Genomic DNA, 72,089 nt, shown 5'->3' with positions numbered 1-72,089 from the left:
GTGTCTAGGGCTACTTGCCCCTGGATAACTGGGTTCTGGAGATGCCATATTGCTCTGGCTTTTGTTGGTTGAACTTTTACGCTGGCCTCTACCCATTGGGCTATCTTAGGTGTTTAGAGTTGATTTCTGGTGGTTCCTAGAATCCTGTGGTGGAGAGAATCCCTTTGGCAGGAAGATGTTTTTTCCTGAAGAAAGCCTTCTCAGCTTTTGGGGTATAGTCACTGGATGGCTGGTGTTTTTCTATGCCACTGCTCACCTCAGGCATAGAGACCTGAATGGTAACTGTGGTCCTTGTTAGTCAAGAGGGCTCTCCTCTCACCTGGAGAAGTCCTGAAGACAGCTGCCCCGTTTCTTGCTGTGAATTTAGTGATCTGCTGCTGTAACCTGTGTGTCCTCTGGTTTGGTTGGTTTTGTTAGGGATAACTGGTTGAACCTTGGAGCACTATCTGGGGGTTGATCTCGGGGATCCCGGGCTTTTGTAGGTCTGAGGTTGGGCTCTGTGCCCCAGTACCCAAGCAGTAATCTGTGGCAGGTGGTACTGCTCGCCTGGCAACAGCAGGCTATCTGGTGCACAGCAGGTCCCTGGGTTGGGTCAGTCTACAGGACCTTTTCTGGGCATATACTGGGTGGTCTAAGTCTGTCCCCTTTGCTTTATTTCCTGTGAGGATTTCCCCAGACAGTGACTCCAAGTCTCTGGTGTCCTGGGGCACACAGTTCTGTTTGTGAGGAATAGTTGGTACAAAGCAGGTCTCTGAGCTGGCAGTGTGCGTGCTCGCCTGCTAGTCTACGGGAGCTTGGTGCCCAACTACTCTCTGTGCTTCTGGCTTGGAGCCAGACCAGTGATGGCAGCTCATACCCGACGGTCTGTGAGACCTTCCCCAGGCAAAGCCTGGGTGGCCCAAGTCAGCACTGTTTCCTTCCTTCCCTGTGGGGCCCTCTCCTGACAGGGACTCCCAGTCTCTGTTGCACTAGGGTGCACAGCTCTGTCTGTGCTAGAGAGCTGGGTGCACAGCCACTCTCCATGCTGGCTCTGTCGGCTGGAGCCCAGTTCAGTTATGGCGGCTCGTACCCTCTGGTCTGTGAGACTTTTTCCAGGGAAAGACTGCATGACCCGTGGCCAGTCCTGCTACTTTCCTTCCCCATGGGTTTTCTCACGACTGGAACTTGCAGTCTCTGGTGTTTTTGTGCCTACTGTTCAGCCTGGGAAGGTAATTGGGACACGCAGGCGTGTGGCTCTGGTCCAGCGACCTAGTGGCTGTACAACCCGGGATCTCTTCCGGGTTCTGACTGGGTGACCTGAGAGTGGACCCGACTGATTCCCACACCATGGGGGTTTCCTCTCACCTGGGAAACACGATCGCTGTTGTTTTAGGGCCCAGAGTTCAGTCTCTTGGTCGCTGTACAGAAAATGTTGTCCTGCTCCTCAGACGCAGTGTTCTCCTGGCACCGCCATCTTGGCCCCCTCCGAGGGCTATTTTTCAATTTTACAGGTGCTTACTGTTGAAGAACTTGCCTGAAGTCCCTGTAGATACTCTAGACTTGGCTTCAGGAGAACGTTGGAACTCTGAAGATACTGAGGACACTTAGGTTGGATTAAATGCATTCCACAGTAAGAATTATGATCATGTGTTTGGGAACAAGGGATGGAATGTTATTGCTTGAACCTACAATGGCCCTGTAGGCTCATATTTGATATACTTATTTCCCAGCCTGATGTGCTATTTTGGAAAGCTTATGAACCTTTGGATTGAGAATCGAACTATAAGATACAGTATACTGTAAGCCCTGGAGTCTCACTGCTCAGGAGCTCAGGATTGCGCCCTTCCCAGGAACTCTCACAGACCAAAATTCGATGCAAAAGCAAGAGGTTTTATTGCTATCACGATAGGGTTGCCCCTCCAAAGATAGGAGACGACCCAGAACATGCAAAGCACAGGGTTTTTATACCTGAAAATCAGGTCACTTTTGCTCTATAGTTTACAGCTGGCTGTAGATAGTTTACAGCTGATTGTTTCTCAGAACAGTTCACCCCACCCTTCAAGAGCTCTCTGCACCTGGCCTCAATTCAAATAATCACAGTTGTTTCTCATTCCCAGGTGGCCCCTCATCCCCCCCTTTTCTTTTTGCCTCAATTTTAACCCTAAAATTGTGGATCAACCTCAGGGAGAGGTTGATACTGTCTCTGGAGCATCAGGACCTAAACTGCATTTACACATTCCCTGATGAAGGCGAGTACTGGTCGAAGAGTTTATTGTCCCTGATGATTTTCAGTGTTAGCAGGTTGCTGGAGGCTTGGACTTTCCAGGTGTCTGCAGGTTGATGAAGAGCTGGCTTAATGTGTGATCCAAGATGCAATGCCCTCTACTTTGACGGCAGTTGGTATAGTGGTGTGCAGAACGTAATAAGGACCCTTCCACTGGGGTTCCAGATTCTGGCTTCAGTGTCGTCACACATACCAGATCACTGATGGGGCACCTACAAGGACCCAGGCACATATGCACTGCCAACCTTGCTCCAAATTTCTTTCTGAATAAGCTGCAGTCCTTTCCGCCTGGACAACAAGTCAGAGTTACCACTAGTTATGTCAAGAGGGTCCCCAAGAAGAGTCAGGGGAGCAGGAACCCCATATAGTAGTTCGAAGGGAGTCAAACCCAGTAAGGAGGGAGTATTTCTGACTCTAAAAAGGGCCAAGGGAAGGAGCACCACCTAGTCACCGCCAGTCTCCATGGTCAATTTGGTGAGAGTCTCTTTTAGAGTTCTATTCATTCTTTCTACCTGTCCTGAACTTTGGGGTCTATAAGCACAGTGTAATTTCCAATCGAGCCCCAGAAACCTGGCCACCTCCTGACTTACCTAAGCAACAAAGGCCGGCCCATTGTCTGACCCAATTATCTTTAGAATACCGAACTGAGGAAAAATGTCTTCTAGAATCTTTTTGGCTACCACCAGAGCGGTTTCTTTCTTTGTGGGAAAAGCTTCCACCCATCCTTCTGACAGGGTTTACACTCCCGAGCCACTCTCTCAGTCAGAGCGGTGAGGTTTAGTATTCAGTACTGGGATTGGCGGGCAATTTCAGCCAATTTCTTTGGCCCCAAGTGAGTCCACTTATGCATCTGAGTTACTCAGTGTCTTTCTGTGGTAGAATGATCTTATCTTTGGAGTCAATCCATGCCCCCACATCGGTGTCAAATATCCCGTTTTTGCTGTATTAGCTTCAAGTCACTTTCTGAGTAGTTTAGTCGTTCTTCTCTGGGCAGCTCAGCAGTCAGTACCAGAGTTTCCTCTGGAGGCTGCTTTAGCCTCCTGACCGGCCATGTTATTCCCCTTTGCTGCCCTGGAAGTTTCCTTCTGATGTCCCGGGCAGTTAATAATGCTTACCTTGGTGGGCAGCAACAAGGCATTGAGCAAAGCCAGAATCTCAAGTCCTTTCACCATCCCTGTTCCTCTGCTAGAACCTGCAAACAATCATGCTCCGGGGGCTGGATTTCTGGATTCGGCAATAAGGTGGCAGGGTTTAGTTAGCCCTGTCACTGGGGCAAAGGTGACTCTATCGTTATTCAAGAGCAAAGCCTGGTAATGTGTCATTCGGGCATTCGTGAGCCAGTGATCAGGTGGCTGCCTTATGACACTCTCAAGGGCATGCGGAGCATAGATGGTGAGGTCCTGTCCCAGAGTCAGCTTGTCTGCATCTTTTACTAGTGCCACCACTGCCACTACTATTCACAGGCAGGTTGGCCATCCTGCCGCTACTGAATCAAGCTTTTTGGATAGATAGGCTACCGGTCTCTTCCAGAGTCCAGTTTTCTGTGTTAGCACCCTTTTTGGCCATTCCCCAGTTCTCGGCCACACAGAGATGGAAGGGTTTGGTCACATCAGGGAGTCCCAATGCTGGGGCTGACATTAAGGCTTGTTATCAAATGCGGCTTGTTCATCCTTTCCCCAGATGAAAGAGTTGTTGCCCTTTGTAAGGGCATACAGAGAGGCTGCCATCTCAGCAAATCCCAGAATCTACAGCCAGCAAAACCCTGGTGTACCTGTTTCCTGCAGAGCTGGGCCTTTTTCGCCGACGCTCTGTAGTGGAGGTCACCCAGCTCTTGCAACAGCCGGTGGCTTCATCAAATATGGTCCATGTAAGCTGGCCCGAGACCCCTGAGTCCAGGTCTTTCCATTCGAAAGCGAAAATGTCTTGGCTGTTAGGGCTAAGTTGAAGACAAAAGAATCCTTAAGGTCCAGGACTGTATACCAAACCCTGTCAGAGGGAAGGCAATTCAACAGGTTATACGGGTTGGGCATAGTAGGATGTAAGTCCGTGACCTGTTTGTTAACTTCGCGCAAGTCCTGTAAGTCGTTGCTCCCAGGCTTCCGAACTGGCAGCAATGGAGTATTCCAGGCGGATTGGCACCTTCTAAGAATCCCTAGGTCAAGGAGCCGCTGTATGTGAGGGTGGATCCCGTTACGGGCTTCCTTAGACATCGGATATTGTCGCACCGAGATAGGGGTAGCCTGAGGCTTCAGCTCTATCTGAACTCGGGGCTGTTTCTCTGCTTTTCCTAGGCCAGCTGTTTCAGCCCGTGCCCTGGGATGTCTCTATAGCCATCAGTCAACGTCTTTTTCTGGACTTACCACCTTTTCAAACAGGCGGTATTCATCTTCCAGTTGAATCGTCAGCATGTGAATGGGATCCCCTTTATTGTCTGTCACCTGTGGGCCATCTGGTCTAAAATGAATATGGGCCCCTCTCTTTGTTAGGATATCTCGCCCTAACAGCGGGTACGGGCACTCGAGGACAACTAAGAATGAGTGGGATACCTGGCCCACTCCAAAGTCCACCTTTCTTCGGGTAGTCCATGAATATTGTTTACATCCAGTGGCTCCTTGGACCCACAATTTTTTCTCTTTTTTAGCTCCTAAGTCTTGTAACAGAACAGAATGCTGGATGCCAGTGTCCACCAAGAAGTGGACCAGCTTTTTCTTCCTTTTGGACAATCCTTGATCCAGTGTCCTTTCTCCTTGCAATAGGCACACTGATCCTTAAACAGAGGGCCCCTCCAATTGCTAGGAACTTTCTCCCTATCATTACGACTCTCCTGCACTATGGTGGCCAGGATCTTAGTCAACTTTCTGTCTTGCCTCTTATCCCTTTCTCTTTCTCTTGCTTCCTGTTCTTTCTGCTTTCTTTCCTCTTTCTCTTCTTCCATCTCCCTGCTGTAGAAAACCTTTTCTGCTACCTGCACTAAATCCTTCAACAACTTGTCCTGTAAACCCTCTATTTTATGGAGTTTTCTACGAATATCTCTGGCTGACTGGTCTATAAAGGTTATAGTCACCATTGCCTTATGTTCATCTGAGGTAGGGTCATAGGTTGTAAAGCAGCTGTAAGCCTCCATCAGCCGTTCAATAAAGGCTGTGGGGGATTCATCCAGCCCCTGAACCATCTCTCTTACCTTCGTCAAATTGGTGGGCTTTTGAGCAGCCCCATGGAGACCCGCCATTAGAGTCTGGCAGTAGACCTTCAGGCGTTCTCTACCTCCGGGTGTGTTGTAATCCCAATTGGGACAGGTGAGGGGAAAGCCATTATCAATCTCATTAGGGAGGACGGAAGGCCTCCCATCCATTCCTGGCACATTCTTTCTCACCTCAAGGAGGACCCGTCCCCATTCCTCAGTAGTGAGGAGGGCCTGCAAGAGTTGCTGGCAATCATCCCAAGTGGACTGGTGTGACAATAGGACAGATTCAAACAAATCAGCTAGAGCTTGGGGATTTTTGGAAAAGGGGGGTTCACTTTCGGAATCTGGTGGCGACTGCAGTGGTGCTGAGGGACTGCTGGCAGCACTGTCGCTTTCAGAATCTGGCAATGTGGAGGGACTGATGGCACCCTGCTGCAGACCTCCTGGGGGATTAGTGGGGGAAAAGCTGGTGGATAAAAAGGTGAAAGGTCAAAAAGAAGTCACAGTCTGTCCCATAATAAAGTCATCATCAAGAAAGTCAAAGAAACAACAATGATAGAGACAAAGAGAACACGATAGGCAATTCAGATAAGGACGCCCTTATGGGTGGTACCACAGAATTCTGATTGAGAAACAGATGGGAGGAGGACCATCATGGACCTAGCATCCCCAGACGGAGAGGCTGCCTCATGGTGGCCGTCTCCTACAGATGGGAGCAGGACCATCACAGACCTAGCCTCCCCAGATGGAATCTGGAGCATCCTCCAGTTCCCAGTCAAACAATATTCTAACACGTCTGTCTATCACAACGACTGATCAGACAACCAAAAAGGTCCAGATAGGTGCCTAAACAGATACAGAGTGGTATACCAGAAATCAGACTAACCTGTTCTGAGCTCGACCTCCAGTCCAGTTTGATGAGGGTTGGGGAAGGGGCATGCTGCTTCCCGGCCAATGCACCAAAATGTAAGCCCTGGAGTCTCACTGCTCAGGAGCTCAGGATTGTGCCCTTCCCAGGAACTCTCACAGACCAAAATTCGATGCAAAAGCAAGAGGTTTTATTGCTATCACGATAGGGTTGCCCCTCCAAAGATAGGAGACGACCCAGAACATGCAAAGCACAGGGTTTTTATACCTGAAAATCAGGTCACTTTTGCTCTATAGTTTACAGCTGGCTGTAGATAGTTTACAGCTGGTTGTTTCTCAGAACAGTTCACCCCACCCTTCAAGAGCTCTCTGCACTTGGCTTCAATTCAAATAATCACAGTTGTTTCTCATTCCCAGGTGGTCCCTCAATACCTTCTGCATTTTTGGGTTTTATTATTCCCAGGGGTTTACTGTCTCATTCTCTCTGCCCCTGGTTCACCATGATGTCAACAGTCCCTACCACACATCTACCGCCACAAATTGAGTCCCTCTGTTATACATTTCTTGCTTTAATGAACCCAGATCCTTTGAAACTCAGAGCCAACATCACCCTTAAGTTGTTTTGTCAGGTATTTGATCACAATGCTGTAAAAGTAACCAATACATTAATGTATGTACCCAGATGTAGAGCCGTGCAGGCTCGGCAGACTAGGCGACAGCTTATGCAGGGAGATCAGGGAGACACACAGCCAGAGTGTGTCCCTAGAATGTGCTAGCAAATTCATTTCTCAGGGCCACCATGCAAAGTAATGAGGTCTTGAGGGTTTCACCTTCATGAATGGGTTGGTTCAGAGATGAGAACACTTGAGGCTCTTAGTTGTATTTTATCCTTTCAGGTTCTCTTGCCTTTCCCTTTCCCCATGGATAATGAGTCAAGATGGGCCTCACTGCATGCCTGAGCCTTGATGCTGGATTTCACAGCCACCAAAATGATGGGCAGTAAATTTATTTTTGTACAGAATTCTGTACATGTACTTTTGTTGTTTTGCTTTTTGTTTGTTTGTTTGTTAGTTTTTTTGACAGCAATATAGCTTTTAAGACAGGCTGTATGGCCACCTAGTCATCCATTTACCAGGTGTTTGCTCTCTACCACAGACCAACAGGGAACTAAGAAGTGTTTCTCAAAAGGAGAACATGATGGAAACAGATACAGAGACCCACAGCCAAACCATAGCCTGAGCTCGGAAGTTTTGTGGAAGAGTGGGAGAAAGGATTGAGGGATTTGGAAGGTTCAAGGACACCACAAGAAGACCCACAGAGTAAACCAACCTGGGCCCATGGGCATTCACAGAGACTGAACCAAAGAGCTTGCAGGAGCTGGACCTAGACCCCCTTCATATGTGACAGATGTGCAGCTTGGTCATCATGTGGATCTCCTAACAACGGGTGTAGGTCTGTCTCTGACTCTGTTGTCTGCCTTTGGATCCCTTTTCCCTGCCTTGTCTGGCCTCAGTGGGAGAGGATGTGCTTAGTCCTGCTGTGACTTGAGGTGCCAGGGTGGGTTGGTACTCCTTAGGAACCCTCTTCTCTGAGAAGAAGGAGAGAGGGAAATGGGGGGATGGGTCATGAGGACAGGAGTGGGAGTAGAGGGGAAGGGGCTGGTATCAGGCTGTAAAGTGATTAAAATTAAAAAAAAAAATATGAGCCGGGAGTGATGATGCATGCCTTTAGTCCTAGCACTTGGGGGGAAGGGAGAGCAGAGGCAGGCAGATATCCATGGGTTTGAGGTCAGCCTGGTCTACAAAGTGAGGCCAGGACAGTCAGGGCTACATAGAGAAACCCTGTCTCAAACAATAATAAACACAAAACAAAACAAAACAAAAAACAAGATAAGACAAGACAAAAGATAAAAACTTAAATTAAAAAAAAGATTTTCACAGTAATGGGTTCTTTGTGTGCATGATAATTTTTTTTTTTGCCTTATTCCTTTGACAACAGATCTTCCACTCACCTGGAACCAGCAATCCCCACTCCTCTCCACTCCTCACCATGCTGTGCAGTCATACATGGCTTTTTACATGGATCCTGGGAATTAGAACCCAGGTTATTTTTTTTTCTTAAACATCAAGTGTTCCTACCCACTGAGAGCTAGCACACGAGACTTCAGCATAGGTGAACTTAAAACAATTGAGACAAACTCAGCTACAGTAGTTTGGTGTTACATAATATCTACACAAAACTAAATAAAGCTTCTAAAAGAATGTGGGTAAATTGGTGGAGCACAGGCTTAGCACATAAATAGGACTTCAGTCCTAATATTGTCATGTGTACGTGCACACACATATACACACTAAGAAAGAAGAGAGAAAAGGAAAGGAGGGAGGAAAAGAGGAAGAGAGGGAGGGAGGAAAGAAGGGACGGAAAAGAAAAACATTGCAATTACTATTAAGTTGACTCTCACTCATGTATGTTAGAACAGCAATAAAGAACTATTAAGGAAAAAAAACTCAGGCTGGAGAGATGGATCAGAGTTAGAGCACTGGCTGCTCTTCCAGAGGTCATGAGTTCAATTCCCAGCAACCACATGGTGGCTCACAACCATCTATAATGAGATCTGGTGCCATCTTCTGGTGTGCAGGTGTACATGCAGGCAGAACATTGTATTCATAATAAATAAATAAATCTTAAAAAAAAAAAAAGAAAAAAAAGCTTCTAGTCAAAAAACTAGTATCTCTGGTCTTGGTGGAATCTAGCATCCTACTTGAGGAGGGTCAATCACCTGGACAAGGGGCCACTCATCCTAGAGAGGTGGATTCCTAAGCCATGCTAAAGAGATAGATGGGATGATTTTTCCTTTAATGAGGAACTGCACTTTTCTTACAAGAGACCCCACCCCTAGCTTGTAGCCAAGTAGCTTATACATTGGCCCACTTTTCTAAACTATTTAGAAAGTGTAATTTCTCTTCTTTCTATTTTCTAAGTACGCTTTCTCTTAATAATTTAGGCATCCAACCCCTCCCCCCCCCCAAAAAAAAAACCAAAAACAAAAGGAGAGCATTTCTTTGTAAAGAAGGGCTCTTTTCATTCCCAGATCCTAGCGGCTACATCACGACTCTCTGTACATGTTTGTGCAGCTGCTAGATCACAAGTGCAAGTGGGACAGGAGCTCACACTACAGCGTTGGCCATCCCTGGGGTCTTCTCTTGCTTGGTTTGCGAAGCCTTTACATTCAGATTTTTCTACTTGACTCAACAGATAGCTGTATGATTGTTGAAGCTAGCGTTTGAGAATTCTCCTGCCTCTCCAGATTAATGCTGTGGGTCCAGGCAGGTCCGGACATGAAGAATCTCGGAGGCACTGAATATGCACGTTCCCCACCAAGGATGAATGAGATGTTGCTCCATTGCCTTCTCCCTTTGGCCCTTGTATTGTGGATGGCTGTTTTTCTTTGTGTGATCTACTTACTGTCATGGCTTTAGAATTTTTTATGAGTATTTTTTTATCAGTTGCCTGTTTAGAATGACCCCCTCAATGTAACACTGAATTGTTATCTGCTGTTTTGAAATGAAAGCAGTTTATAATGTAACTTCCAGGATATACCCGTTTGGGAGAGCTGTTGCAGGCACATGTTACAGCACTGTGAGTTATTATAGAAGAATTCATGTTGTACATTAGATAAAGACTCTTTAAATAGACATTCACAAAGATAGGTTTTTCTTTGGCAATGTGAAAGATACATTGTGGTCAAAGTTGTGCTTACCTCTTTGTTTCTCCAAGATGCCAAAGTTGTCATAGAGACTTTATATAAGAGAATGACCTCAAATACCACAAGTCAATGTGTGTGTGTGTGTGTGTGTGTGTGTGTGTGTTAAATTAGATCTATGAGCCAAAAGAAAATATAAAGAGGCCTATCAAATATTATGCTCAGTGGTATAAGATCTACAATCTGCTCTTCTAGCTTGAGGAGTATGATACTGGAAACTTCCATAGATCATCAAGTCCCTGACCATCACCACAGAGATTAACTTGAATGTTCTGTGAAATTTATCTCCTACTTTTTAGTCTACATGTATCTATGGAGATGTCTTCACAACTTATATATGTATTGATTCCCACTGTCAATCTTCATTTCACACACCATGAAATAGACATGGGCCTTTGAATTACTAGTCGAGGTGACTGGAGTATTTGGTTCCTGCTTACAAAGGTTTCTCTCTAGGCATTGTCTTACCAGTGTCCTTTGAACAGTTCATATCCCTGCCAACCACTTCACAGCCAATCAATGGTGTACCCTGGCAGAAGATTTTCTGTGGAAGACCTTGCTTGCATTCCAGAGTGTTGCATCAATACAGCACCTCCATGCTTCTGAGGCACAGTGAGCGTGGAAGCTTGCTCTTCACTGAAGCCAAGATCACAGAAGGAAGAACAGCCATTCCTATATCTGTGCTTCCTGTGTTCCTTGAAATGCTCATTTTTTTCATTTAAGTATCTGTTGCTTTTAACCTTTGTATTAGCTTAAAAGTTTTTATTAAGCTCTATCTGTCCAAATTGCTATATGATTTCTTCCTCCTGTATGAACATAACTGATATGGTATCAGTATCAGCAATGGTGTAACAGGCCCCAGACTTTAGCACAACTGTTAGAGGCACCATTTTGACTGAAGAACCTAGCTTATAGTCCTCAACACCTGCACAAACATAAACAAAGATGTAATCCATCATAGGTCATAGTTCTAGGAAAGTTCCTGAATGTACTAACCTTGCTTTCTTGGCTTCTGTAGCTCCACTTACTGCTAACTCTTCTTGATAATTGAAGTGTGTCAAACCAGGATGTGTTTTTTTTTCTTATTTACATTTTTTAATTAATTACACTTTATTCACTTTGTATCCCTCCTGTAGCTCCCTCCAACCTCCCCTCCCCAAGTCCACTGATAAAGGAAGTCTTCTTTTCCTTCCTTCTGATCCTAGTCTATTAGGTCTCATCAGGAGTAGCTGCATTGTCTTCCTCTATGGCCTGGTAAGGCTGCTCCCCCCTCAGGGGGAGGTGATCAAAGAGCAGGCCAATTAGTTCATGTCAGAGACAGTCCCTGTTCCCATTACTATGGAACCCACTTGGAGACTGAACTGCCATGGGCTACATCTGTGCAGGGGTTCTAGGTTATCTTCATGCTACTTGGTTGGAGCATCAGTCTCAGGGAAGATCCCTGTGCTCAGATATTTTGCTCTCCTTGTGAAGCTCTCCCTGTTGCTCTCCTTGTGAAGCTTCTGTCCTCTCCAGATCTTACTATTTCCCACTTCTTTCATAAGATTCCCTGCATTCTGCCTAAAGTTTGGTCATAAGTATCAGCATCTGCTTTGATAGTCTGCAGGGCAGAGCTTTTCCAAAGCCCTCTGTGGCAGGCTCCTGTTCTGTTCCATGTTTCTCCTTCTTCTGATGTCCATCCTCTTTGCCTTTCTGGATGGGGATTGGGCATTTTAGCCAGAGTCCTCCCTCTTGATTAGTTTCTTTAGGTGTACAGATTTTAGTAGGTTTATCCTATATTATATGTCTATATGAGTGAGTATATACCTTGTGTCTTTCTGCTTCTGTGATAGCTCACTCAGGATGATCTTTTCCAGATCCCACCATTTACCTGCAAGTTTCATGATTTCCTTGTTTTTTACTGCTGAGTAGTATTCCATTGTGTAGATGTACAACAATTTCTGTATCCATTCCTCAGTTGAGGGGCATCTGGGCTGTTTCCAGCTTCTGGCTATTACAAATAAAATTGCTACAAACATGGGTGAGCAAATGTCCTTATTGTGTACTTGAGCCTCTTTTGGATATATGCCTAGAAGTGGTATGGTTGGATCTTGAGGAAGCGCTATTCCTAGTTGTCTGAGAAAGCGCCAGATTGATTTCCAGAGTGGCTGTACAAGTTTACATTCCCACCAGCAGTGGAGGAGGGTTCCCCTTTCTCCACAACCTCTCCAACATGTGTTGTCACTTGAGTTTTTCATCTTGGCCATTCTGATGGGTGTAAGGTGAAATCTCAGGGTCATTTTGATTTGCATTTTCCTAATGGCTAATGACGTTGAACATTTCTTTAACTGTTTCTCTGCCATTCGATATTCCTCTATCGAGAATTCTCTGTTTAGCTCTGTTCCCCATTTTTTAATTGGATTACTTGGTTTGCTGCTTTTCAGCTTCTTTAGTTCTTTATATATACTGGATATGAGTCCTCTGTCAGATAAAGGGTTGGTGAAGATTCTTTCCCAATCTGTAGGCAGTCGCTTTGTTTTGATGACGGTGTCCTTTGCTTTACAGAAGCTTTTCAGTTTCATGAGGTCCCATTTATTGATTGTTGCTCTTAGAGCCTGTACTGTTGGTGTTCTGTTCAGGAAGTTGTTTATTTTTATTTTTATTATTATTATTTGTGCAAAAAAAAGTCAAGAATGGCAAGAGTCAGAAGTGCAATGGTTTGGGTGAGTTCTTCACGCAGCTGCCAACCAGTGAGAGTAAAGATTTTCCACTTGGTTTAAAGCATATTCCTGTGTTCTCTGGTGGAGTTACCTGCAACAATGGTACCTAGGGGATACATTGTATAACATAATTTGGAGCATATAGCAGAGGATGTCCTATGGTTTTCAGTGCAAGGCTGAGGTGGAAATTAGGTAATAGTAACACATTGTCAGGTGGAAATTAGGTAATAGTAACACATGACTGTTGGTAGCTTCACAGTTAATGAAATGGTTAATTTGGTTAAAGTCCTAACAAAAAAAAAAAGACATCTTGAGAGGACAAGTGTTTCTCCAGCTGATGGTTGTACTTGGTATGAAGACAATGAGCTATATGTGGTGTCCCTGATTTCTAGATTTACACAAACACAAGAGAAAAAGAAAAAAAAAAGTAAGTATTTTCTTCCCCGGTGAACTGAAAATTTGAAAGCTCCATAACAGTTGTAAAAGAATTTTTCAAATTTTGCAGCCACGTAAAGGACATTGCAGGAATTTAAATGCAGAATTGAGTGATGTATCTTGGTGAATTATCATGGCAGGTGTGTCTACAGAATCACTAACTTTGGACCCTGACATATAAAGGTGGGGTTGTATGTTTAGGTTTAGATGAAACTCAAAAATACAAATGGATTGTAGACTCCTTTATTAATAGAAATAGCTTACCCTCTGGTTCTTAGACATGAATTTCTCCCTTACATGAGACTCACTGATAGTCTATTTTAGAATACTGGAAGTCCATATTTATTCTCAGGATCATATCAGATGTTTATCTGCTATGACCGGAAACCTATAGGACTAGTTCATTAAGAAAAAGTTGCACCACAGCTGAGAAAACCAGGCCTCAGGGAACTGCAGCCTTTTGCACGCAAACACACCTGCATAACCTTTTCCCTTGCTGTGTGTCATACTGGGCAGTAAATATACTCCAAGAAGGATTATCTGGAGCTTCCAGTGGTGTTTTCCATTCTTTCAAAGAGCCTGGATCAAAAGCCATCAGTGCCTCCATTTCCAAGAAAACAAAACCAGGAGAGACCAGGGAGAAGGGTCCCTGGTCCACCTAGCCAAACCATCTTGGATTCTGGCAAACTTTGACACGAGTGTGGTTTTCTTCAGCCACTGTGACTTAATTGATGCCAGGGGTGGGGGAAATCTACAGCTGATCATCTTTAACACTCAACTTACCAATTCTGTCTACAAAACTACAGGTATCTAGGTTGGGGTAACCCACGACACACCTGACCAGTTGCCCACATGTGATAAAGTAAACGAGTTTAGAATAAGAATCCAGCTGGATTTTTTTCATTTTCATCACCTCCAATTAACTTGTATATTAATTGTACATGGATGTACATGACACTTTGATATGTGCATATATTATGCTTTGGTTGCATTTATTTTCCCTATTACCCCTTTCCACCATGCTGCCTTCTCTTTCTTCACACCCTTATATTCTTCTTCTCTTCCCCCTCCCCAAAGTGTTGTTACCATTCTACACTATCTTTTCTTGAGAGAAAACAGACAATACTTGTCTTTCTTTTTTCACTATACATGATGTCATTTTCATTCAGTTTCCTTTATGGATGTGTAAGTATCCACTATGTACATTTTCTCTATCTATTCATCTGTTGACAGGCTGACTCCAGAGCTTGGCTACTGTGAATACTACCTCGATTGATATGAATATTCAGAAAGCTCTTGTTATATGCCAATTCCTTTCCTTTGGGTATACACCTGGGATTGATACAGATGGATCACACAGCAGTTTTGATTTTTTTTTCTTTTTTTTTGGTGGTGGACTCACCATACTGTTTTCCTTAGCAGGTGTACTATTTACTGTGACAATTATTCTCAATGATATCTTGGGAGAACACATAAACTCTCCTAAAATTTAATAGGTATGTGGGCAAAGCTTTCCAAATAGGTCTGTATCTCTGATTCTTGTTCTAAAAGGTCCAGAGTCACTTTATAAGCTTTTAAAGATTCATAATTGGGGGACTATAAACTCTGAACCATCTAAATATTGGTATTTTCATAAACCAAACATGACTAGAGGGTGTGTTTATTACCCTTGATAGACTTGGCCAAGATATTTCAGGAGACAAGTGTCTTGTAATGTCATCCTTTCTTAATAAAGAACCCAGTTGATTTGTTGCATGTGGGAAGTGGTACAGTTGACATTGAGAGGGTCTGGGCAGGCAGTGGGCATGAGGTTCTAGATGGCTGCTGTACCGAAGAGAGCCTTTTATCATCTCTGATATTGAAGTTAGGAACCACTGCAAAAATCTAAGGATCAGTGTGGTCATGTGCTGGGATCATGGATTCAGATGGCATATTCAATTGTCTAAGGTTTTCCACTTCAGACAGGGTTTAAGAAATTCTGACTATGAGGCTATTTTTGCATGCAAACCTGAGGGTGGAGAAGACTGATGAAAAAAGAAATCAGACAAATAAACTTTCAGGGGAGTGAAAGAGTTGTCTGTGATCTTGGAGGATAATCTCCCACCATATAGGTTAAGCAAACAGGCCAGTCAAGACACAGAGGAATGTAGCTGGATAAAAGACTAAATTACAAAAATAATGACAAACAAGGAAAGTGGGACAAAATGAATTATTCACTTTTGACTCTTTATTTCCTTTTCTTTTTCTTCTTTTTCTCCACCTCTTTTTCTCTTCCTTCTATCCTGGAACTCACTATGTAGACTAGGCCTCAGACTCACATCTGACTCTGACTCTGCCTCATTAAAGGTATGCACCACCATGTCCACTCCACCTTTCTAATCTGACTTTCCTTAATCTTGTTGTGGGTCCTGGTTTGAATTCACAAGATTCTTGCAGGCTTACTTGAGTCCTTTGGTTCTTGGAGCTTCTTTTCTGTGATATAACTTGGGCTTTGAGTGAAAGGTGAATCTTTAATGAGTATCCTGTATATATGAATGGGTTGGGCTGGTCCTGAGGAAATTGTGACTTAAAGATTTCTACACATGTGCAGCTCCCTGCTCCCAGGGGAGACATCTGGGGACATCTGTGGAAGACGATATCACCAGAGTGATGATGTGTTTGATTGTTTAATTACCACTGACAGGTGTAGGTCAGAGCTAACTTCTTCTGAAAAGGGTGTTCCATCCAACATTTCAAAGGGGCTGAAGTTGAGATTGTCTTTGGGAGGAGAGAAAGTTCTGATATAGACTAGAGGAAACTGAACCAATGTTCAGGAGATTCTTGACACAGTTTGGCATTGCTTTTCCCTCCCTTGGCCTCTGTTGAATTTTACCAAGTTTTCTCCCAAATAAACTGTGTGTTTATCTGTTTCTTGCACCCCCTTCAGTGTATCCCCATAGAGTTCAAAACTGCATCCCTCTCCTGGGCTAGGCTCTCAATTAAGAAGGACCCTTGGTACTAATCCTTCCTACCATACATCTGGAGTAAGGGAGGAGAGAGATTAAGTTGCATAAACTTTAGATGGTTAGAAATTTGGAGGTGATATTTTAGAAGATGGAAGCCATGGGATTATGCGGCTGAGTTTTATGAAATATATATTTATGTAAAATATATCCACAAACAAACAAACAAACAAACACACATACATGCACATTTCCCTCTGGGGCTCTCAACCTATATATAAATTTACAGTATGGTTCCATCTTTTATCCTCCAGCCTGAACTTGTTATCATATTGGATAGAAATTTCCGCTTTTTCTTGATGTTGAAGTTTTCATATCCACATACCTTCAATCAGCCTTCAGTTGGGACCAAGATTCTCTTAAAATCACAGACTTTGGTGGTGAGCAACAGGGGCAACATTCCAACCTCCCTGATTTAGGGCCAGGTTGCAGTCACGTAACTGTGCCTGACCCTTTGTAAACTTCTCCAGTCCCTGTTGCTACCTGTTAACAAGCTGTGCTGCCCAACTCAAAGGCCCACCATCGTTGGTGGAGCTGAGGAAACTTCTAAGGGACAAATTTGGAGTGACCACCAAATTTATTCAGAACACACAGTCGTTGTTTGGGAACAGAAACACCTGGAATGGTGTTTCCCCTACTGGCTTTGACCTCTTTGCCAGCAGGGTAGACAAAATCACCAGGGACAGGCTGTGGACTTGGCAGTCTTACATCTGGTTTCCATGCAGAACCACATGTTTTCCTTCTTCTAACAGGGCAGAGCACTGGTCACTGTGTGATCCACAGCCCACGTTCCCCACTGTTAAACTCCTTTGCAGGTTCCTTATAGACTTCCCCACTCCATAACTGCTTCTCTGGGTCATCTCTATCTAATTACTGTGTCCCCAAGGACCCTAAAAATTGAACTTATTTGATCTATTCTCTGAACTTGAGAATAGTTTAGTCACTAATAAGATCCTTCTCAAGATGGCTCCTGGTTATAGTACTTTCAGTGTTTGCCGAGTGAAGGACTGAATTTTGTCTTCATACAAATATTGCCTATTTTAGAAAATAAGTGATAGTCAGATTACAACCCCATACTGGCTTAATGCTGATAAATCCTAGGTCTTCCTGCAGCTGAGATGGCTGTTTCACTGTTGTCTGTTACCTCTGGCTTTCCTAGGGTCTTAGCTTTTTTTACTTTTGCTGTGATAAAATATACTAGCAAAAGCAACTTGTAGGAGAAAGTGTTTATTCACAGTTCAAGAACACAGTCCACCATGGCAGGGAAGCCAAGGCATCAGGAAGTTTGTCGTGGTGCATCCACAATCAGGAAGCAGAGAGTACTAAATGCTTGATGCTGTTCAGATCCCCTCCTTGACTCACTCACACAGTCCAGGATCCCATCCAGGGAATGGGGCTGCCCACAGTGGGAGATCTTCCTATCTTAATCAGTGTAGACAAAATAACCCCCATAGGTATATCCAGAGGCCTGTCTCCCAGCTACAGTCTTCCAAGCTCACAATGCGCACTAACCATTCCAACTAGTGCTTGGAGGATGCAGTTTTCCTCCTCCAACTGGAGAACTGGAACTGGAGCTGAGAGTTGCTTCAAAATCTTCTGCATTGACTTCCTGTGCCATTCTTTTGCTTGATTTTCATGTTACCTCCATCTTGGTTCTGAGTTCTTCTCTTTCTCCACTTGGGATATAGTTACTCCTTTGTGGCCCTGAATACTCACTGCCAGAGTTACCAGGTGTGCATTTGAATTTCATCATCTTGTTCTGTCTCACACCACTTGATCCATTGATTTTTGCATTAATTGTTTTGTTTCACCTGAGGCATTGATCTGGGTCCAGCGGAATGTATCTGGAACTCAGCAAATGCTGCACTGGTCCACAGAAGGGCCTTGAGGGTGCTGATACCATTCACACAGCCATGACGATGACAAGGCCTACCAGGTGTTTCTTTAACATTCGGAGATCTCAGATGAGGCATCCATTCTGGAAAGGAGTGTAGATCATTGTGACAGGAGGCAAGGGAACAAATATGTACCATCCATGTATGTCACTCATTCTTGAGGCCACTTCTAATTGAAAGTAGCACCACTTTCAATTAGAGGGGACAGACCGATTAAGTACCCCGTGAGTTTCTGGCTGGCTGGTCTGACTCCTTATGGTTGCCATGGAGCCATGCAGCTTCTATAGCAGCGTGCACACTCTTGCGCCAGGTCTGATTTGAACCAGGTTGGAAAGATCTAGGGACTTTATCACTGGATTGAAGCAGCCAACATGTCCCTTGTATATGCTGCTCTCAGTTTTCTTTCTTTTTTTAATTTAATTTTATTTTATTAATTATACTTTATTCACTTTGTATCCCCCCATAAGCACCTCCCTCCTCTCCTCCTGGTACCACCCTCCCCTCCCCTTTTTTCACACATGCCCCTCCCCAAGTCCACTGATAAGGGAGGTCCTCCTCTCCTTCCTTCTGATCTTAGTCTATCAGATCACATCAGGAATGGCTGCATTGTCATCTTCTGTGGCCTGGTAAGGCTGCTCTCCCCTCAGGGGGAGGTGATCAAAGAGCAGGCCAATCAGATTATGTCAGAGGTAGTCCCTCTTCCCATTACTATGTAACCCTCTTGGACGCTAAACTGCCATGGGCTACATCTGTGCAGGGGTTCTAGGTTATTTCCATGCATGGTACTTGGTTGGAGTATGAGTCTCTGGGAAGACCCCTGTGTTCAAATTTCTGGTTCTGTTGCTCTCCTTGTGGGGTTCCTGTCCTCTCCAGGTCTTACTATTTCCCACTTCTTACATAAGATTCCATGCACTCTGCCCAACCGTTGGCCACAAGTCTCAGCATCTGCTTTGATAGTCTGCAGGGCAGAGCCTTTCAGAGGCCCTCTGTGGCAGGTTTCTAGATTGTTTCCTGTTTTCTTCTTCTGATGTCCATTCTCTTTGCTTTTTGGGATGGGGATTGAACATTTTAGTCAGGGTCCTCTCTCCTGATTAGTTTCTTTAGATGTACAGATTTTAGTAGGTTTATCCTATATTATATGTCTATATGAGTGAGTATATACCGTATGTGTCTTTCTGCTTCTGGCACAGCTCACTCATGATGATCCTCTCCAGGTCCCACCATTTACCTGCAAATTTCATGATTTCCTTATTTTTCATTGCAGAGTAATACTCCATTGTGTAGATGTACCACAATTTCTGCATTCATTCTTCAGTTGAGGGACATCTGGGCCATTTCCAGCTTCTGGGACTGCCTACAGATTGGGAAAGAATCTTCACCAACTCTTTATCTGACAGAGGGCTAATATCCAGTATATAAAGAACTAAAGAAGCTGAAAAGGAGCAAAGCAAGTAATCCAATTAAAAATTTGGGAACAGAGCTAAACAGAGAACTCTCTGTAGAGGAATATTGAATGGCAGAGAAACACTTAAAGAAATGCTCAACCTCATTAGCCATTAGGGAAATGCAAATCAAAACGACCCTGAGATTTCACCTTACACCCATCAGAATGACCAAGATGAAAAACTCAAGTGACAACACATGTTGGAGAGGTTGTGGAGAAAGGGGAATCCTCCTCCACTGCTGGTGGGAATGTAAACTTGTACAACCACTCTGGAAATCAATCTGGTGCTTTCTCAGACAACTAGGAATAGCGCTTCCTCAAGATCCAGCCATACCACTTCTAGGCATATATCCAAAAGAGGCTCAAGTACACAATAAGGACATTTGCTCACCCATGTTTGTAGCAACTTTATTTGTAATAGCCAGAAGCTGGAAACAGCCCAGATGCCCCAGTTTTCAAAAACACACAAAGATTATTGATTCAGAATATTTCCAAAGGATATGGTGTATATACAGTGACCTGCTTTTTGTCATGAGGATTTCTAAATACTGTTCAAACCATGAGAAATCTCAAGTTGTCACTGCTCCCTTACAATGGCTGGATTTTTGTTCTCCCCTCTCCACAGATGTCTCTGTGATGTTCTGTACTCCATGTACTCATGAATATCAAACAGTATTTTAAAAATAACACAGACATCATGAATTCCTGTGGTTCTCTGTGGAATGTCAAAACATACAAGATGTCTGGGATTGTACCATTACTGTAGTGGAAATCCCAAGGCAGGACTGAGATGGTGTACAACTGGCCCTGTTGGGTAGGAAAAGAAGCCTTCTGCCTTTAGTGGTTGGTAAGGAGTAAAAGGCAAGCAGGTGACCACTTACCAGGTGCTGCAGTAGGTCACGAGAGCTGGGAGGCAGTTTCAGTCAGAGTAACTGCCCGAGTAATTTCAGCATCAACCCCATTCTCCAACACACTTCTGCTTATTCTAGCCAGGTGAATGCAACTGGCTTGATCAACACTTTGTTGGTCTCTGCAGTGGCACTTGAGATATAGAACTGATTCTGTTTTGCTGTCCTGTAAGGGGAGGGAGATGCAGGCCCTTATACATAGACCCTCCCACCAATGTGACCCTGACTCCATGATCAGGGATCCATTGTGGTTCTGCCCAGTTCCCCTTATACCTACTGTGTTATATTCTCATCGATCAGCAGTGACACCTGAATACCACCTGAGAGAGGGCTGGGAGAGAAAGAGAGAGACAGGGTGACACAGAGAAGAACACCAAGTCTACATGCTGATCTTAGGTGTCAGTTTAATGGGCGTCAGGTTAACACTTAAGTAGGCAGGAAAGTACAAGCAGTTTCTCACACAGGCAATTTTACTTAGCCAAAACACAAGAGGGCTTACCCAAGGTTACACAGAACCTGCGGTCTGGTTACCATGGTAGCAAGGAATTTACTATCTGGTTCTCAGGGTCGAAGCCTTCTTCTGAAGGACTGTCACAGACAGTCTATGAAAGACTGGACTTCGGATTAAACCCAGAGCCAAGAGGCCAAATTCCACTGCTCACATGCCATTAACTCCAAATGTGCCATTACCTCCAAAAGGCTGCCACATTATATAGTCTAGCAGGAGAGCCATAGCAAACAAGAGCATCTGTAGGCCAAGGGATGGGTCTGAGGCAAGCTGTCTTCTGTTACCTGATGTCAAGAAGCACCTGTGTTGACTTGCCAGGATTATTAGTCCTAAAGATTAACAGCCACTTAAAACTGACATCTGTGGGTGTTGTTTTTTCTCCTGCCCAGAGTCAGTGTAGATAACTGCTCTAAATACTCTACAGTGAGATCAGGAATAGAGCTAAAATACATGCTGAGAGTTGGGCATAGCTATAATTCAGCTGATCATAAGGTTGAGCCAGGAAGAGTCTGAGTATAAGGCCGGCCTGAGCACCAAAGTAAGATCTTGTTTTCAATAAATAAATAGATAAGAGTTATACATGTGTATATGTATATGTACAAGTAACAGTTTGTGGAATTGGGTAAGAAGTCATATCTCCATTGGGTTGCCTCTGAATGGTTTATGGGTCAGGACTTGAAATATTTTTTTTCTCCTATAGGTTAGTATACAGAAAAAAAAAATCATGTAATAGGCTTAGAAGCCACTTCGTTCCCACTCAACTGTGATCATTCAAACACTGACAGAATCCCATGGGTTAAGCAGGATGGCGTCATGGTGAGGCCTTTTTCTTTGTACATTGACTGTAACTATGTAACCACCTTGACCTGAATGAGCAAGTGCAACATATATCTCCTATAGCTCCAAGATAACATCATCTGGAGAAAAATCAGGGAGTCTCTGTCACCTTCTCCACGGTCTCCCCTGCCTTATAAAGAAGAGCACCCAAAGCAGAGTTTCCCTAAGTCTTTAGGTATCACCTTTACCTTTACCCCTAATCATGAACTTTATGTCTTGTGATGTCTTGCTGAGTATAGTTATATGGGGTGGGGGTGGCTGTAGGTTGTCCATCTGAAGGTGAATTCAGTTGCACTGTATCCATGGGCCTTGAGATTCTATTCTCCCCATAAAGCTGGGGGAAATTCTAGCATGTCAACACCAGTAAATGCAGGCCTACTGCCGAGAGCAACTTTAAGCCTACTGACCACATCTTTAGATGGCCATTGTGGTGGTTTTCCGCTTTGGGCGGCTTGTAGACTCTGCCTGGCAGGAACCTGGGACACAGATCAGCCAGGTGCCTCTGACTCAGGGTCTCTCAGAATGAGCTCAAGTCTAATCCTTCACAGCTGCAGCTGTTTACTTAAGGCTGAACTAGAGGAGGATCAGTTTTCCAGGTCACTCATGTGGTTGTTGGCAGCACCAGGGCTTCCCTAGCCGTGGGTTAAAAAGAAATCAGTGCCTATCAGAATGAGTTAAAGTGATATACAAAGAAAGGCCCCAACTTAGTAGGGAAGCATGACAAACCATTATAAACTGGTTGGCTGGAGTGACAGAATTACTTTCTTTCACTTGCCTAGGCCAAAAATCTGAAACGCCAGTGATGCCAGGCTGTCTCTGGAGGCTCCAGAGTAGAATTACATACTTGTCTTTGTTGGGGTTTCCATAGGACATGGTTGCTTTGTCTTGTAGCAATGTTATTTCTCCCACTTCTGTGCTGATACAAACTAGATCCACCCAGAAGGGGAGTCTTAACTGAGGCATTGCCTCCATTAAACTGGCCTGTGAGTTTATGTCTGTGGAGCATTTTATTGATTGGTGCTTGGTGTGGAAGAGCTCAGCCAACTGTGGAGGGTGCTACCTCTGGGCAGGTGGCCCTAGGTCATATAATAGAGCCCATAAATAGGATTCCCACGTGGTCTTTGCTTCAGTTTCTGTCTTCAGGTTCTTGCCCCAGCTTCCCTTAGTGATGCACTGTGGTGGGGATATATTAGGGCAGTAAACATTCTCTTCCCCACCTTCATTTGGGTTTGGGTTTGGGTTACTTCTCCACAGGGATTTATGGCCTCCATAGATGCTTTTGCACACATGTGTGTTCGTGTGAGAGAGAGTGTGTGTGTTATAGTATCAATTGTACCAATTTCTGTGAAAAAAAATCTCATAAATCAGGTAGATATATCTATAGCTGTTGTGCTACTGTTGTACCAGTAGGCACATACTGCCTGGCACATTGGTAGTCTGGCATGCAAGATGCCCACGCAATACATATATATATGAACAGGGCTATCCATTGGTAATTCTCCCCCAGTTTTCTGCACACTGTCTTCCTGTACTTCAAAAGGAAGCCAGCAGCCAAAGAACATCTAGCTTATACCAGCCTGCGAGCTCTATGGCCTGTAACCAAAGCACGGTGTCTCCAGCAGTAGAATCTTACTGCCTAGGTCAGATATGCACCCAACAGTTCCGGCAGTAGCTGATGTTATTGTTGTTAGTGTGTGTGTGTGTGTGTGTGTGTGTGTGTGTGTGTGTGTAGATTTAGTGGTCTCACAGCTCAACAAATTTTAGGGAGATAACTCATTCTCAGCATTAAAGTTTTCATCAACAGTCTTGTGGTTCCCAGGAATGCCTTTTCCTAGCCATGTATAGTCACAATCTTCAACAAATTATCAATTTGCTGATCAGGGAGACCACTGATTTACGCGCACACAGAGTCACAGCTACATGCCTTATCGCTCACAGCAGAGATCATGGAATAGCTATCACACCCTGCTTAGGAGTCTGCCTCATACGGGCTACTTGAGAGAGTGCAGTGCACTCTCTGGTGTCTAAGCTATTTGGGAGAATCACCATACTGCTTGTGCTTGGCATTGAGAATCCAATAAGAGACATAGTGTTTATCCTACATGTCTTGGTTTATATAGGGAAAGTGTGTTTATAGGCAAGGGATTTTTTCTGTCTCTAAATTAGCTAATTCCCAGTGACATCAGCTGTACCATAGATGTCAGTGTGTAAGATATATATGAAAAAAATAGGACTCAAACAAAGAGTAATTGTGAAGCTAATTCCTGATACCAAGCACATCAGGCTAGCAAGAGGAAAACATGATATGAGTCATTTTCCATACATTCCTCTGTTTTTTTCCTCAGATATTACCTGGCACACAAGGCCATCTCTCAAGCTTCTGATTTTGCTCTTGAGGGAAGACCCAGAGAGCACTTAACATGGCTTCTGAAAGTTTCTCAAATCTCTCATGGATGTAGCCGTACTTTGACATCGTATTCCAGCAACTGCTTCCTCTCTGGTGTTGTTCTCCTAACCAGCTGGTGACTCTCCAGGTGGTATGATAAAGCCCAACCTGCCCTGGGGACAGGGTGACAGGGATCCTCTCCTCTGCTGCTGGGCAAGAACCTCTCCAGGTGCGGATATGATGTAACCCATTGAGCATCACAGAAACATGTGCCATGTTTGCCTGTAGCAGAAAAGGAAGGCTCTGAAGTCACTCTGTGTGCTATAAACTACCTGGGCCTGTGGAAAAGACAGTTCCGTAACCTCTATCCAGCTGGTAGGTCTTTCCTCAGCTCGTTCTGAAGAAACGATGATCTTGGCAATAATCTTCTTCACCACTGCATGGCTTGTGGTCCTGGGAGTCAGTGTATGGGTTCTCCTAAAAGAGATCTTCATTGTTCATGTTCCTCTTGGCATGCCCCACCGACTGAGATTTCACATTCTACACTACTTATTCCAGCTGACAATAACATTGGTAAGTTTTGTTTTTGATGACTGAGTCCTGTCAGGGATAGACAGAATCCCAGCCCTGAGAAATAATTTGGCAATGATCCACATAATTTAAGAGCATCTGGTAATATACAGCAGTCAGTGATGATGACAGACATTGTGATAAGGACTTCTTAAATACTGTGTGCCCTCCCCCATACCATGTCCATTTAATGAGCTCTGAGTGCTTTTTCCATTCATATGCCAGCATGGGGACAGTTAATAGGGAAGAAATCCATGGAGAAGGTTTCTGATGAGAAAGACCCTGGAATTAGAGTAATAGAAATTGGGTATGGAATTGTGTGTGGTAGGGAAGCATAAAACTATCAGTCCATAACCAGTTGGGTAAACATGGCCTATTGTTCTTTTGGTAGAAATGGAGCTTTTGGTTAGGTGTTCAAGGGTCTGACATGGTGGGCTCTGTGATTACTAATATATTTTGAGTGTTTATATATTTTTATTTCTTTGAAAATTTCTTCTTCTTCTTATTATTATTATTATCATCATCATCATCATCATCATCATCATCATTATTATTATTATTTACAATTTATTCACTTTGTATCTCAGTTGTAGCTCCCTCCCTCATCTCCTCCCGGCCCCACTCTCCCTCCCTCTTCCTCCCCTATCCCTCTCCCCTAGTCCACTGATAAGGGAGAGTGCTCCTTCCTACTGTCTGACCCTAATCTATCAGGTCCCATCAGGACTGCCTGGATCCTCTTCCTCTGTGAGTTGGCTAGGTTGCCCTACCAGGGAGAAGTGATCAAGGAGCAGGCAACCAAGCTCGTGTCAGAGACTGTCTTTTCTCCCCTTATTAGGAAACCCACATGGAGACTGAGCTGCCTATGGGCTATATCTGAGCAAGGGTCAAGGTCCTCGTTATGTATGGTCTTTGGTTGGTGCATTAGTCTCTTCAGTCCCCCTTGGGCCCAGCTTTATAGGCTTTGTTGGTCTCCTTGTGAGGCTCCTGTCCCCGCTCGGCCCTTTCATATCCCCCTTCTTCCATAAGACTCCCTGTGCTCTGTCCAAAGTTTGGTTGAGTCTCTGCATCCGCTTTGATCCCCTGCTGGGTGGAGTTTTTAAGAAGACATCTGTGGTAGGCTCCCATCTTGCTCGCTCTCTTCTACCTCTTCTGTTTTCCCTCGTGAATGAGAATTAAGCATCCTCCTTGTTGTTTAGCTTCTTCAGTCTGTAGATTTTAGTATGGTTATCCTATATGATACAGCTAATATACACTTACAAGTAAGTATATACCATGTGTGTCTTTCTGCTTCTGGTTATCTCACTTAGGATGATCTTTTCTAGTTCAATCCATTTGACTGCAAATTTCATGATTTCCTTGTTTTTAATAGCTGAGTAGTATTCCATTGTGTAAAGGTACCACAACTTCTATCTCCATTCTTCGGTTGAGGAACATCTAGGTTGTTTCAAGATTCTGGCTATAACGAATAAAGCTGTTTTGAACATAGCTGAGCAAATGTCCTCATTGTATGGTTGAGCATCTTTTGGATATATGTCCAGGAATGGTACAGCTGGGTTTTGAGATAGCACTATTCCCAGTTTTCTGATAAAGTGCTAGATTGATTTTCAAAGTGGTTGTACAAGTATACATTCCCACCAGCAATAGAGAAGGGTTTCCCTTTCTCCACATCCTCTCCAGCATGTGTTGTCACTTGAGGTTTTTATCTTAGCCACCATCTTCTGGTGGGTTTGAGATAGAATCTCAGAGTTTTTTGTTTGTTTGTTTGTTTTTGCATTTCCTTGATGACTAAGGATGTTAAGCATTTCTTCAAGTGTTTCTCTGCCATTCAATATTCCTCTATTGAGAATTCTCTGTTTAGCTCTGCACCCTATTTTTTAATTAAATTATTTGGTTTGTTGGTGTTTAACCCCTGCATAAAAGTAAAACCCAAGTGGATTAAAGCCCTCAACATAAAAACCAGACCCACTAAATCCATTAGAATAAAAAGTGAGAAAGAGCCTAGAACTCATTGGCACAGGAGACAACTTCCTGAACCGAACACCAACAGCACAGGCTCTAAAATCAATGATCAATAAATGGGAACTTATAAAACTGAAAAGCTTCTGTGAAGCAAAGGACACAGTCAACAGAACAAAGCGACAGCCTACAGACTAGGAAAAGATCTTCACCAACCCTACATCTGACAGAGGGCTAATGTCCAGAATATATAAAGAACTCAAGAAATTAAACACCAACAAACCAAATAATTTGTTTGAGAATTTCATACTATGTATTTAGGTAATATTAACCCTTCCTCCCACTCCTGCTATTTCCAACCTCTCCACTTCTACCTCCCAAACTTCTATTTTTCTTTCCATTACTTCTTTTTGTCAAGTCGGGCTTCTGTGTTCTTGGAGTTGGACCTCCCTGTTCTTAAAGTTGTCCACCTCCTAGGACCACATCACTTAAGAAACTGGCTTTCCCTCACACAGACACCATCACGTATCAGTAGCCCCTCACGCAGTGCTGCGGTTTTGCGCCCACCTTCCTCCCCTTCATGCTGAGATGTTGGTCTGTCTTGAGCTGGAGGTCTTGGACATGCTGTCACATTGTTGTAAGTTCATATGTGCTACTTGTATGTGCCTTGGTATGTTCAGCGACCACTGTTTTCATGAAATTTTCTCACTTCCTTTAGCTCTTACAATGATTTTGTCCTTTCTCTGGTGAAAGCCCCTGGGCCTTAGGAGAGGGATATGATACAGATGTCCCATTTAGGACAAAGAGAAATGAGAAAGCAAAGGTGTTCAGAATTTTACAGGCAACCCACTGTAAGAAAGTATGTTTATGGGGAAAGTTACATGCAATAAGATTTGGCTGGGTTTTTTTAAGTCAGTTTTGGAGGAGGGGGGTTAGATTTATTTTTTTTTCTGCCCTTAGGAAATTTATTTTTATTTTTACTTTTTTACTTTTCAGTAAATAACAGGAAAGCAAAAAACCTTTTAATATGACGTCTCTCAGTTGTTGTGAACTCAAAATATTCCTTATTCCAAAGTGTCATGTTTGGGGTGGGATATGATCCATTGCCCTGAAACATCAGATTTTCACAGGTGACAGCTCTTCCACTACTCAATCTGAAGGCACAAGAGCATCACTGATCTCTTGGTGGAGAGTTTTGCACATTTTTCCTCCTTGAGTTTCACCAAATCTGGTTCAACCTTACTGTCCACCAATGGCAGATTTAGTTACTTCTCTGGACTCATTACCTTGCATGGTGTAGACAGGCAGCCTGATCACAGAACACACACCATGATCACAAGGGTGGATATTCTTTTATCCCAAATTAGAAGGAAGAATGCACCTAGGTTCTTAGGGTGATTCTCCAAGTGAATCCCTATTGAATGGCAGGCTGTATAGGAGGGTCAGAAGTACCAAGGTGCAGACCAATGATTATCACCAAAAGTGTCCCTTTCCACAAAGGTTGTTTTGGCAGTGTCTGGGGTAGTTAGTCACCAGGAAAGTTGCTAAGCACCTCCCAAGTTTAATCCAGTCCCACATGTCAGTAGCACCTAAATGACAGACCAGGAAGAGGTCATGTGGGGTCTGCTTTGGGTTCGTGAAGACTAGTTAAGCTCAAGGCTCCAATAGAAAGCAGGATGTCCTTGGAGTCTCTTAATTCATCCTTGTTTTAGTGAGAAAATCCCTCCTGGAAGGTTCATCACAAAAGCAAACTGAGAGAGAAGATAGAAAGCCTACCTAAGTACAGAAATTAAACCTTATTAAACTAGTTAACTTCCAGGTTCTAATCTAGTCTGAAAAGTTAAGGGAACTGGGTAGAGTTGAAAGATACCAAGTCGCCAACTAATTGCTCAAGCTGTCTGATCACACCTTCAGTGGCTTGTGGTAGAGTTGTGAACCTCTTATGAACCTTGGTGCTTTCCTCTATGACAGGGCTCCCTTTCAGACTTTTTTTTTAACATTTTGAGATAAGACCTCACTGTGTAGCCCACGCTGTTCTGGACTTGTGATCCTTTTGCCTTCATTTTCCAAGCATGGAGGTTACAGACATCCACCACTACATTTCGGTGCTTTTGGGGTTTTTGATTCTGTGGACATTGTTAAAGGAAACTGACTGCTCTCAGCAGGGACAGGTTGTTTACAGTGGAATTTCTTAGCTGTTTGAATATCCTCTTCAGGTTTGTGACTTTGTAATTTTATAAGCCTAGATTGTCCATCTCAGTGTTTAGTCACGCTACCGGTCTTTTATTCGGCAAGCATAGGGTGGGCATCTGCGTAGTGCCAAGCTTGGTGAAAAGTATAAGTTATAAAGTTGGGGGAAGACCTGGAGAGGACTGGCAGGAGACAGATCCAGTCCTTGTCAGCCCACCTTGGGAAAGGCTCTTGGAACCTTCCATCCTCAGTGTATTCCAGAGAAGAAGAGGAAACACCTCTCCTTCCTTACTTCCTAGCAAACGAAAAGAGGCTTGTGCACAGAGCCAGTGCTGTGATGTGGTGCGTGGAGCCGATGCTGTGCTGGGTTTATCCCCAATGACACTCTCAGTCTGTGTGTGCCCACTGGGACTCCACGCCCTGGCACATCGGGCTTTGAGTACACCTTCTGAGCAGGTGGTGCCAACAAGGCTCCAAGAACAGGGAGGTGAATGCAGAAGACAAACATCATTCAGAGCTTCCCTTTAGTAGCGAGTGATGCACACTCACGAACATACCTGACATGTTCTCCATCAGCACAGAGTTCAGGGTGGTGGCACAGGAAAGGAGGGGAAGGAAAAAGTATGACATTGGCATCAGGGAGTGTGGTTGTGGACTGTGTAAACCGCTAAACATGTTTTGAGGTCATTGGTGTTTTCCACAATAAGACGAGAGGCCACATGGCAAGCAAGCCCACTTACATCTTAAAGGTGGAGTGCATGGCATGTCCTGGTGTCTATCAACCTGTTAAGAGTGAAAAGTTGAACTCACCACTCTAGCACCAGCTGGCAAAGAAGTGTCAGTTCAAGGCTGACCTGCTGTGAGACATTTGTGGCTACCAGGTTCTAGTCCCACCCTTTGGCACCTCAAAAATCTAAAGTTGCCCTTGACTACAGGCTTACCAGTAGAGTCTATCCCTGTCACTCACACATAAAGAGCACCACATAGTTTCTGACAAGCACGTGGTTGATACTCAGGGTATCATGGAAAAGAGAGCCACCATTGGCAAACTTCACTGTCTGGTAATTTTCATAACCTGCCCACTTTATGGATCCCAGAAAGTCCTGAAGTACATGGAAATTAGTCCTGCTTTGTGGATGAGGAATATGCAAAAATCTGTCACCATGTCATCTAGCTTAGTGCACATAATTTGGGGCGGATTTTGAACTAGGTGTGGACCTCATAGCTACAAAGGCTGAAGAGAGAAACTTCAGTTCTTTGGTGGGCTTTGGCCAGCACTCAGCTTCACCGTGGACTGTGTGACATGTATCACGTGAGTCATAAAGTGACCATGGAACTAGAAACGATGGCTTTTCTCACATTTTTGCTTGCGTGTTTGTTTATTTATTGTTCTTATTTTTCCAATACAGGGTCTTACTGTGTAGCTCTGGCTATCATGGAACTCACTGTGTAGACCAGGTTGGACATAAACTTATAGACATCTGCCTGCCCCTGTCTCCTGAGTGTGGGGTTAAAGGCGTGTCTCACCACTGCCTGATCTCTTGATGTATTTTTAAGGAATGGGTAAAGCAATGTGAAAAGGCACCTATGTACCTAGGAAATGAGGTGCCAATTAGGAGAAATGAGCTGAGAGCTAGCATAAGCCAAAACTATGGAACCACCGGTGTTTGTTACAAAGGCCACTGGCAAATCCTGACAGCAAGGAGGACTAGCTTTTCTCTCATTTCCCAGAGCAAAATGAAGCACTCACCTGCTTACAGGAAACAATTACAGACAAGTAGGGGCTTTGGCGAAGCCCTAAGTTGAGCCACACAGTAGATTAAGCAATGGCAGTAAAGAGGAAGGAATGGATAGATGTAGAAGGTAGCTAACTGATCTTTCCTTCTATCTCTCCCCAGGGGAATTTACTGGAGAAGATGAAAATTTGCAGTATGCCCCGCTTTTTCTGCTTTATACAAGACCTTTTGGTGACAAAGAACAGCTCTGGAGTGTTGGTGAAGAACCTGCATTTCGGCTCAATCCCTGTGAGGCTGTTTCAGCCAAAGGCAGCCTGCTGTGGTCCACGGAGAGGCATTATCTTCTACCATGGAGGAGGCGGCATGTTTGGTGGCCTGGGTAAGAAGTGTCTCTGAGGCACAGGAAAGGAGGGGGAGAAGGTCATGACTGACATAGGTACATCTACATTCCCATTGGGAATTCTTGGGAGGGAGCCAAAGAAAGCAGCAGTCAGAAATCCTTCTGGGGAGGCCAGATTGAGGCTGAGGGTCACATCAATCAATAAGGTTGCAGTTTCCATGGAAGCGTTCCTTTGGTAAGTCTTAGTCCAGGAGGAGCCACAGTGTCACAAGCAGCCAAGTACTGGGTGTGCCTCCTCCCTTCCATCCATTCTCAAAGCCACTGGCTCATCTGAGATCCCAAACTCACACACATTCCTCAGCTCTGCTGGACCACCACAGTGCAGTCCATCTGTAGCCACCCACCACACAGTCTGGGCATTGTGATGGCAGCCCTCTACTCCATTTCTTAAGTTGTAGGCTGTTCCTCTTTCTCAACCATGGGGGGGTGGTGTTTAAAACACACCTTAAAGAGCATTTCTGCGGTCCAGTCCCTTCTTTGGCCCTTTGCTATTCTCTCCCATGCACTCACTTTTTGTCTCCTCCCGCCTTTCCTATGCCACACCACAGACTCCCTTATGCACAGAAGACATGCTGAGCTCAGCACTCTTGGTATTCTGTGCATGCTGCTTTGCTCTTAAAACATGTATCCAATAACTGGCTTGAAACAGGTGAATACCCCCTTGATCTTGGACCTTTTCACAAAAGGCCCTTCTGGAATAGTATCCCCTAACAGCTATTTGCAATTTTTTTTCCTGCCATCCTGAGGCTGAACTCATATGCTCTGATGCCACCCATGACAGCTTTCTTGTTGAATATCTTTATGGCACTGGACACCATCTGAGCTTGCTTTGGTCCCCAACCCCGGTGTTTCCTTATTTTCTGACTTTCTGCCCCTGGCACCAAGAAAGAGGGAAGAACGGTGTGATCTGTGTTGCTGGGTCTCCAGTGCTGGCTTTACTGCTTGCACTTTTTTCTTCTTTTAAAAATTATTATTATTATTATATTTACAATTTATTCAGTTTGTATCCCAGTTGTAGCTCTCTCCCTCATCTCCTCCCAGTCCTGCCCTCCCTCCCTCTGTTTGTACTTTTTGACTGTAGAAACACATGGATGTAATTATCTAGTGATGGTTGAGTGAAAGGATAAGTTTGCAAGGGAACAAATGAGTGAATGGACAATAAGCATAGACGTAGACAAATATAGATGGATGTCCTCCTTTGGTAGAACAGGATGCCATGCTGGTTACTTGCTGCCACCTAGTGGTGGAAATATCCATGGCTGTTCTACACCTGGAGGTGTTGCTCTGATGCCCATAAATTAACTATGATCAGAACACAGGTATGGATGGATCCCACCCCTGCTCAGAAGCATTTTTTTTTTCAATCTCAGAAATCCTTGGAAGCCTCCACCTAGACTGCCAAGCTCTTCAGTGGTGTAAAGCATTAAGAGAAATGTTACTTATATGAGTTGCTGAAGTCCTGGTGCCCTGTTGCTTCAGAGGTCACAGAGATGAGTTACCTATCTTAACCCTGTTCTTCTCACCCCAAGCTGGGTGAGTGGCAGGCACAAAACTCTGAAACTGTAGCAACTTGGGGCTCCTAAGGGGAGGAAGGATGCAAGTGGGCTAGAGTAGGGGAAAGCTGAACAGGTGGGAGGGCCAAGGTTGTAACTAAGAGGGACTCCATGTTGGCTTTCCATTAGTTGCCACACCCACTCCCAGTTCTCTCCTAGAAGCCAGTTCAGCCCCTGACTAAGACAGTCCCAGATGCCTATCCTTAAGAGAGACTGAATGATGCTAATATACATCAAGGTTAAAGTATGATTGTTCAGAACCATGATTACAGGAGCTAGCCTCCTCCCTCAGCTGCGACTCCTCGGTGCTTTGGCCTCAGCACCTGTTTTCTCTTCTTGCCATTATCATTGAAGGCCCTTGTTTCCACCTAGCAATGGCCCGCTATTACTACATTACTTGGTAACATTTTAAAAATCTTGGTTCCTGAGTTCCCACTGCAGAGCTTCTGGTCCAGTGAGTTTGGGCATCCTGAGCAGAACATGGACACAGACTACCCCTTGCCTCTGTAAGAAGAGCCAGGGCAGGACACAGATGAGTTGAAGATGCATTTCACTGGTTCTGTGCCTGACACTGTACCTGGATGTGAAAGCGAGTAATCTTAGAGGCTCCACCTTCTGGAACTTCAGATGTACCACCCTCTTAACTTTGCGTATTTTTATTCAGTATGAAGTAGAGAAAATTATTCATATTCCCAGCATATCTTTCCAAACTCCACAGCCTTGGCTTTGTCTGTTTCAGGTCCCCCAGGCTTCCAAGTCCTCAGTTTCCTCACTGTAAAATGCAATAACACAGAAGATGAGCCACAAAGTCCCCTCGAGCCCTGACACTGAGGTGGGGAGTGGTGACTGGCTTTGCCTGGCAGATCTGTCCAGAGGTGGCAAGAGTCAGAACACAGGGGGATGTCACGTTCTTACTTGGAGCAGAAGCTTCTGCCCTAGCGCTGTGGTAGAGAGTTCCAGACCCTTCTCATGGGCTGCATTAGACCCGCTTTTGTCTTACAGATTGTTACCACAACGTGTGCAGTTATCTGGCCCAGGAGACAGATTCAGTGCTGCTGTCAGTGGGGTGAGTAGCTGATAGTAGACATTGACTTCATCAGGGATCTGAATGAGCTGAGGTAGAGTGAATGCAAGATTACACAGCCCTACTCTGCTCTGGGCCAGCCCCTGGCCAATCAGTAAGTGAAACAGAAGGCACATCATGATGTGAACGAATCTAGACAGCAAAAACATTAAATAATAAGCTTTTCAACAGCTTACACCAAACCCTATGTCTTCTTTATCATTGTCTAAAATAATTAAAATCAGTAGGATATATTCTGTGGATAACCAGAGACACAATAAACTGATGTTAGAGGAAAAAAAAAAAAAAGTGATGGATCCAGGAATCAGAGTGTCTTAGTCACTTTTCTGTTGATGTGATCAAACATCACAACCAAACATAATATGAAGAAGAAAGGATTTATTTCAGCCTATGGATCCAGGAGGACAAGAGTCCATTATCCTAGGAGGCTAGGAAGCGTAGCAGCTAGCACCAGGCAGGGCAGCAGGAGAAGCAAACCGAGAGCTCACGTCCTTGACCACAAGCAGGAAGCAGAGAGTGAACACGAAGTGGGACAAGGCTACACCCAAAGCCCACTCGAAGTGACTTACTTCCTCCAGCAAGGCTCCAGCTCCCAAAGGTTTCACAACCTTGATAAACAGTGCCACCAACTGGAAAAACCAAATGTTCAAATATCGGAGCCTGTGGGGGACATCCCTCATTCAAACCATCACACAGAGGAAACTTGTTCTTAGCAGGCTGGCATTGGCCTGGGGATGGTGATGGAGGACTGAAAGATGACCCAGATCAAGGTCAAGGTTATTGTTGGAGAGACGATTCTGAAAGTTCTCTGTGTGCTGTTAAAAAAACTCACCTGCCCAAATACCAGACACACGAGAACCAGAGTGGAGAGTGACTTAAGACCCTATTATTGTCTTCTGGAAACAAAAACGGGGTTTTGAGTGAATGAGGGACAAAGGGGGCTGCTCACTACAAATTCTGCTTCTTGTTCTATAAGAACATGAGTTCCTTGCTCCAAAAGAACATAGTAAACTTTGAAAACAAAGCAGAGAAAAAGCCAACACTGTTCCACTGCCTCTGCACCTTGGCTTCCCTCAGGCTGGGTAGACAGTGCAGACACGGTGACTGGAGAAAGTTACTAAGTGGATTAGCCAGGGTTCTCTAGAGCAACAGAACTGGGAGAATGAATATATTAAAAAAAAATTTGTTAGAGTGGCTTATGGGCTGTGATGGAGCTGTCTTCTAATGGAAAGACCAAGGCTGGATTTTTTTTTTTTTGTCACTTGATTTTTTTTAATCTTTTTTTTATTTATTAATTACACTTTATTCATTTTGTATCCCCCCATAAGCCACTCCCTCCTCCCCTGCCGATCACACCCTCCCTCCCCTTTCTGCATGCATGCCACTCCCCAAGTCCACTGATAGGGGAGGTTCTCCTCTTCTTTCTGATCTTAGTCTATCAGTTCTCATCAAAAGTGGCTGCATTGTCCTCTACTGTGGCCTGGTAAGGCTGCTCCCCCCTCAGGGGGAAGTGATCATCGAGCAGTCCAATCAGATTATGTCAGAGGCAGTCCCTCTTCCCATTACTATGTAACCCATTTGGACACTGAACTGCCATGGGCTACACCTGTGCAGGGGTTCCAGGTCATCTCCACGAATAGTCCTTGGTTGGAGTATGAGTCTCTGGGAAGTTCTCTGTGTTCAAATTATCTTGTTCTGTTGCTCTGCTTGTGGAGTTCCCGTCCCCTCCAGCTCTTACTATTTCCCACTTCTTACATAAAATTCCATTCACTCTGCCCATCAGTTGGCCATCAGGCTCAGCATCTGCTTTGACAGTCTATACTGCAGAAGCTTTCAGAGGCCCTCTGTGGCAGGTTTCAAGGTTGTTTCCTGTTCTCTTCTGGCTTTCAGAGGCCCTCTGTAGCGGGTTCCGAGGTTGTTTCCTATTTTCGTGTTCTTCTGATGTCCATCCTCTTTGCCTTTCAGGATGGGGATTGAACATTTTAGTTAGGGTCCTCTCTTTTGCTTAGTTTGTTTAGATGTACAGATTTTAGTGGGTTTATTCTATATTGTATGTTTATATGAGTGAGTATATACCATGTGTGTCTTTTTGCTTCTGGGACAACTCACTCAGGATGATCCTTTCCAGGTCCCACCATTTACCTGCAAATTTCATGATTTCCTTATTTTTCATTGCTGAGTAATACTCCATTGTATAGATGTACCACAGTTTCTGCATCCATTCTTCAGTTGAGGGGCATCTGGGTTGTTTCCAGGTTCTGGCTATTACAAATAAAGCTGCTACAAACATGGTTGAGCAAATGTCCTTTTTGTGTACTTGCGCCTCTTTTGGGTATATGCCTAGGAGTGGTATGTCTGGATCTTGAGGAAGCGCTATTCCTAGTTGTCTGAGAAAGCGCCAGATTGATTTCCAGAGTGGTTGTACAAGTTTACATTCCCACCAGCAGTGGAGGAGGGTTCCCCTTTCTCCACAACCTCTCCAGCATGTGTTGTCCCTTGAGATTTTCATCTTGGCCATTCTGATGGGCATAAGGTGAAATCTCAGGGTTGTTTTGATTTGCATTTCCCTAATGGCTAATGAGGTTGAGCATTTCTGTAAGTGCTTCTCTGCCATTCGATATTCCTCTACAGAGAATTCTCTCTTTAGCTCTGTTCCCCATTTTTTAAGTGGATTACTTGGTTACTAAACAAGCATTTCAGCTTGTTTAGTTCTTTATATATATTGGATATGAGTCCTCTGTCAGATAAAGGGTTGGTGAAGATTCTTTCCCAATCTGTAGGCAGTCGCTTTGTTTTGATGACGGTGTCCTTTGCTTTACAGAAGCTTTTCAATTTCATGAGGTCCCATTTATTGATTGTTGCTCTTAGAGCCTGTGCTGTTGGTGTTCTTTTCAGGAAGTTTTCTCCTGTACCAATGAGTTCTAGGGTATTCCCCACTTTTTTTTCTAGCCGATTTAATGTGTCTGGTTTTATGTTAAGGTCTTTGATCCACTTGGACTTCAGTTTTGTGCAGGGTGATAAGTATGGATCTATTTTCATTTTTCTACATGTAGCCATCCAGTTGGACCAGCACCATTTGTTAAAGATGCTATCTTTTTTCCATTGTATGGTTTTGGCATCTTTGTCAAAAATCAGGTGTCCGTAAGTGTGTGGGTTTATTTCTGGGTCTTCTGTTCGATTCCATTGATCCACCATTCTGTTTCTATGCCAGTACCATGCAGTTTTTATAACTGTTGCTCTATAGTACAGCTTGAGATCAGGGATGGAGACACCTCCAGAAGATCTTTTATTGTAGAGGATTGTTTTAGCAATTCTCGGTTTCTTGTTATTCCATACGAAGTTGAGAATTTTTCTTTCCAGGTCTGTAAAGAATTGTGTTGGCAATTTGATGGGAATTGCATTAAATCTGTAGATTGCTTTTGGTAAGATGGCCATTTTTACTATGTTAATCCTGCCAAGCCATGAGCATGGGAGATCTTTCCATCTTCTCATATCTTCCTCTAATTCTTTCTTCAGAGACTTGAAATTTTTTTCATACAAGTCTTTGACTTGCTTGGTTAGGGTTACACCAAGGTACTTTATGTCATTTGTGGCTATTGTGAATGGTGTTGTTTCTCTAATTTCTTTCTCAGCCCTTTTGTCTTTTGTATACAGGAGTGCTACTGATTTTTTTGAGTTAATTTTGTATCCGGCCACTTTGCTGAAGGTGTTTATCAGCTGTAGGAGTTCCCTGGTAGAGTTTTTGGGGTCACTCATATATACTATCATATCATCTGCAAATAGTGATAATTTGACTTCTTCCTTTCCCATCTGTATCCCCTTGATCTCCTTCGACTGTCTTATTGCTCTAGCAAGGACTTCCAGCACTATGTTGAAGAGATATGGAGACAGTGGGCAGCCTTGTCTTGTCCCTGATTTCAGTGGGATTGCTTTAAGTTTCTCTCCGTTCAGTTTGATGTTGGCTATAGGCTTGTTGTATATCGCCTTTACTATGTTTAGATATGTGCCTTGTATCCCTGATCTCTCCAATACTTTAAACATGAATGGATCTTGGATTTTGTCAAATGCTTTTTCAGCATCTAGGGAGATTATCATGTGGTTTTTTTTCTTTCAGTTTGTTAATATGGTGGATCACATTGATGGATTTCCGTATATTGAACCACCCTGCATACCTGGGATGAAGCCTACTTGGTCATAGTGGATAATATCTTTGATGTGTTCTTGGATCCGGTTTGCAAGTATTTTGTTAAGTATTTTTGCATCAATGTTCATAAGGGAGATTGGCCTGAAATTCTCTTTCTTTGTTGAGTCTTTGTGAGGTTTAGGTACCAAGGTGATTGTGGCTTCATAGAATGAGTTTGGTAATGTTCCTTCTGTTTCTATTTTGTGGAATAGTTTGAAGAGAATTGGAGTTAGCTCTTCTTTGAAGGTCTGGTAGAATTCTGCGCTGAAGCCATCTGGTCCTGGGCTTTTTTTGGATGGGAGACTTTTGATGACTGCTTCTATTTCTTTGGGGGATATAGGACTATTTAATTGATTTACCTGGTCCTGATTCAGCTTTGGTGAGTCAAATCGATCAAAAAAATTGTCCATTTCATTTAGATTTTCAAATTTTGTGGCATATAGACTTTTGAAGTAAATCCTAATGATTGTTTGGATTTCTTCAGTGTCTATAGGTATGTCCCCCTTTCATTTCTGATTTTGTTGATTTGGGTGGTGTCTCTGTGCCTTTTAGTTAGCTTGGCTAAGGGTTTGTCGATCTTGTTGATTTTCTCAAAGAACCAGCTTTTGGTTTCATTGATTCTTTGAATTGTTTTATTTGTTTCTAATTGATTGATTTCAGCCCTGAGTTTGATTATTTCCAGCCGTCTACTCCTTTTTGGTGTGTCTGCTTCTTCTTTTTCTAGGGTTTTTAAGTGGGCCATTAAGTTGCTTGAATGAGCTGTCTCGAATTTCTTCTTGAAGGCACTTAGTGCTATGAACTTTCCTCTTAGCACTGCTTTCATTGTGTCCCACAAGTTAGGGTATGTTGTGTCTTCATTTTCATTGAGTTCTAGAAAGGCTTTAATTTCTTTCTTTATTTCTTTATTTCTTCCCTGACCCAGCTGTCATTTAGTAACAAGTTGTTCAGTTTCCATGAGTGTGTAGGCTTTTTGCTATTTCTGTTGTTGTTGAAGTCCAGCTTTATTCCATGGTGATCAGACAGGATACAAGGGATTATTTCAGTCTTCTTGTATCTGTTGAGGCTTGCTTTGTGACCAACTATATGATCTATTTTGGAGAAGGTTCCATGAGGTGCTAAGAAGAAGGTAAATTATTTTGTGTTTGGGTGTAAAGTTCTGTAGATGTCTGTGAGGTCCATTTGATTGATGACTTCTGTCAGAGATATTGTTTCTTTGTTTAATTTCTGTTTTGTTGACCTGTCCTTTGTTGAGAGTGGGGTGTTGAAGTCTCCCACTATTAATGTGTGGGGATCTATATGTGGTTTAAATTTTATCAATGTTTCTTTTACAAATGTGGGTGTTCTTGTATTTGGGGCATAGATGTTCAGGATTGTGATGTCTTCCTGGTGGAATTTTCCCTTGATGAGTATGAAGTGTCCTTCCTCATCTCTTTTTATTAATTTTGGTTGAAAGTCTATTTTATCAGATATTAGAATGGCTACTCCTGCTTGTTTCTTGGGTCCATTTGCTTGGAAAGTTGTCTTCCAACCTTTTACCCTCAGGTAATGTCTATCTTTGTGTCTTAGGTGTGTTTCTTGTATACAACAGATTGCTGGGTTTTGTTTACGTATCCATTCTGTTAATCTGTGTCTTTTTACTGGAGAGTTGAGTCCATTGATGTTGAGAGAGATTAATGACCAGTGTCTGTTAGATCCTTTGATTTTGATGTTGGCTGTGTTCATAAGTTTGTGTGCTTGGTTGCTTTTTGTTTTGTTGTAGTAAGGTTAATTATTTCCTGTGTTTTCTTGACAGAAGCTAATTTTCTTGGGTTGTATTTTCCCTTCCAGTGTCTTCTGTAATGCTGGATTTGTGTGTAGGTATTGTTGAAATTTGTTTTTGTCATTGAATATCTTGTTTTCTCCGTCTATGAGGACTGAGAGTTTTGCAGGGTATAGTAGCCTGGGTTGACATCTGTGTTCTCTTAGGGTCTGCATGATATCTGTCCAGGCCCTTCTGGCTTTCATAGTTTCTGTTGAAAAGTCAGGTGTGATTCTAATGGGTTTGCCGTTATATGTTACTTGGCCTTTTTCCCTTGCAGCTTTTAGTATTTTTTCTTTGTTCTGTATACTTACTCTTTTGATTATTATGTGCCGGGAGGATTTTCTTTTCTGGTCAAGTTTGTTGGGTGTTCTGTAGGCCTCATGTATCCTTATTGGCTTCTCCTTTAACTTGGGGAAATTTTCTTCAATGATTTTGTTGAAAATATTTTCTGGGCCTTGGAGAAGGGAGTCTTCTTTTTTCTATTCCTATTATTCTTAGGTTTTGTCTTTTCATATTGTCTTGGATTTCTTGGACGGTCTGTGTCAGGAATTTTTTGGATTTAACATTTTCTTTGACAGATACATCGATTTCTTCCATTGTATCTTCTACACCTGAGATTCTTTCTTCCATTTCTTGTATTCTGTTGGTTATGCTTACCTCTGTACTTCCTGTTTTCTTCCCTAAATTTTTCCTCTCCATTATTTCCTCCATTTGTGTGTTCTTTAATTTTTCTAGTTCTATCTTCAGGTCTTGAGTTGTTTTGTTTACTTCCTTCACCTGTCTGCTTGTATTTTCCTCTTTTTCTTAAAGTTCCTTCAACTCTGTCTCTTTGATTTCTTTCAGTGATTTAATTATTTCTTCTCTGAAGGCCACAAGCTGTTTGGCTGCATCTTCCCGTATTTCTTCACGGATGGCCCTAATTTGCTTGTCTTTATCTTCCTTCATTTCTTTACGGATAGCCATGATCTGTTTGGTTTTATCTTCCTCTAATTCTTTACGTATTTTATCTGTTTCCTCTATTATTCTCTTCATCAACATAGATGTAAGGTCATCTTCTTGATTTTCTATTATGCTGCATTGTTCAGGGCTGTTCGCCCCTGGATGGCTGGGTTCTGGAGATGCCATATTGCTCTGTCTTTTGTTGGTTGAGCCTTTACGCTGACCTCTACCCATTGGGCTGATTTAGGTTTTGGCTGTTAGTTTCTGTGCTTCCTGGAGTCCTGAGGTAGGGAGTATCCCCTTGGCCAGAAGATGATTTTTCCTGAAGGAGTCCTCCTCTGCTTTTTGGTTATGGTCACTGTATGGCCAGTGTTTCTCCGGAGTTGCCACTGCTCACCTCAGGTTTATAGCCCTGAGTAGTAGCTGTGGTCTATGTTAGGCAGGGGGGGATCTCCTCTTATTCATAAAATTTCTCAAGACAGCTGCCCCACTGCTGGGTTTCTTGTTATAAATTTAGTGTGCTGCTGCTCACTAAATTTCCATGTACAGTCCTCTTGAAGAGACTGCTGATTCCCTAGCTGTGGGGTTTTCTCCCAACAGGGAAACTCAGTCTGTTATCCTGGGGCGCACAGTTCTGTCTGAGAAAGTGTGAGGTGCACTCAGCAAGTCTCTGGGCCAAAGGCTGATTGCTCTGCTCTGGACCTGGAGAACGTGCACCTAGGTTGAGTTGGCGCCTGGGGGCACTGCTCTGGTCTGGAGGCTGGGTGCCTCACTCTGGACCAGAAGCTGTGTGTCTCTGTCTGGGATGGCGGCTGTAGGCACCGCTCTGGTCCAGACGCTGTGGTGCAGCCCCCCTGAAGGATCAGGGATTCCCACAGTTTTGGCAGTCCAGCCAGGGACAACTGGCCGATCCCTGGCACAGTATCTGAGGGCTGCTGTAATGGCTCTTCGGCTCCTGCAGGTCCGAGGATGCAGCTGTGTGTCCCAGTGCCCCAGGGGAACGCAACAATGGCGGCAGAGCACAGCGCTTCTGCCTGCACTAGAGTCTGCGTGAGTCCAGGAAGTGTTTTGGTGCTGGGTGTCCTAAGCGTTAGAGCTGCTGACCCCCTCCGCTGGGGGTTTCCTCCTGCCAGAGACACGCAGTCTGGTGCCCTGGTGCCCTGGTGCCCACAGTTCTATCTGAGGCGGCGAATCACGTGCGCAGGCAGGGCTCTGTGCAGGCGCCTTTGTCCCGGCTCTGGGTCCGGGCTGGCTCCTGGGGCACCCGCGGAACCCGAGTCTTTTCCAGGGGATGTCTGGGTAACCTGGGGTCGGTCCCAATTGTTTCCTGCTCCGTGGGGTTATCTCTCGACTGGGAAATCCAGTCTATGGTGCTGTGGGCCCACAGTTCAGTCTGGGACCGTGACCAAATCGCGCTGGTGGGTAGCTCTGGGCTGGCAACCAAGCGTCTGGCGGAACCAGGATCTCGTCCGCGGTTTAGCCGGGTGAGTTAAATCTGATTGAATGCCCCACCGTGGGGTATCCTCTCACCTGAGAAACACAACCACTTGTGTTTTATGGCCGCGAGTTCTGATTGCTGGTCACTGTGCCAATCCTGCTATGCTGCTCCTCAGAATGAGAGTCCTCCCACGCCGCCATCTTGCCCCGCCCTCAAGGCTGGATTTTTTAACAGTCCCAATCTGGCGCTAAAGTCCCAAAGGGTTCCTAGAGAACTGCTAGTCTTCAGTCTGTGTTGGAATTTCAACAAAGCAGGTTCTAATACCAGCTAAGGAATACCTCAGCAACAGAATAGATAAGCTTGTCTGCAAGACCAAGGCAAATGCAAACATTCCATCTTCCGTATCCTTTTATGTGGGCTGCCTGCCACCCAGATTATGTGGCCCAGATTTAGGATGGGTCTTCCTACCTCAGTGAATCCAGTCAAGAAAACCCCTCACACATGTTGCTTGGATTTTTGTTGAATTTAGATGTGGTCAACTGGTCAACCATAATTAGCCATCACATTAAGCATTTATGGCTCTCTCTGATGGCAGCATCTTTAGTCTCCAGGGACCTCCTCCTACCTGGTCTATGGTAACTGAACTTCCATTATTAGAATCCAAATCTCAGAAGGCCTCGCAGGCACTGAAGATCTCTTGCATGCAGGGCAAGAGAAGGCACAGGAAGAGATACACACCCACTGGCAGCTGCACACTGTTGTGCTGTTTCTCTTTGTTCCTTAGGTGTATGCCACAAGCTTCCTGACTCCCAGTAGTGATATTTTGTGGGGAACTGCAAAGTTCTGGCCTGTAGGTCTGAATATTGTGAGGCAGTGACTGATTTTTTTTTTTAGCCAAAAAAGGGACTTTGGGTTGCCAGAGAACTGTACTGGGTAGTGCCAGGAGGAAATGCCTGAGGCTGAAACACAAGGAGACCAACACTCCTCTCTCCTCTCCTGTTTCCCCTCACCTCCCTCTCATCTTCTCTCTTCTTCTCTGTTATGCTCAGCTGAACCAACTTCATGTTGACTTTAACCTTACTTTACTTTAGACAGGCAGTGAGGAAAGCCATTGCTTTGTCCCTGTTGTTGCTTGTTTTGTTTTCCCACTTCCAGTGCAATTAGCTTTCAACTTGCACACGGATTGCACAATCCCGTGTGGGGTTTGTTCATCCATATGGATTTAAATGGAGAGTCTCTGCCACTCTTACTCTGGGTAGGTTGTTTGAAGTCACATAGAAAACAATGAGGGTAACTATTCAGCCGAGGTTGGTTGGTTGGTTGGTTGCTTTTTTTCTTTTTCTTTCTTTTCCTGTGGTAAAATACCCTGACCAAAAGCAGGAGAAGAAAGGTTCATTTTAGCTTACAACTCTGAGTCACAGCCCCATCATTAAGAAATGTCAAGGTGGGAACTCGAAGGCATGGCCTGTTTGCTGATACACAAAGCATTATCTATAACTAAGGAACGGACCTCCCGGCCAAGTATGATAGGAGCCATGGAGGATGCTCCCTGGCTGGTGGCTTCTAGGCTCATGCTGAACAGCCCAAGCAACCTGCTCAGGGAATGGTGCTACCCACCAGTCAAGGTAACCATCCCACACACAGACGCATGTTTGATCTAAGAAATTCCTCATTTGAGGGTCTCCTCTCAGGCAACTACATGCGCTCTTAGATTGACAGTTAAAGCTAACCAGGACTCCATCTTTATTTGACTGGGTCAGTCTTAGGGTTTAATAAGGCTCTGTCTCCTTTGGGCATAGAGATCATTATTTGAATAACCTCCTATATGTGCCAGTGTGCTATGGTTTGTTTGTTTCTTTTTCCTCCTTAGATACCGCAAGGTCCCTGGCTACCATCACCCTGCTGCTTTCCAGGATTGCCTCAATGCCACTATCCACTTCTTGAAAGACCTGAAAACCTATGGGGTAGACCTTGCCCGGGTGGTAGTTAGTGGAGAGAGCATTGGAGCTGGGGCTGCAGCCGTCATTGCCCAGATACTATTGGACAGACAAGATCTTCCCCAGTTTCGGGCTCAGGTTTTGATTAATCCAGTCATCCAGGGGGTCAATTTTCAGTTACCATCTTACCAACAGTATCAAAATTCTCCTTTTCTGTCTAGGAAATTTTTGATGACTTGTGTATGTAAGTATTTAGCCATTGACCTTTCCTGGATTGATGCCATGTTAAAAGGTACTTTTATACCCCCAGACAGTTGGAAGAAGTATGAGAAATGGCTCAGCTCTGACAACATCCCCCAAAGGTTCAAGAGCCATGGCTCACAACCTGATTTTCCTGGACCTTTTAATGAAACTGCCTATTTGGAAATCAACCGTGTTTTCAATTCAGAAATTTCACCTCTACTGGCAGATGACAAGGTCATTGCTCGGCTTCCTGAAGCATTCATGGTGAGCAGCGAATATGATGTTCTCCGTGATGACACCTTGCTCTACAAGAAGCGCTTGGAGGACCAGGGGGTCCCTGTGACCTGGTGTCACCTGGAAGATGGCTTTCATGGATCCATACTTTTATTTGATAAGAACATTTTCTCTTTTCCTTGTTCACATAAACTTATGAGTTCTACAGTCAGTTTTATAAAGGGCATTTGAGACCTTAAGAGTGACCCAGTAGTTAAATAATTGCTTAGCAGACACAATTAAAGCTTTAGCACTGCAAAAAAAGAAAAAACTTTAAAGAAATACATAAACAAGCAGACTGGAGAAAACAAGCAGAATGAAAAAACAAAACCCATAAAGGAAAATAAAGAAAAAAGTATGTGTTAGTAACCACGTAAGTAGGATAAGTCAAAGACAGCCTCTGACATCAGCAAAGGGTTTTGCTGAGTACCCCAGATCATAAGGAAGAGAGAGAGAGAGAGAGAGAGAGAGAGATCGAGAGCTGAGGACTTGCTGGGTGCATGAATTCTCACCATGTCTATTTTCTTCCTTCAATGGCAATGTTCAGTGTTGCATATAGCAGAACTCTATTATTATCCCTTAGAGAATGAATCTCAAGTTTTTCTAGAAGCACTATTCTATGGTAATGTGCTGAACTGATGCCACCAATCTGTCTCATAGTCACTGGTGGATGAATCTATATCCATGATGAGAAAGCATTGCAGGGGCCACCCTCCTGGTGGATGAAGTCAAATTCACTGGTTAGAGCCCAGTTTACATTTTCTCTTTCTGGCCTGAAAATCATTGCAGAGGAACTTTATAGACCCATCTACCCTTTGGATGGATCACAGGAAAATTTCATAGGCCTTTGTAGGAAAAAGAGTCGGGGAATGTGGAAGAAAGAAGGAGTGGAAGGAAAGTGTGTGTTCTGACGAGTGGGGAGCTTTGCCGTGACTCAGATCTTCAGTTGAAGCTTCTGGAGAAGACTCTTATCTACCAGGAGGCACAGTCTCAAGTCAAGGTTCTCTTGTGAGTATCTGAGACCAACTGGAATATGGAAAACTCTGCACTGAGTAAATAGAAAGGACATCTTGAAGTCACGACCTCACCCATTAGAGGCACCATCTTGTGGGGATCCTTATTCATTCAAAGGAACAGATTCTCTGTCTTTGAAGGCCAATGTTCAAGAAAGCATTTCCTTGGGATTTTCTCACAGTTGTGATCCAAGAGGACCCAGCTACATCTCAAGCTGTAGCTGAGGGAGCATCATGTCATTGGTAGAGGGTCTTGAAATTGAGCTGGACACAAGTAAACAAACAAATCTCATCGTGGTATGGTGGAGCATCTTTCGGGTGTATGTCTGGGGTGGTATAGCTGGATCTTGAGCTATGGCTAATCCCAGTTTTCTGAGAAAGCACCAGATAGATTTTCAAAGTGGTTGTACATGTTTGCACTCCCATCAGCAATGGAGGAGGGTTCCCCTTTCTCCACATCCTCTCCAGCATGTGTTGTCACCTGAGCTTTTGACCTTAGCCATTCTGACAGGTGTAAGATGGAATCTCAGAGTGGTTTTGATTTGCATTTCCCTGATGACTAAAGACACTGAACATTTCTTTAAGTGCTTCTCCACCATTCAAGATTTACCATGTTCAGAGCAGCTTTATTCATAATAGCCAGAATCTAGATGTTCCTCAACTGAAGAATAAAAAAAAAAACAAAAAAACTGTGGTACATTTACACAATGGAATACTACGCAGCCATTAAAAACAGGGAAATCATGAAATTTGCAGGCAAATGGATGGAACTAACATTCTGAGTGAGATAACCCAGACACAGAAAGACACACATAGAATATACATTCACTTAAAAGTCTATTTTAGTCGTATAGTACAAGTCAGACATACTACAATGCACAGACCCCAAGAAGATAAGCCTGATGGGCATCTTAGGCTTCATGTCAGACCACTAGTTAGGAAAGTGGGTGATATCTCTGACACGGACTATGTTGCCTGCTTTTTGATTGCTTCCCCCTGATGGGACATCCTTCATGGCCACACAGGAGGAAGATGAACTCAGTCCTCAAGTGACTAGATGGGTGTCTGGGTAGGGGGCTCACCTATTCTGAGGAATAGGGAGGAGGAGATGCAGGAGGGAGGATAGTACTGGGAGGAGAGGAGGGAGAGGCCAACGACTCAGATGTAAATTGAATTAATTGATAAAAAACCAAGTAAACAACCTTGTATTTATTTCTTTCTGCTCTTGACTATGGATGTGATGTGACTATCTGTTTTAAGTTCTTGATTTCCCTCAATGATGAACTACAACCTAGAATTCTAGCTGAAATAAAGCAAATTTTACTTTGTTACTTTTTTGTTAGGATACTTTCTGACATCAAAATTGTTAAGACCTGCTTTCCCTCTTGGGTAGGCCTACTCTTTTAGCATAACACTAGCCAGTTCTGTTTCAGGCCCACCAGACACATCATCTCACTTGTTACTGACACAGGAATCTCTGTGCAAGGTCAGGTTGACCAAAAACTATGTTTATGCTTGACATATTCTGTAAGCTTGTTATTCCTGGAAATCCCCCAACTATAGACACAACTGGATGCAGCTGGCCCTAACTGGCATTCCCAGCTTAGGACCAAGGTCAGCTAGAACTGCTTTGTCTAGTTAGCAAAAGTATTTGAGCCAGGGCTGACCACCCTGTTACGCTATCCACCTCCTTTGTATGAGCTAATTGTGGTGATGCCTTTATAAGTTGACTCTGAGAATCGGTCACAGTCTCAGCTCCCAAGTCTGGGCTGCATCCCTAATCAATCAGTCTGGGGGTGTGCTTTCAATAAACCATCCATATCTGACTGTCTGAATGTGCTTGTGTGGCTATTCCTGACCCCCAACATTTGGCATGTTGGCCAGAAGGTCCTATACCCTTGAACACCCCTCAGCTTGATAAGTGAATGTCACCAAACTAAACGGCACCTCCATGTGGAGGTAAGTTCTTTTCTTGGCTTTTTGGTTTAGTCTTGTTTCTGGTATGGTCTAGACCCTTGGTGACTCAAAGAGAATCAGGATGTGGCATTGCTCTTCGAGTCAGGAGATGGGGGACTCCCTGATTCTCTACTTGGCAGAGGGGAACAGGTTAAAATCCACCCCTTCAGACTTGGGCGGCCCAAGGCTGTGTCTGTCTTTGATACTTGGTTTTGTTGATGTCTGTCTTTTGTGTTCCTTCTGTTTTTGGTGTTTTTTTTTTTTGTTTGTTTGTTTTTTTTTTTTTTGTGTGTGTGTGTGTGTGTGTGTGTGTGTGTGTGTGTGTGTGTGTGTGGACTGTTCTTTATAATGTTTAACTCCTTCACCATGAGACAATTCTCGTCTACTCTAGACACTCCTCTTGAGGCACTCCTCTTGCTCTACTTTAAGGGTTTTCAGAAGGAAACTTTGACTCAACTCAGAAAACTTTGGACCCTCTGTGAACTTGACTGGCCTTCTTTTGGCACTGGCTGGCCATCAGAGGGCTTCTTTAACTTCTTCCCATACAGGCCATACTCCTTAGGCTTCTGGGACACCCTGACCAAGTCCTCTGTATTATGGCTTGGAGAGTTCTCTGAAACTTCCCCACACACAAATGGTTGAAAAATCATATTCCTCTCTCTTTTCTTCACCTACAGAGAAAGAAAATGTTTCTACCATAACTAGAAATTTCCAGGACCAATCTAGGCAGATCAAAGAAATAATTAAGGCTGTCACCATGGTGGTTCAGGACCATCTCAAGCAGAGCCCACCAATCTTGTGGCAACCTGACAATGAGGACTTGCTGCCACTCCTTGCTGGTTAGCCCATGCAGGTGGTGACCTGAGGCACCACTGCTACCCAGGAGACTGGCCCTTTCGGCCCCTCCCTCCTCTTCCTCCTTTACCAGTCCACTCCGTACCTGGTTAGGAACCCTCTTCAGTGCCCGCCAACTGAAGCTTGACCCTTGTGCATTGTTGCCCCACCTGCTGCTGATGCCCTTCATGGTTCACCAATCTTTTTCCACAAGTGACATTTACAACTGGAAGGCTCAGAACCCTCCTTTTTCCTGAGGAGCCCCAGGCCTTCATCTCTCTCTTAAAAGACCACTTTTTCCACTTGGGAGGACACCCAACGGCTCCTCCAGACTCTTTTCACCACCGAGGAATGGGACCACACTGGGCGGGAGGCCTGGAAGCTGTTGCTGGGAGAAACCAGCAATATTCTGAAGACCCCATTCATGACTATTGACACTGCCTTTTCCTGGACCAGCCCCGACTGGAACCCTAACATGGCTAAAGGTAGAAAGGCACTCAAAAGTTATAGCCAGATTCGGGGGGGGGGGGCCTCAGGACTGCTGCCAAGTGTCCAACAAATTTGTCAAAAGTAAGTCAGGTGGTCCAAGGGCCCTCAAAATCCAAAGCTGCTTGTTTTTACAGTGCCTCCTAGATGCCTACAGAACTTAACATACTGATTGATCACAAGGTACCAGAGAATCAACAAGCCATCAACATGGCCTTTGTTGGTCAATCTGCCTCAGACATTCAAAAGAAAATACAGATAATTAAAGAATTTGAAGGTAAGAATTTGTCTGAATTAATGGAGGTTGCCCATAAAACTTTCAATAACAGAGAAAAAAGTCTGGAGGACAAACAGGTGAGGAAATTGGTAACAGTTCTAGTCACAACCCAGAAACCCCAAGTAGATCAAGGCAGAGGCTTCTACCGGCCTGGAAGCAACCCAGGCAAGTCCAGTTAGTCTCGTCCTAGACTTTTAAAGAGCCAATGTGCCTGCTGTTAGGAAATGGATCACTGAATGGCGAATGTTCCCCAAACCCTAAGAAATACCAGGAACCAAAGTCTTTCCTGGAACTGTCAGTCTGAAACAGTCAGGACTTGAAGTCCCCTCCCAAGCCCAGAGTAACCTTAAAAGTGAGGGGAATGCCCAGTCAGTTTTCTGATGGATACCAGAGCTCACCACTCAGTCCTCCTGAGTGTTTTTAGCCCTTGTTAGAAAGGGACCTTGTTAGGAAGGGACTGTGATGGGAGCTCAAATTCACTTCTTCCCAGGGGGCAAGATATTGGTCCAGATGAACCCAACTCTGGTCTGCGTCCTCTCTTTAGAGGACAAATATCACCTGCAGCCAGGGGACAGGAGACCTAGCTCTCCATCACCCCTCTTGGAAGACTTATTGCCCAGATACCCCAAGTGTGGACTGAAAACACACACACACACACACACACACACACATATCCTGGCTTCTCACCAACTTTCCATGATAATGGAGTTAAAAGCTACTGCCAGTCCAAACAAGATAAAACAGTACTCCTAACTCAGTGGCTGCTCTTTGACCTTCCCCCACCCCCACCCCGAGGAGCAGCCTTGCCAGGCCACAGAAGAAGACAATGCAGCCAGTCCTGATGAGACCTGATAAACTATGGTCAGATGGAAAGGGAGGAGGACCTCACCTATCAGTGGACTTAGAGAGAGGCAGGAGGAGATGAGGGAGGAAGGGTGGGGATTGGGAGGGAATGAGCAAGGGGGCTACAGCTGGAAAACAAAGTGAATAAACTGTAATTAATAAAAAAAAATTAAAATTTAGAAAAAAAAACAGTACCCCTTGTTCTTGGAGGGGCTCCAGGATACCAGACCGCATATCAACTACCTGTGGGGCCATGGTATCCTAGTTCCATGTCCTCCCTCTGGAATTACCAATTAAAAAGCTGAGAGGAAAGGATTATAAACCAGTATAGGACTTAAGGGAAGTAAACAAAAGAGTGGGAGATGTACATTCAACAATCCCAAACCCATACACACCCCTGAGTTCCTCACCACCTGATAAGCAGGTCTATATAATTTTAGACTTAAATGATGCATTCTTTAATATCCTCCTAGGGGGGAGAAAAAGCCAATCCCTCTTTGCCTTCGAATGGCAAGGTTCAGAAAATGGGTTTAGTGTTCAACTGACATAGACAAGACTGCTGTAGGGATTTAAGAACTTGCCCATCATCTTTGATGAAACCCTCCACCAGAATTTGAATGGGTACAGATGGGATAAGCCAAATGTTACATCACTTCAGTATGTGGATGATTTGCTCTTGGCCACCACAGACACTGACTCCTGTATGGAGGCAACCAAGACCCTCCTACAAAAACTCAGGTATAGAGTTTCAGCCAAGAAGGCTCAGGCCTGTGTGACTGATGTTATCTACTTGGGTTTCCAACTCAAAGGGGGTCCAATGAAGCCTATCCCAGGCCCATAAAGAGGCCATCTTAGGCATCCTGACATCTAAGACCCCAATGTCAAACACAGGAGTTCTTGGAATCAGCTGGCTTCTGTAGCCTTTGGATCCCCAGTTTTGTTGAAATGGATGGCTAAGCCACTCCATGAAACCACTAGTGAGCAGGAATGTACTAAAGGGGCTGAAAAAGCCTTCAATGACTTGAAGCTATCATTGTTGTCCACCCCAGCCCCGGCCCTACCTGATGTGACAAAACTTTTATTTGTGGCCAAAAGCCAAGGCATCGCCAAAGGGGTACTGACACAGACTTTGGGTCCCTGGCACTGACCTGTGGCCTATTTGTCTAGGAAACTGGACTCCCTAGCAAACAGGATGGCCAAATTGCTAAAGATCATAGCGGCCACAGCCCTGTTGGTTAAAGACAAATGGACTTTTGGACAGCCCCTGATCATCACCACATCCCCATGTAACAGACGGGGCTCTCAAGAGCCCACCTGAGCAATGGATCTAAAATGCTCAGCTCACTCACCATTACTGAACCATCCCAAAGTATATGCCTATGCCTTTAGCCATTTTTTGATCTCTGTATAAGGCCAGGTTGACCAAAAACTCTATTCAGCTGTAATGAAGTAGAAATTTCTGGTTTCCTTGAAGACTCAAGTTTTTGTCATGTGATGTTTTGCTGCAAGCTGGGCAGGTGATGTTTTGTTGGACGTTGGCTTGTGAGAGGGCATGTGATGTTTTGCTGTGTGTTCTCGTGTGTGAGGGGCATGACTTTGGATGAGAACATCCGTGGGTGGACTCTGAGGAGAGGAGATATATAGAGGCCCACACACGGTGTGACAGCGCTTTTTGACTCTACATCACTGCGCTGATCTTCATTCCTCAACATTTGACTTTGCAGAGAAAGACATTCCAGTGAACTTCTCAGGGCAGTACCGCTGAATCTTGAGGCTTTTCTGCTTGGTGTTGGCCTTTGGACTGGACTGCTGGGATCCTGAAGACTGAGTTTGGTAATCCCCTAAAGAGCCATCGACCCTAACCAGCAGGAGTAGATAAAGGAGGTCTACAGCCCTTTTCCCTACTAATCTCCTACCTAAGGTCCGGGGTTGGAAAGGAGGTAAGGTTCTTAAGAACCCTAAATAAAGCAGGTTTGGTGAAAAACCTAACCTTGTTATTCTTGGAAATCCCTCAGTTACAGAAACAGCTGAATGCAGCTTTCCCTAGCCACCATTTTCTATTAGTATCAAAGTCAAGTTAGCAAAAATAACTTGGCTCAGGGACGACCACCCTATTACACTGTCCACCCCCTTGTATGAACTAATTGCTGGTTTTGTCTTTAAAAGCTGACTCTGATAAACATTCGGGGTCACAGTCTCAGCTCCTACGTCTGGGCTGCATCCCTGATCAATCAGTCCTGGGGTATACATTCAACAAACCATCCATATCTGACTGAGATCTGTGTCTGAGTAGTTTGTGTGACTATTCCTGGACCTCAACAAAAGAAATGAAAGTAAGACATCCTCCATCTCTGTGGCCTATAGTACATGTAGGCTCTCTCTTGGGTTGACTTCACTCTTGTCTGTAGCATTCCTTGGCAGATATCACATGTCCTGGCATCATTAACATCCTGACGTTTTCTTCAATAGATGAATAGTCAGTGGAATATAATTGTCATCACAGTTCACTTCATTTTGAGATGGTTGTCGAAACCTCAAATCCCATCATTCTTGTTTCCTTTAAGTTTCTTGCCATCCAGCTAGCCCACTAGAAAATCCATCATGAACCTGTAGAACCTCATTCTGACTATTGTCTGTGTCATATGAAATGGAAAATTCAAAGTTGCATTGAGATTCTGATCATCAACATACTCTCCATGGTCAGCTCTGAGTTGTAAGTATCCCCCTGCAGGGATGAGCTGAGGAAGAGAGGTCAATGCCGTACACCAACACTGTTGCTTCCTCTTGAACAGTTAGTTAATGATGGGAAACTGAGGCCCTACTAAATTCTAAGGTTGATTCTAAAGTTCAGGCTGTTGGCTACACAACCTACATGTGCCTTACCAGATACTGGTATCTTGATCTTCAGCCTGCTAGGCTCCAAAACATACATAAAGACATACATAAATGTCTTTTCCTTATAAATTACTAAGTCTAAATTAGTCTGTATTGCAAGGCCAAAACCAACCAATCAAACAAATCGAAAGGAAGAAAGAAAGGAAGGAAGGAAGGAAGGAAGGAAGGAAGGAAGGAAGGAAGGAAAGAAGAAAGGAAGAAAGGAAGAAAAAAACCAACAGCAAAGAAAAAAAAACAAAAAACAAAAAACAAAAAAAAAAACAACCCTCCTACATGCTAAGGTTTTCATTCTCTGCCCAGAACAAGAAGCTAGCTCAAGGTTGTTTTTCCAAAGGAGTATTTACTCTGTGGAGCTAGCTAGGTCATTTACTCTTAACCCTAGAAGTCTGCACTGTAATTCTTCCGGTGCAGCACTTGCCCGCTAGATCACAAGAGGGGCAGAAGCTCTCATTACAGCTCAGGCTGCCCTCAGAGCTTGCTTTTGTTTGACTCACACTTTAAGATGGTCATTTTTCACCTGGTCCTGTAGGTGGGTTCAATGCCTTTAGTGTTAGGATTCATTCTCAAGATTTGTGAATTCCACATTTTTAAATTCTCCTACTCATGAAAATTTCATTGAACTCTCAAAATTAATACTTGTGAATCCAGGGAGAATGGCTCAGACACCAGCCTAATGACCTGAGTTGGATCTATATAACAAGCAGAATGTGGTTCATATCTGCAATCCCAGAAGACTGAAAGCAAGACAGGAGGCAGAGGCAGGAGAAGTGGTTGGAAGCCTTTGAGTGGGCTCTCCTGAAGCATTCAACTCCGTATCAATGGTAACAAAAGAGACTCACCTCTAAAACAAGGTGAAAGGAAAAAGAGAAGTAAATTCTAAAAATGTGTCCTCTTAACCTACCTACCTACCTATACCCCCCCCCCATGCTTGTACTATTTCAGTGCTAGGTCCAGATATAAATATGCTAAAGAGAACACATTTGAGTCCCAGAACACACAGTACAGCTGAGGGTAAGTAAAGCAGCTGCTGCTTTGTCTTTTTGTATTGCTGCCTATGGTGTGAAAGACTGATTTATAGTCTACTTAATGCAACAGTTGTTTCAGTGTGTGTGTGTATGAGGGGAGGGAAGGGGGAGAGAGAACTTGCTAGATAATTTGGCTTTTGAGGGTGAGTATTTTTTATTTATTAATTTTGAGAGGTGGGGTCTGGCTCTGTTCTCCTAGCAGGCCTGAAACTGACTACTAAATGCTTTTAATTCAATGATCCTCTTGAGAGGATCTGCCTCCTGAGAGCTGGGATTTGTGGCATCCAATACCACTCCCAGCTTAAGACAACCCTTAATCAAGTACTGAAGTATTCGTAAGTTTGAGAAGACTATAATGTATCCACGGGGAAACTTTTGCCATAGATGTGTTTCTGTAGGGGAACTTCGTTCACGCACGTGTTACAGCGCTTTGTGAGTCAGTGTTATAAACCCACAACATCGTGTGTGCTGGTTTGAACAGGAATGGCTTCCATAGACTCGTGTGTTTGAATGCTTGTCCATTGAGTGGCACTACTAGGAGGTGTGGCCTTGTTGGAGTGGAGTGGGTGTGGTCTTGTTGAAGGAAACATATCACTGTGGAGGAGGGCTTTGAGGTTTCCTATGCCCAAGATATGCCCAGGGTGGCACACAGTCTCCTGAAGTCTTCAGATCAAGATGTACAACTCTCAGCTCCTTCTCCAGCACCATGCCTGCATGCCATGCTCCCCATCATGACAGTAATGGACTAAAGCTCTAACAATGTAAAACCATTTTTAAACTCTGAAACTCAAAAAAAAAAAAAAGGAATAAATAGAAGCACAGGTAAAACTAAATTATCAGGACTGAAGAGATGGTTATGTGGTTAAAAGTACTGGGAGCTCACGTGGAGGACTGGGATTCATTACCCAGCCCTCACAGAGTAGCTCACAACCATCTGTAATCCTGGTTTCATGGGATCTGATATCCTCTGATGGCCTATCTGTGAAGGGATCTCTGGAGGTGTCAGTCAGGGACATGAACTCCAAAGGGGAGAGAATGAAAACTCAACCTGCATCAAAACTTCTAGAGAGTCTGATGCCAGGTAGGCATATTTGAACACAATAGAATTTGGGAAAGGGTTTCAAGGTAACAATCATTCCAATTCCAGGTTCACAATAAAGCTTCACGTGTGACTACTTAGAAACTCCTCTACAAAGGACATGTAATCATGAGGGTGGGCCCTATAGCTAAAATCTAATGTGGTCTCCAACTTAGATAGCATAGAGGTACATGTGACATCTTTCCTAAAGGTGGATGCTATTAATCAGGAGCTAAAGATAATGGTCTAGGAAGGAAAGAGTCCGGATAACCATTCTGGATGAGGTCCGCCTTCACAAATAGCAAAATATCCACTCCCAGCCTTCTGAGTAGAAAACAGGTATTCCCTCCTTGAAGAAGCATCCCTGCATGATTAACATTCCTAATTGCCCTAGTTGTCTGTGGGCAAAAAGACTTTTGTGCCTGCTGGGCGTGGTCTTTCAGAGGACATCTATGCTAGGCCCCCATTCTGTTCCCTCTCTTCAACCGCTTCCTGTGTCTATTCTATTTGCCCTTCTGAATGAGAATTAAACATCCTCCCTAGGGTCCTCCTTGTTATTTAGCTTCTTTAGGTCTGTGGGTTTTAGTATGTTTATCCTATATTATATAGCTAATATCTACTTATAAGTGAGTATACACCATGTGTGTCTTTCTGGTTCTGGGTTACATCACTCGGGATGATCTTTTCTAGTTCCATCCATTTGCCGGCAAATTTCATGATTTCCCTTTTTTTAATAGCTGAGTAGTATTCCATTGTGTAAATGTACCACAATTTCTTTATCCATTCTTCAATTGAGGAACATCTAGGCATAGCAGATGCTGAGACTCACAGCTAAACTATGGGCAGAGCACAGGTAGTCTTATGGAAGGGGGGGGGGAATAGAAGGACCAGGAAGGGACAGGAGCTCCAAAAGGACACCAACAAAGACAAAAAATCTGGGCCTGAGGTGGGGGTGGGGCTGCAAAGATACAATGCAGGACCATGCATGGAGAGGACCTAGGCCCCTTACTCAGATGTAGCCTAGTAGGCAGCTCAGTCCCCATGTGGGGTCCCTAGTAAGGGGAGCAGGGCCTCTCTCTGACATGGACTCTGTTGCCTGCTCCTCTATCACTTCCTCCTGGTTGAGGGTGGGGGGAGTCTCGATAGGCTACAGAAGAGGATTCAGCCAGTCCTGATGAGACTTGATAGGTTAGGGTGTCAATTGGTAATAGAGGAGGACTCCCCCTTTCACAGGACCAAGAGAGGGGGAGGAGGAAAGAAGGAGAGAAGGTGGGACCTAGATAAGATGAGGGAGGGGGCTAAAATCACGATATAAAATGAATAAATTGTAAAAGTAAAAATTAAATAAAATTTATAAAGTCATGAAAAAAAGATTCACTACTTCAGGGTTGCAGGGATCTCACAGAACATAAGTACTGTGAGTAATGAGCGCAGACTATATGTTATATTAAAAGTGAAGAAGGGCCGCTGAGATATCTCAGTGGGCAAAGATGCTAGCTATCAAGCCCCAGGACCTGAGTTCAATCCCTGAACTTTCATGGTAGAGGGAAAAACCTGATTGCCACGAAGTGCTCCTTTGACCTTCACATATATGCAGGGCACGAATGTGCCCCTCCCCGAAATTAGTAATAAATCAGTAGATAAGCAACCAGCATAAAGGATGCTTCCTGAATTTTGTGCTCAGTGATGTGGGGTCCAGCAAATTCTCTTCAACTGGGGCCAGTGAGATGACTCAGAGGATAAAGGCACTTGTTGCCAAGACTGCTGCGGATCTGAGTTCAATCCTTGAGATCCGTATGGTGGAAGCAGAGAACTGCCAACTACCACAAGCTGTCCCTTGATCTCCACATACACGTCATCGCATCTAGACCCATGCCCCGCCGACCACAGAAAGAAAATGGATCTTTTATAAAAGCTATCTTCCCATTTTTAGTTTGCATGTGTCTACTGAGGCACACATGTTAGTTGTTCGCATATAGGTTTTTCTGCAAATCCACCGTTCATCAGGGATCTCTGTTTGTTGTTTTGTTTTTTAGTCTTTTGAGACATTTTCTCTTGTGTAGGACCTGGCTGTCCTAGACTTACTTTGTAGACCAGGCTGGCCTCAAACTCACAGAGATCTGCCGTGTCTGCCTCACTGAGTGCTGGGATTAAAGGCTCAGTCACCTTGTATGGAGATGACATGGTGAGAGAATTGGTCCTTTTACTTCTCCATGACAAGGTGTCCTAGTACCAAGATTCACCAGTAGGGGCTGCTGGAGAGACACTACAAGTTGAAAGTCTTGCCTTGGTTCTGTTGTTCCCTGACTAAAATAATAGTGGCTGGTTCCAGTAATTAGTGGTTTCACTTAGGCTGCTCTCAACAGTGCCACTTTGAACACTGCATCTCCCTGGAAAGGACATCCTTTGTACAGCTGGCACAGTCTGCTGTCCTTGTTCAGCTAGTCTGAATCAAACCCGTGACTGTTTCCAGAGAGCATAGGAGAGCTCCGAGGAAGATGGTCTCCCCAGGGGGTTCAACACTCACAGGTTCACAATCTTGTCTCCTAGCAAACTTTCCCTGGAGTGTGCCTCTCATGAGCCACTGCGAAATCAGGGCAGACTCTTGGAACATGCTCCAACTGATCATCTGTAACATTTACTCAAGGATTCTTTCTGTCTCTAAAACGGCAAGCAGCAAGTGATGAGCCATGGCTAACTGACCAAGTATTGTAAACCCATCATTTAAAAAAAACATTTCTTTGTAATTATTACTGAATATGTTGATTGTACAAATTAAATGAATTTACTGTTCACCTAGCCATGCTCACATGCATTGTCCTTCAGTCATTTTCCCAGCCTTCTCCCATTCTGCTCCCTCCGCCTCCCATAATTCTTTCTCTGTTTCTCTTAGAGTCTCTCTGCTTTTACTTTATTTTGCATCCACATCTGACAGAAAACACGCACTCCTTCTCTGTGTCAAACTTACTTCTTTACCATGATGCTGTGTTTTTGCACTTTCCTTCATCACTGATTAACTCCCCACTGCCTTTGTCTTAATTAGCGTTTCTATTGCTGTGACTAAAATATCCTAACCTACAGACAGACAGACAGACAGACAGACAGACAGACAGATAGATAGATGAAGAAAAGGCTTTATTTCAGGTTACAACACTCAGCTCATACTCAGTCACTGAGCAGGAACTCAAGTCAGGAACTTGAAGGCAGGAACTGAGGCAGAAGCCATGGGAGGAATGCTGCTTATTGGCTTGCTCAGCCTGCTTTCTTTCGGCACCCATGACCACCAGCCCAGAGATGGCACCACCTACACTCAGGATAGGCTCTCCCACATCAATTGCCAATCAAGAGAATGTACCACAGACTTGCTCACAGGACAATCTGATGGAGGCATTTTCTCAGGTAAGACTCCCTGTTCTTCAATTACTCTAGCTTGTACCAAGTTGACAGACAACCAACCTTTGTTATTTCTTTTAGTATGTTTTGCATTGGTGCCTCTTGATACCTAAATGGATACTGTTTTTTCCCTCTGCTCTTTAGAGTTTCACATGTACTCAGAAAGGCTTTCCTTCCTACAGAAACTTTATTTGTAGCCAACTCTGAGACTCTTGAAGCTGAGTTAATAATGTCCCCAGCTTGTTATTTGTCTATGACAAACCTCTTGCTAACAAATTTCCCCTTTGAGATATTTTATTCTGCATTCTTGGGGAAATTTGTGACTTTAAATGGTTCTTTTGAAATTAGAATATTTAGGTATATTAGGTTTTTTTAAAAAACTGTGTCTCCCTGGTTAGAGGCATAAAAGTCTCTCTCCTTCAGTAATAGGGGTCATGCAATTAGCATAATTTGTGATATCACCATTGGAGTTCTTTTGATGATTATTTTATTGCAAATCATTAGGACGTGTCTATTATAAATTAAATAGTGAATACATTCAGTAAAATTAGCATCATTTACTTCAGTAGTCCAGAAAAATAAATACAGAATTAATGCTCTGGGAAATACAGAACAGTCCTTAAAACCAATCATTTACTCCATGGGCTATAGGGTAATTACTGAGGCCAGGGTGCCTGCTCTTCAATCTTTTCAAGGTAGATTTTAATGTCTTTAGAAATCATCAAGAATACAGTCTATAGCAATCTAATTATTTAAAACAATTCAGAGAGAGAGAGAATAAAAAGAACCATTTTGGCTAAGGAAGCCATTCTTCTCTGTTGTGGACAAGTGCCAGGCAGTTTCATGATCTGTTTAAGACAGGCCACGACTGACAAGTTTTTAATTGTGTGTTTGCGAATTCATGTCTCCTGCCATGGCAGAGGTGTCCTGACAGAGGCATATCAGCCTCTACCTTATGGGAACCCTCTTTTCTTTAACTCTTGAGAATTGTTTTAATAAAATGGCCTGTTGGTTGGTTTTTAGGAACCAATGGCTAAAGAAGAGTTATACACCAGTGCCATGAAAGATTGATCTCCTCGGTTCTCTGGCTTTCAGAGTTCTTCCCTTAAAAAACAAAAACAGAAACAAAATCCAAAATAAAACAAACCAAAGAGATACCTTTAGAAGTACATAAGACTACCTCATGTACCACCCCAAGACCTTCCTAAAATTATGCAGCTTGAGGTCTGAGCCTGGGGGAACGCTTCCTGGATGGATCAAACCAGCAGTCAATCGGTAGAGTCTGGACTTTTGGTCTGTGTGCTAAAGGATAGAGAATTGCTTTAGAAAGTTTTCAAGAATTGTATGGAAAGGCACATGAACAGTGCATCCCAAATATTGAGGTTTTCATAAGCTAAATGCGAATGGAGATTGAAGTTGTTCCCCTGTTGAACTTGATCTGTGTATTCCCAGGAGACATGAGTTTATAGTTTTGCTCTTTATGTATACAGAATCCAGCTGAACTGTTTGCTTATAGGAAGTGGTGACCCAAACTTCCTGTGAACTCCATAACATCAAGAGGTTCTGGGGATACTATTAGGCTGTAAAACATCAAATTTGTAAAAAAAAAAAAAAAAAAAAAAAAAAAATGGAAGGACTTAGAATGTGTAATATTAATCATGGTAATTCAATCCCATGTTCTTCCTCATAGCTTATCATGCATGTGTTATATGCATATATATGTTTAGATGTAGACAAATGTACATGTAGGTACAATATAGTATGTAGAAAAATGAGCAAGAAAGTGTAACTATTAAGTAATAAGCAAGAACTGAGAGCAAGGACACTTGAGTTATAAAAAAGGATATAACCCTCATTGTTTTTCAAGTTTCAACTCTGTCATGGCTTTTTGTTTTTACTTGTTTTTCTAGTAGGTAAATACATAAAAATATATTTGATAATGAAAGTGTAAAATCCAATGTGAAGCTCCACAGCTTCATAATAGCTGTTCTAGTTGTGTAGAGGTTCATTGAAATGTACAGACTTTGGGTCTAGCTAATTGTGCTGTGTGATTTTGCAAGTTCTTTATAGCTTTAACTTAAAAAAAGAGGCTCTGGACAGTTTGTAGCCTTAGAAGACCTTGTAAAATCCATGCTGTTTTGTGAAGGAGTCAAGATAAAACAAGAACAGAAAGCACAAAATTTCAGGCAATAGCTTATTTGGTAACCTCAGAGATAAGAGGTAAATGGCCTCTTATCATACTAGATAGTAAGTCATGCCAAGGAAAAGTTAGGCAGTTGCAAAGCCAAGGGGTCAGTGGGTCATGCATTAAAAGGAACGGCGGTGAACTATAGTTCTGTAAGGTAGCATATTCTATGATCTGTGCTGTTTCTTGCCTTAGCCAGGGTCTGGAAAATTCTGACTATGAGGTCTCTTTCCATACCAACCTGAGGATAAATGTCTAAATTGCTTTTCTATTACTGTGATGAGACATCATGACCAAGGCAGTTTATAGAAGAAAGAGTTTGTTGAGACTTAACAGTTTCAGAGGGCAAGTCCATGAACACCATGGCAGCAGGCAGGCAGGCATGGTCAGACAGGCATGGTGCCTGAGCAGTATTTGAGAGCTATGTCTTGAGATAGCATGTACTGTTACAAGAATTTGGAGGAATCCCTTTGTGATCATCAAATGATACCAGAAAAGTTGGATTCTCTTGTTTCATTAATAAAAGAATTTAAAGCAGGGTGTAGTGGTATATACCTTTAATCTCAGCACTTGGGAGGCAGAGGCAGGTGGAATTCTATGAGTCTGAGGCCAGCCTAGTCTACGTAGTTGAGTTCCAGGACAGCCAGAGCTACAGAGTGAGACCCTGTCTCAGAGGAAAAAACAAACAAACAAGAACTAAATAAATTTAATAATAGACACACATGAAGACTCAAAAACAATTTTATTAAAATTTAAAAGAAAAAAGAAAACCCAGAGCAGACAAGCTATCAAACTCAACAGCTGCCTGGAAGTAAATAATGTAGAGAAGAGAAAAAGCCATGCCAGACTCATGTCAGACATGGTAGGAAGGAGGCTTTAGAGAAAGAGTGAGGAAGCCCAGTGTCTGACAGACAGATTTAGGTTCTGACTAGCACCCGAAAGAAACAGAAAAAGGAAAAACGCCTTCCTGACCCATGCTTCAGAAATGTTGGCAGACCCAGCTCAACCTCAGTGTGGGCTGTGGAGACCGCATCAAGAAGCAAGAAGCAGGAAGGGAAGTGCAGAGTCTCATTAAAAGAAAAGCGTTCCGCCTATCTCTAGTGTGGCATAAGGTGAGCCTGTGTTCTAGGGGCCATCTCTTGATTGGGTGATTGACCTGACCAACTGGAAATGTTAGTTCTCCACTCAGGCCAGAAATTCTATTCTCTTGGCCAGAAGTTTTTCTTGATGGACCTTTGTTGCTACTCCGGCAGTATTTGAAGCAGTTGTGAGTCAAGCTTTAAGTGTCTGATGAGGTTTTAAAGTCAGATTCAGGCTGTAAAAACTGAGTTTGGAACTATGAGCTCCAGTTGCTGATTGAATAGGGTGGCTTTTGCTTCTAGAGTGTAAAAGGCCTGCTAAGGGGTACAAACTACCACTCAGTGCCTGCCTCTTAGCGTTTTGGGCCATTTTCATTAACAGGAAAGTGACAGTAGTGGTCCCTGAGCTTAGTGGCCCACCTTGAGTCATTGTATATAATTATTTAGACAAATAAGCTGGCACTCTAAAACGCCTGCTACAAACCCTGGCTTTTCATTCAGATAAAGATCAAACGGCTTATTGATATATGGCAGGCCATTATCCATAGCCTCCTGGGTTTTTGTTTTTGTTTTTTTTAAGGTTTGATTCAGATAAATCAGTCTCCTGTCTTGTAGCATCTTACAAAATGGATTGGTGAGCAATTAAGATATTTGAACCCACATATAACAGAATCTTGCCATAACTAGGAATCTGTGCAAGTGGAATTTTGGAGGGCTTAATTTGTGAATGTCCAGGCCTTGCTCAATGTCTTTTGCAGATCGTGAAACCCAGATATTTATCATTTATTTCAACACTTGGTCCTTTTGCTCAAAACGGGAATAGGCTGTCCTATTTAAAAGTCCACCCAAGGGCGTCTGTGGATGAGAACACTTCACAATCCCTTATGTAACAACATATACATATTGTATCTGCATTATGTAAGAACATATACTTGGAGGTAAGTCAATCTATGTGCCCCCAATCCATTGCGAATTCCAGAGCTAGGAACAAAGTGGTCATGTGTCAGAGACAGCGGGCTAGATAATGGTCTCTGAAAGATGTCTGGTCTCCAACACTGGCTGCTACTTCAACTAGAAAAAAAAGGGTTTTGCAGATTTGATTGTGTTAAAATTTTTTAAGAAAACTACTTTATTTATTATTACTGTTGTGCCACATTTACCAGAGAAAACTGCTCTGCTCAGACATGGGTTTAAGCCAATAGGAAGTTTTTATTAGCTGGCCAGCAACTACACTGGATGCTCAGGATCCTGGTGTAGGACTGAGCCTTTCTCGGGATGAGTTTTCAAGCACAAAAAAACTTGTTATGGGTTGACATGCTTCAGTTAACAGGAACAGTTAGCAAGAAGCAGAACTTCAGAAGCTAAAAAGCAGGGTTATTAAATTTTGAGATTTTCCCAGAACTATATGGATTTTGTTAGATTAAAAGCTGGTTTTAGTTAGGGCAGGTGGTGCTGTCTACATGCTGACTTTGAATGGTACTTTCATCATGGAATCAGCTGTGCTAAGGTCTTGGTGCCTACTAAGGTCTGGTGTCCTGTAATAGTATGAGTTTTTGCATATATGTAGGTAAGTGTTCCACATGCATGTTGTGCCCAGGGAGGGAAGATGGGTGTCAGATACCCTGGAACTGGAGTTGTAAGTGGTAGTGAACTATTGTGTAGGTGTGGAGAACTGAACTCAGGTCCTCTACAAAGCATTAAATGCTCTCAACCACTGTAACATTTCCCCTGCCTGAGTTAAGGATCTTAAAACAAATAGACCACAGATATTATGTGGGAGGGCAGGAAAGTCCTTAAGGTAAGACACTGAAGGTTCACAATCAGAGAATATCTGAAGAGGGGGAGTCTTGGGATAAACTAACAGGATTCTGGCGTTTTGAACCAACAGCATGTCTGTGTAATTTGAGGATCAACTGGAAAATAATTGTATCTAATCTTAGTCTAGTGTTAGACAGAGTACAGTCTTTAAAGGTTGTAGATGCAAATTTCTTGCTTGCTATTAGCCATTATCCTCAGCTTCTAGAGGATACTTAAACCAACTTCCCATGTGACTTTGTCCAAATGGTTGCTTGTTCCCTTAAGCTGGCCATAGAGACAGGTTGTAGTGAGAAGGTGGCGAGAGTCTATCCAGTCAGCATCATGGAGTGGTTAACAGTAGTCAGATGCTTTCCAACCAGAGGACAGACACCTAAGCTCAGCATCTCAACCCTTTGTGGAGACGTCTCCCATCTACCAGATGATCATCAGAGCACCTCAGAAAGCCTTGGATCAGACAACCTGCCTCTTGGCAGACAGACATCTGCCTTAAGAATTCCAAGTTTTGAGATCAGAAAAAGTTCATGGCTCCACAGAACTCACCCTTCCTTCTCGGGCTTCCCAGAATGCATATCTTTCCTTTCTTGTCTTCTCTCTTGCCTGTTTTCCCCACCTCTTTTGCCTGCAAACCACTGCAACCAAAACCTTCCTGTAGTAGAGCCAAATGGAAATAATTTCTCTAGAAACACATTTCTTAGGCCAGCTGGAGCCTATGTGAGCTATACTTTGACCAAGGACTGTGACGTCATAAAGGTGAGCCCTTTATCCAAAAGAGCAGGTTCCTGCAATGTTTTGTTAGTATGGGTATGGCTTCACCACTGACGCTGTGCATGGCATCTGTTCTGCACAGCTCAACTGCCTAAAACCTTAAGAAAAGAGAGAATGAATATTGGAAACCATGAAAATGTTGACAGAACAGCTGAAAGACAGGAAACAAAAGGCCATGCAGCAAAAAGGAGAGCAGACCAAGGCATCTGCTTCCTCTCCCCAATAGGGAATGGAAAGCTGAAACCTCATCCTCAATGTAAGCCAAGAGTTGGGTTACTATTGCTGTGATGAAACACTATAATCAAAAGCAACTTGGGGAGGAAAGGTTTATTTCCCTCACAGTTCCATATAAAACAGGTAATCACTGAAAACAGTGAGGCAGGAACTCAAGCAGGACAGGAACTGGAGGCAGGAGCTAAGGCAGAGGCTATAGAGAGGTGCTTCTTGCTATCTTGCTCTCTATGGCTTGCTCAGCCTGCTTTCTTATAGAACCCAGACCACCAGCCCAAGGATGTCACCACCTACAATGAACTGAACCCTTCCCCATCAATCACTAATTTAGAAAATGCTTTAAAACTGGGTTTTATGGGGGCATTTTTTTCAGATGAGGTTCCCTCCTTTCCGATGACTCTAGCTTGTGTCAAGTCACCATGAAACTAGCCAGGATGCCAAGCTACTGTGATGCTAGTAGTCCTAGGCACAGGACAAGTCTAAGTTTCTCACACACCTTAAATTCCTTAAATTGCCTGGGGCATTTGGTTTGACCGTAACTTCTATTAAGTAACAATTTCCTCTGAGAAGCTGGTTAAGACTCAAGAAGTTCTAATGGAGGCTCCTTCAAACTTCAGGAAATAAACAACTCAAAAGCCTCAGAAAAATCCCTGAAACTGATCAAATGTATGAGATACCTCCCTCCTCAAGGTTATACTAAAAAGGTTGATGAGCAACACTCTCAGACCAGTCTGCCTCTCAGGGAGAGGTTCAGACCAACTGAGCTGGTGGAGATGCCATCTGACCTGCTAAACTGCCTGCAAGTTGTGCAATGCACTCCAAAGTTAGAATTTTATGAGCTGTCACTCATGCTGGGGTGGGATTTCTCTGATGCAGCTGTCTTTGAGGTGTTTCTATTCCTAAAATGACTCCTTACTCATATTCCTGTAAGTGACCCCAGTAAATGTATGAGATCACCAAGTTAAACTTTGGTGGTGTCCCTACTTTGGTCTGATGTTGACTACTTATCTGGAATGAGTAATCTCCTTAGCAACAGTATCACGTGACATTGGGAAAGTTTGTTTTGGCACTCCTCATATCTCTGAGGGCTATGTCCTAATACCATCTTGAAATGGGGCTTATTTGAAACTTAACTGTTTTGATGGCTTCAAAGCAAGATAATTACAAATGAGGAAGGCTGGGGACTCTCTTGGTGTGGGATCAGCACATAGTAAGTCTTGGAGAGAAAGAAGGCTGGGCATGCTGAGAAGATTGGGCAGATGGAGGTTCAGGCTATGGTGGTGCAGTAAGAGTCCCACCCCCTGTATTGAGGCACAAATTCTATCATGTAGACTAACTTCAGAGACTGATAAGCAAGTATGTGATCAATGAGCTGCTCTCTCAGTCTCTCTGGCTCTCTGAAAAAGGGTTCGATGCCCACAAGATCAAGAACTCTAAAGTTCAGGTTCATCAGAGCACTCACCAGCTCCCTTCCTCCTGCACTTCTGGCTGTTCACTTCTGGGCAGGATCTAAAAGGGCCAAGATTTGTCACATACCCTAGTGTTCCATATGATTATCCTACTCTCCAAAACATTCAAGAGCTGTTGGTGTAATGTTCTTGTGGAATGTATACAATTTACCCTTGTTCATTCAAATGCTGATTTCTCTCCCCCACTCTCTGGTTTTAGTCTGGACATTGCATTGTGATGTTTATTCTAAGCATCACCTGTCTCAAGTTTATGTAAACATGGCACCATTTGTTCTCTGTAATTTCAATAAAACAACCAGCCAATGCTGAGCAATGGAGAGAATAGGGTGGGACATCCTGGTCTGGAGGGGAAGAGAGAGAAGCGGGTGGGAGGAGTCAGAGAGGACAGATCAGCAGAAGACTTGGAACCAGGAGGAGAGATGAACCAGACCTAAAATATGACTAAGAGCAAATATAATATGGGAAATCTGAGTGGGAGGAAATGATGGCAGCTTGGAGGTTTAGGCTGGAGTAACTATTGCCCAGCATGGTGCTCTAGATTAATTAAATAAATCCTAGTCTTTGTGTGGTGATTTGGATATACAGCTGGTTTAGGAATAATCACTGTTTAACTAAGGATAAATCAAATGTAAACATTGATAAACAGCAATAAAGAGCCACTGTTGACTTTGACAGTAGCCATCCCAGAGCACACAGATGGGAATATTTAGAATGTGAAAGAACGTGCTAGATAACAAGCTCCTTAGGCTAGGTGTGGTTAATACTGACTCCCTGGTCACGAAAGGGGAAGCTCTAGGTGAATGTTGATGGACTGAGACTCAGTCCTGGCCAGAGTAGTAAAAAAACCCCAAAGATTTCTCTGTCAACTGGCCACACTTCCTCTTGGCAGGCTCAAATATTAAAGGACCCAGAACTAAGCCGCCGCTCCAACACCTTCTCACACACACCCCCCCTTTTTTTTTTTTCTTTCTTTTTTTTCTGATGTTCATACTTTGGGTTTTTACTAAAATTTTAGTATTATTATTTTATTTTTAAAAAAAACCCTTCTGCTGATTATTTATTCTCCTTCTTACACTTAAGTATACTTATGTATTTTTCTTTTCTTTCTTTCTTTCTTTCTTTTTTTTTTTTTTTTTGAGGCAGCATTAGTTGACCTAGAACTCTTTGCAGACCAGGCTGGCTTAGAACTCACAGAAATTTTTCTGCCCCTGCCTCTCACATGCTGGGCTTAAAGGCAAGGCGTGTGCCACCACATCCAGCTGCATTTTTCTTTATTGTGCAATCAGATGTTTACTTTCTTGATTTTTTTCTCCTTCTTCCTACCATTCTTGATCTTTATTATATTTCTTTGGCTTTCTTTAACTTTACTTCTTTGCATTTCTTCTCTATCCTCTTCCTGCTTCCTCTTTCCCTTCCCCTTTCCTTTATTTCATTCATTCATTGTTTTTCTCACAATTAATTTTTATCCCACAGTTGACATTATCCCATTTGCATTTCTGTAGTTATTTGTCTTATAGTAATTGGCTTTAATCAGTTTCAAGTCTGTTTCTATGTCTAATTTGGTGGTGGTGTTATTACTCATTTTTTTGGTACTCTTAGTGGTTTATATGAGTTTGAGCCCTCAAGAGAATGCTGCTAATCAGATCAAACCAGAAGATGTAACCACTCCAAGAGATTTTTGAAAAGTTGCATCAAAGAAATAAGAAATGTGAAGAAGTGTCAACATGACTGCCTAAAGCGTAGCAACTCTCCAAAGAACGATTGCAAAGGCGCATAAGTGGTCGGAGGGCCAGAGCAGTAGCCAGAAGACCAATTATAAGAAAGTAGTAGGTATCCCAGCACAAGAGACATGGAAACTCCCAAGGAGACATGATCTAAAAAACAAAACAAAACAAAACAAAAAACTTCTCTAGACACATTATAGTTAAAATATTCACTACAGAAACAGTATTGCAACTGAGAGATAAACTGCAAAACCATTAGAATAACAGAAGACTTCTCAACAGAAACCCTTTAGCCAGCAAACCTGGCATGATGCATTTCAAGCTCAAAAAAAAAAAAAAAATCAACAAACACTCTCTCCAGAAAGGTTACACTAGTAACAGTCAGAACAGTAAGGACGACAAATACAAGAAAACCACTCACCTCTCTACTAAGCCAGTATTACCAAAAAAATACTTAAACGAATATTACACACAGAAGAAGGGGAAAACAACCTTAGTCACGAAAATACAAGACACATTTCATAAAAGTAAGAAAGATGATTAGAAAAATATGAACGAGACAAACCCCCAAAAACAACTAGATGAAGAGAAAGAGTAAAAATCCTGGGAGATTTTGATGTGAAGTAAAGATGAAGAATAAAGCGAAGAATGAACAAAACAAACAGCAGCCTTTTTTTTTTTCCAAAACAAGATCAACCAAGACTTCAACAAACTAATAAAAACTCAATTCCTTAATTCAATAAAATGACAGATGGAAAAGCATTAAGCAGATGACAATGAAATCCAGAGGGTTATTAAGAAGCTCTTTGAAAATCTTGAAAAAAAAAATCTAGGAAAAAATGGGCAAATCTCCTGCATGTCTAAACTACCAAAATTAAATCATGATGATATAAACAATTTATACAGAGCCATATTGAGCAATGAGATTAAAATGTCACAATGAGCAACTGATGCAGAATTCCTCCAATTATTTTTTTTTTAATGTTTCAGAGAAAACCTAATACTATGCTCCAGAATACCACAGACAAAAATTCCCAAGCGAACATGTTTGTAAAATGTCTCAAAATAGTTACAAACTGAGTTAACAAAGCAGAAAGTTCCTATGATGATCAAGTTGGTTTCATCCCAGGAGTACAAGGATGGTTAAACACATGGCAATCAATAAAAGAAACGCAGCACATAAACAGACTCCCAGACAAGGCAAGACTGTCCACTGTCCCCATATCTTTTCAACATAGTACTTGAAGTCCTAGCTAGCACAGTAAAACAAGTAAGGGAGATCAAGGGGATACAAATCGGAAAGGAAGAAGTCAAAGTTTCACTATTTGCAGATGATATGATAGTATACCTGAATGACCCAAAAAACTCAACCAGAGAACTTCTTCAGCTGATAAAAACCGTCAGCAAAGTGGTGGGATACAAAATTAACTCAAAAAAAATCAGAAGCCCTTCTGTATACCCAAGACAAAAGGGCCGAGAAAGAAATCAGGGAAACAACACCCTTCACAATAGCCACTAATAACATAAAGTACCTTGGGGTGACTCTAACCAAGCAGGTGAAAGACCTGTTTGAAAAAAACTTCAAACTTTCTCTGAAGAAAGAAATTGAAGAAGACATCAGAAGATGGAAAGATCTCCCATGCTCATGGATTGGTAGGATTAACATAGCGAAAATGACCATCCTGCCGAAAGCAATCTACAGATTCAATGCAATTCCCATCAAAATACCAACACATTTCTTTACAGACATTGAAAGAAAAATTCTCAACTTCATATGGAGAAACAAAAAACCCACAATTTCCAAAATAATCCTGTACAAAAACAGATCCTCTGGAGGCATCTCCATCCCTGATCTCAAGTTGTACTACAGAGCAATAGTAATAAAAACTGCTTGGTACTTGCATAGAAACAGAAATGTGGATCAATGGAACCGAATAGAAGACCCAGAAATAAACCCACACACCTATGAACATTTGATTTTTGACAAAGATGCTGAAACCATTCAATGGAAAAAAGATAGCATCTTCAACAAATGGTGCTGGTCCAACTGTATGTCTACATGCAGAAAAATGAAAATAGGTCCATATTTATCACCTTGCACAAAACTAAAGTCCAAGTGGATCAAAGACCTCAATATAAAACCAGATACTCTAAATCGGTTAGAAGAAAAAGTGGGGAAAACCCTAGAACTCATTGGCACAGGAGACAACTTCCTGAACAGAACACCATCAGCACAGGCCCTAAGAGCAACAATCAATAAATGGGACCTCATGAAACTGAAAAGCTTCTGTAAAGCAAAGGACACTGTTGTCAGAACAAAACGATAGATAGCCTACAAATTGAGAAATGATCTTCACCAACCCAACATCTGACAGAGGGCTGATATCTGGAATATATAAAGAACTAAAGAAGTTAAAAGGCAATAATTCAAGCAACCCAATTAAAAAATGGGGTATGGAGCTAAACAGAGAATTTTCTGTAGAAGAATATAGAATGGCAGAGAAACACATAAGGAGATGTTCAACATCCCTAGCCATCAGAGAGATGCAAATCAAAACGACCCTGAGATTTCACCTTACACCCATCAGAATGGCTAAGATCAAAAACTCAAGAGACAACACATGCTGGAGAGGTTGTGGAGAAAGGGGAACCTTCCTCCATTGCTGGTGGGAATGTAAACTGGTACAATCACTATGGAAATCAAAGCACTATGGTGCTTTCTCAGACAATTAGGAATAGTGCTACCTCAAGATCTAGCTATACCACTCCTAGGCATATATCCAAAAGATGTTCAAGTACACAACAAGGACATTTGCTCAACCATGTTTGTAGCAGTTTTATTCGTAATAGCCAGAACCTGGAAACAACCCAGATGTCCATCAACGGAGGAATGGATAAAGAAATTGTGGTACTTTTACACAATGGAATACTACTCAGCAAATAAAAACAAGGAAATCATGAACTTTGCAGGCAAATAGTGGGATCTAGAAAAAATCATCCTGAGTGAGATATCCCAGGAGCAGAAAGAGACACATGGTATATACTCACTTATAAGTGGGTACTAGACCTATAAGATAGGATAAACATACTTAAATATGTACACCTAAAGAAGATAAACAAGAAAGAGGACCAGGGGTAATATGATCAATCCTTATCTAGAAAGACAAAGGGGATGGACATTGGAAGTAAGAGAAAACAAGTAACAGGACAGTAGCCTACCACAGAAGGCACCTGAAAGACTCTACCTCGCAGTGTATCAAAGCAGATGCTGAGACCCATAACCAAGCCTTCGGCAGAGTGTAGGGAATCATATGAAGGAAGGAGGAATTAGTATAACCTAGAGGGGACAGGGAGCTCCACAAGGTCCAAATATATCTGGGCACAGGGGTCTTCTGTGAGACTGTTTATCCAACCAAGGACCATGCATGGATATAACCTACAACCCCTGCTCAGACATAACCCATGGTAGCTCAGTATCCAAGTGGGTTCCCTAGTAAGGGGGACAGGAATTGTTTCTGACATGAACTCAATGTCTGGCTCATTGAGCTTCCCCTCCCCCCTGAGGGAGGAGCAGCCTTGCTAAGCCACAGATAAGGACATTGCAACCATCCTGAAGATACCTGAAAAGCCAGGGCCATATGGAAGGAGGAGAGGAGGACAGCCCCTTCAGTGGACTTGGAAGGGGGCAGGGAGGAGATGAGGGAGGGAGGGGAGGATTGGGAGGGAAAGAGGGAGAGGGCTACATCTGGGATACAAGTGAATGTATAAAATTATTTAAAAATAAAAATATTAAAAAAAACCAGACTCCCAGATCCTAGCACATTAAAAATAAATATTTCAGAAATAAATTTTAAAAATAGAGTGAGAGCAGAAATCACATGATCACCTCAATGGATTCAAAGGAGATCTTTGGCAGAGACTACCCTCCATTTCACGTATGAAAGCAATCACACATACAAAGGGCATGCTTCAACATAACAAAGTCTACATATGACGAACCTGCAGCCAGTGTTACACTGCTTGGGGAAAGACCAAATGCATTCCTTTTTAAATCAGGAATGTTGGAAGAGTGCCCACTCCCTCCATTCTGTTCAGTGGTCTGCTTGAAGTCTTAACAAGAGAACTCAATGCAAGAGGGGAAAAGTAAATTTTAAAAAAGTTAAATTATCCCTACTTGAAATACCAAGCTGAGCATAGAGGTGCAGGACTGTAATCTCGGTACTGGGAGGCGAGGCAAGACAACTAATGTAAATCTGAGGTCAATCTTGACTACCTAGTAATAGGCCAGTGAGGGCTACATAGCAAGCCCTTGTCTGAACAAACAAACAAACAAAACCACAATAGAGAAATACCAAATCAACCCACTGGGTTTTCCACTAAGGTAGAAAGGCTGGCAGCCACTCAGCAAATAGAAGTGGGGAAATTTGACAGTCACATGCAGAAGAATGAAACTTTCTTCTTCTAAACTTTTCTCCATATAAACAACTATGAGTTTTGTATGGGTCAAGAATGTTAGGACCTGCA

The 72,089-nt window shown here is 43.3% G+C and overlaps 2 protein-coding genes across 2 annotated transcripts; one reads left to right on the top strand and one right to left on the bottom strand.

Annotated features, from left to right (window-relative positions):
- Nucleotides 1-3,991: 3,991 nt before the first annotated feature.
- LOC129682645 (uncharacterized) lies at nt 3,992-6,386 on the bottom strand. Its single transcript, XM_055615077.1, is given in 4 exon segments — nt 3,992-4,221; nt 4,224-4,964; nt 4,967-5,913; nt 6,334-6,386. Coding segments are annotated over 4 exon segments (1,971 nt in total).
- An 18,213-nt stretch (nt 6,387-24,599) lies between these two features.
- Nucleotides 24,600-44,686, top strand: LOC129682770 (arylacetamide deacetylase-like 4 family member 1). The gene is made up of 4 exons (XM_055615304.1): nt 24,600-24,764; nt 30,806-31,022; nt 33,599-33,662; nt 43,912-44,686. The coding sequence occupies exons 1-4, from the start codon at nt 24,600-24,602 to the stop codon at nt 44,684-44,686; spliced, it is 1,221 nt and encodes a 406-aa protein (XP_055471279.1).
- Nucleotides 44,687-72,089: the final 27,403 nt, after the last annotated feature.

The sequence above is a fragment of the Psammomys obesus genome, unplaced genomic scaffold, assembly GCF_907164565.1.
Source record: "Psammomys obesus unplaced genomic scaffold, mPsaObe1.curated_primary_1811, whole genome shotgun sequence".
NCBI classification, from domain to species: Eukaryota; Metazoa; Chordata; class Mammalia; order Rodentia; family Muridae; genus Psammomys; species Psammomys obesus.
Note: the sequence above shows the minus strand (reverse complement) of the source record. Positions and strands in the feature narration are given on the sequence as shown.

What these genes read in the sequence shown, in the direction of transcription:
- LOC129682770 (XM_055615304.1), top strand. Translation starts at nt 24,600, where the DNA reads ATGATCTTGGCAATAATCTTCTTCACCACTGCATGGCTTGTGGTCCTG. An exon ending in TCCAGCTGACAATAACATTG is followed by an intron (nt 24,765 to 30,805) that starts GTAAGTTTTGTT and finishes ATCTCTCCCCAG; the next exon opens with GGGAATTTACTGGAGAAGAT. An exon ending in CGGCATGTTTGGTGGCCTGG is followed by an intron (nt 31,023 to 33,598) that starts GTAAGAAGTGTC and finishes TTTGTCTTACAG; the next exon opens with ATTGTTACCACAACGTGTGC.